The sequence below is a fragment of the Gossypium hirsutum genome, chromosome D09 (assembly GCF_007990345.1).
Source record: "Gossypium hirsutum isolate 1008001.06 chromosome D09, Gossypium_hirsutum_v2.1, whole genome shotgun sequence".
NCBI classification, from domain to species: Eukaryota; Viridiplantae; Streptophyta; class Magnoliopsida; order Malvales; family Malvaceae; genus Gossypium; species Gossypium hirsutum.
In genome coordinates this window covers 33,814,582-33,885,358 of record NC_053445.1, presented here as the reverse complement: position 1 = coordinate 33,885,358, position 70,777 = coordinate 33,814,582, and the positions used below count along the sequence as shown (strand labels likewise).

Here is a 70,777-nt window from a genome sequence, read left to right as displayed (position 1 = left end):
GAAGGCTGATTGTAAAACACAACCGTGAGTAGAACAGTTTAGTTCGAGAGTAGAATCAAATCGGGAGAGCGGTGACTTACATGGGATGCCGGCTAGTGAAGATAAGTGACACTTCAAAAGCTGGATTGCCTCCCTTGTGCCATGATTGTGCAATTCGAGCAACATTTCGTCTTCTGTCTCGGTGTTCCTGAGAAATACAATTGGGAAAACGATAATAGAGAGTGAGAGCGAATGAAAGAACCAACAGGCTTCTTCTGCAAACATGGTCGAAGAACAAGAAGCTAACAGAGTTTCAAAAATCTTTTGATTGGATTCTTCATCAGCTTGGTGAGCCTTTTCTTGAAAAAATTGTCCCTGCCACACCAAAGTCCTTCACTGGTGTCATTTAACTTATATATTAACACCCAATTAGCCTAAAACTGAATACCTATCGGAACTCATATTTTTAAGTTTAAATTAAAAAACAAAGCTCCTGCAGCCAGATACGCTTTGCTAACAAAGTTGAACACCTGACACCAAAGCTTAGCATTGGGAAAACTTCCTTTCACTCGGTTTACTACTCTTTATCTACTTTATCCGTAAGTTCCCAGGAAAAATAGGTCAATTTAACTTGTATCTCATCCTTTTGGAAGCAAAGAGTATCTATGGAACACGCATATATGTTACCTGTTCGAGAAGTTTGTTTGCTTCATCTTGATCCCCCTTAGCAAAAGCATCAACAGCCTGACAAAGAACATAAATAAACGGCATCGGACATTTGAGAAAAGTGGCATTGTGCAAATACGAAGGACTGACATTTAAAAAACTCAAGACTTACAGCTTTATAGTATTCCTTCATTGTACCCCTATATTCCTTCACGGCTCTTCGAAGAACCTGGAAACTATCTTCTTCATCTTCATCTGCAAGTAAACATCGAAACAAGATATACTAGAATTCACTTAAAAAAAAGGAACCCAAAGTACTGCAAATTTACTTGGTTATGAAAGTTCAAAGTCAAATGGACAAGAAAATGTACCGTCTTTTTTATCTTCTTGTGAGCGAACTCTATCAACCTTTGGCTCAGCAGTAACATCAATTAGAGGCCTTTCCACGATTTCTCCTAATGCAATAGGCCTTCTTGCAGGCCTCTTTGATCTCCTAGGCAATTCCTCGGATCTCTCAGGAGCACCGAACAGAGCAGCCAAGACTTCCTTTTGGAGATCATTTCCGTCCTTCTGTTGTCTTTCTGCTACATCCGCATTCAAGACTATGTTCATGCTAGAGAGTAAACCATGGGAAGGTTCATCAGGTGTTGTAAAATGTGGAACAAACAATATGAACTCAACAAGAATTCATACGACGTACTTTTCTTGTGAAGGTCTACTGGTCCTTAGATGTATATCGTTAGTCTACAAAAACAGAAGAGAAAAAGAAAAAGATAAGCGTCATCACATTTATTTTAATCTCACAAAGAACAACAAAACCAGCTCGTAGCCGGTTTACACAATCACAAGACTAACCTTTTCACCGGACTCGCCAAGAGGTTTTTTCTCTTTGTCCAAACTCATGGCTGACGGTTTTTTCTCTTTGTCCAAACTCACGGCTGACCAGTCAAGAAGCTTCTTCATGCTCTTATAAGTCAAGAGAGAGAAAAGGAATATTCATCAGTTCTAACAAGTTCAAACGTACCATAGTAAATAGAGAAATGTCATTCACAACCGTTAAGAAACCTTCAGGATTATCATGTTCCGCAATGTAAACTGCCATTAAAAGGTCAATGAACAATAATAAAATAACAATAGAAACTTCATTTTCCCAAATAATGCACAATAAATTGCACTAACAAAGCTTAGCAAGTGCAGATCCGTTTAATACGAACTTAAGATTCTCTAAAACGAGGACATTGTCCATGGTTCCATACCTTTTGCATGTTGTATCCACAGCTATCTGCATATTTAAAAAAATAAAACTTGATTAGCAGTTAAACAAACGTAATATTGACTCAAAATTCAATTAACAATGATATATGATTTCGTATGAATTTGAAAGATGTTGGTTTACTGAGAACTTCTCGAATCATGTCCCTTTCCAATCGAAATCCCTCTCCTAGCATCTTGAAAAGAAAATCTTCCATAACCTTGTGCATACGGTCCTCGTTCTGACTACTGGGTTCGAGTTCTTCACCCCAAAACAAGGACATTGGCATCTCCTTTGAGTCCACTTTCATAGGTTTGGTTCCTGGATACGAGCCATTAGCCAAAGGGACAGATTTCATATACCCCTTTCCTAGCATGCTCGAAACAGTGCCTCCTGAAACCGGTCTCGCCTTTTGCTTCAGAGAACTTAAACCTCCATTTTCTTGACAAGAACGTTGAAAACTATTACAACGAGATGATTCCATAGGTTCATCCTTTTTCCTCTTGCCACTACATTCATCAGTAGCGGCTGAAACCGGTTGATCCACCGTAAAAACCTCACTTGCTTGTGAATTATTTTGTGAACTTTTAACATAACTTGATCCCGAAGTTTCATTGTTTTTCACCTCTTTGTTAGATTGATCGGTGGCAACTAAAGGAGGGATCCCCTGCATTTCACATAGAATTAAACCAGCCAAATCCGGATTCCGGCCGGCCTCACAGTAAGCAGAAGCGATGTCATTAAGAGAAAAAAGGGATCCGAAAGCATCAAGCAAACTGTTCAATGCCTCCTCCTCATTTTGCAATCCATTTAAGCTAGAAACCTCCATTTACTGGAAATAAGAAAGGATTCAATGTACAATTTAGGGTACAAATGACAAGATTTATATATTTAAACAAAGAATTTGTCATCCATGATCAGCATTAGAACATTATTGAAAAGAACATGGATTTGAAACAAACATGAATTACCGAAATCACCAGAAAAGTTAAATCAAAACATAGAAAAGAAATTATAAAAAAAAAGGAAACAAATAACCCTTTTCTTTAAGTTAATAGTTAGCCATTGATATAATGCCAAGTTCATCTTAATCGTAACCCAACACAACTTTGATTGTTCCACTGTACTTTTCTTTAGGACAATCATGCAAAATGCATGCAAGAAAGATTCCATCTTTGAAGCATAAATGAAGTAACTTTGTTTCTTTCATGGTAACATCTTAATGGCTACACTAAAAGGAAAAAGCATGAAATCATGGAATTAAATATTTCGTTAACAACTAATAAGAAATTGAAAGAAAAAAAAAACCCCTCATTTCAGATAAAAGAGAAAATATTTTAAAATTCAAATCAAAACCGCTATTTAACAACAAGATGAAAAAAAAAGAAAAGAAAAGAGAGAGTTTTAAAGAACTTACCACCAAAGGGTTTTTGGAGGAAGCTAATTGAAATTCTTGTGAATTATTTATAGAGAACTTAACAATTAAAAAGAAGAAGAAAAAGCAAGCAAAGGGGAAAGAGAATAAAAGGATTTTGGCGCTCTGAATAACTTGGCTCCACAGCTTGCTTTGATACTTCATTTGCAAATGTGGGTATTATATACTAAAATAGGTTTGTAATTTGGATTATTTGTTTTGATTTTTCAATCTTCCTTTCAACCCAATTCCTCCTTTAATAAGTTGTCGAAACTTTGCTCAGAAAGTTTCATTTTCATCGAAATTATTAGCACTCACTCCTTCCTTTGCAAGTTTTCAGAAAATGGAGGTTCTTTTAGCCACTAAGATCAGTTGATGTATAATTAATGCTTTTGGTCCCTCTATTATACAAAAAATTTATGCTAGTCCTTATACTTTAATGTGTGATGTGATAATTTGATACTCTAATTTTTATGAGTTACTTAAAATTACTGATTTTGTTATAACATTATAGTTTTTTCATAAATAATTTCTTATAAAGTTGTTTACAATAATGTAATACTGAGTTTATTTATTATAAAATTACTGATTATTTTTAACAAAATTGTTAAATTCTCTTGAGTTACTGAGTAGGGGTGTTCAAACTTCAGTTAAAAACGAATTAATCGACCAAATCGATCTAATTCGGTTAATCAGTCTGTGGCTAAACTATAATTAACTAAATTAACCGAACCTAATAATTATATTTTTCTTATGTCCAAATTGTTATAGAAGTGTTTATGTGAATTATTTTCTAATAATACCTTAAAGCATAAGTTTATTGAATTAAGTTGTTTGATATCATTAACATTTCGCCTGACAAAAGATATTTCCGATTAGTGTTTTATCGAAAATTGTGAATAGTTTAGACTAAAAAGAGTAAATGATATGAAATTAAAATATAAAGATAAAATTATAAACTTTTACATAATAGAGGGAGGAAACTTAAATTATACCATTTATTTCTATTTTAAAAAGACCACTGTCAAATATGGATAAATAATGTCGGAACAACTTTTTCTTTTTAGGAAGAGGCCACAACATACCCTTTTCGTTTCGGTATATCATTTTGATTTTTCGATGTTTTTTTTAATATTATATGTAAATATATATCAATTGTTTTTCAAATTATAAAAAGTATTAAATTTTATGAAAAACAATATAAATTTTAAAAAATTTTTGAAACTTATGGAAATAATAATTTGAAACTTAAATTTTGAAACAGAAAATAATTATAGAACTGGTATGCACCATCTCCTTTTGACATCCTACTAGAAAAAATTCAAAATTTATGATCTAAGTTCTTTGACAAATTCCAGCCAGAAGTGGACCAAAAACACGTCTATTGAACAATCCAGTTCTTCTCAAAATTGTGTATTTCTTGGCTTGTTTCCAGAAATTATTCTTATGAAAATAACTTATATATGGGAATCCCATTATTAGTTTTGAATTTCAGTACGAAATAATGGGATAAATTTAATGATGAAAAATATAATTTCAAGTATTTGGATGATTATTTCATTAAAAACCCAAGATTATGTAAATCTACTACCCTAGATCAAACTACAGCAAAATTCTTTTAAGCCAAATCATCTACCAACACAATGTTGGCTCAGATCAAAACCAAGAAGGAATACAAAAAACTAATGACTGAGATGCTTCCATAGATTCTAACTCAAAAGATGGGAAATCCTCAACATTTTTGATCAAAGTGGTAGATCTTACAGATGACACAACCACAATAACAATCACCAAAACATAAAATAAAAAAATAAAAAATAATCACGGTGAACAAGAGTATTTCTCTACCAAAAGAAGACAAACATCAATAGTAAAGATTCTCTGTCAGAAACAACTAAAAAATGAACAGGAATGATTTAGTAATGAATTTTTGCCAAAAACAACAAAAAATGAAGAGTAAATATTCTTTGACATCAACAGGAAAATTCCCAGCCAAAAGTGGACAGACATCAACAGCAATTCTAAGTTTTTAAAATCTTCAAATTTGTTTTCAATATTTTCGAGTTTTGGTTTATCTGCCTCTATTACTGTATTATTATTTTTGTTGAATATTGATACATAGTTCGGTTAGCCATGGGTTAGGTGCATTAAGGATAGAGTCTAACCCTGTAGGCAATGGTAGTAATTATGAAAATTTGATAGTAGAACCCCCGTAGGAAATACGAAAACAAAAAGATGTTTCCTTTCCTTAGGAGAATCAATTCTTCTGCAAGCTTTACCTCCAACCAATCCCAAGAGTTTGATCAAACCTCAAATAATATTGTTAATCAACAAAAAGAACATTATGAAAATATTCTCCAAAGATTTAATAATTGAACTTTTTTTAGAGTTTCAACAAACCAAATTTATAAAAAAAATTTAAATGTCTTTTGTAGTTATGTCGTAAAAAAAAGTTTACCTATCCAAAAAGAATACGAAATTATTCGATTATTATATAGAGTTGTCATTAATAAGCTTAAAGAACAAAGTTATAAATATATCCATTTTAGATTAATTTAAGTCAACATCTAACCAAAACCAATACAGATAGATATATTTATATAAAATCATAAAAATATTTAAAAATTATAAAAATGTTTAAAAAATTGCAAAATATTATAAAAAAAATAGCAAAATTATAAAACAAACTAAAAATATATAAAAAAGTTATAAGCCAAAATTTTCTCATTTCCAATAATTAAAAATATAACCTTTACTAAAAATAAAATGGGGGAGTTGTGAGAAAATGTGGAGTGGATCATTGGCTTTAATAGGTTCTTGGACAACTATTTAGTGTTCGAAGCTGAATTGTGGGGCATATTGGATGAATTAGACATCTTAATTGATTGAGGTTTTGACAATGTGTTGATCCAAACAGACAGCTTGAAGGTGGTTATGGTCATTCAGGAAAGTCTTATAGGAGGGTCCAATTCAGATTTGATCAGAAGGATTCTTCAACTATTGTATCAGATTTGCCATTAAAATATTTGTCACATATCTAGAGAAAAGAATCAAGAAACCGATAAGTTGGTCAAGTTGGCTCACTTGAGAAGTCAAGGTTTACACATTTTTGAAATATCCTTGTTTGGAAATTTGGGTTTACCTATATAAATTGTGTCGTGTAATTTCTTTTTCATCACCAAAAGAAAAAATAAAAATTATAAAAAATTATTTGATACCTCAGTCTATTTGTTTCTTAGCCTCCACCACATGAGAAAACTGTAATTGATCCATCCCTCCATTGGTCTTTGTTGTGTTCGTCCATCCTAAGTCTCTCCAAAGCTTGCATCTCTTTGTCTATCTTTGCGTCGTTCACTGGTGTTCTCCCTCCCACTATCGTTCATACCTCTTAACCACCATGAATATCGACGATGAAAATGTTTACACAAACAATAATAATGGCAGCATTTTTAGCTCCTTTTTCGTCATTTATTTTTGGTGATTTATATGGTGATGAAATGATAACTGCGAAGGGATTATATATAAATAGGTTTCTCAAAAAAAAAAAAAAGAGTGATGAGCAATGAAAGTGAAGTGTTTTGAGGGCAAAATACCAAAAAAAGCCAATTTTTTTTAAATTTACCGAAATGGGCCCAGTATTTTATTATTTACCGGAATGGGCCATTTTCCCCTAAATCGCGTCCACGTTAATGCGCTTTGCTGACATGGCAACAAATCGCGTCCTCTGAAGCGCAATTTGTGTCCACGTCAGCAAAGCGTGCTGAAGTGGACGCGATTTCCTAGCACGTAGCGCGCCCCTGGGGATGCGATTTCGCCGTGTTTCCCACCTTAGGGTTTGTAGGGTTTTTAGGATTTTTGGAGAAAAAAGTAAATAAATAAGAGATTAAGGTTTAGGGTTTCGTAATTAAATTAATTAAAATTTATTCAAAATTGGATTACGTTTCGTGTTTATGGGTTTTTAAGATAAAATCAAAGCAGGATGATTTATCAGAAGGATTTTTGAAGTCGCCCCGCACATCTCCCGATATAACGTTGCCAAGACGGCAGACCCCTAACTCAATTCACCAGCTGTTCTAAAATCAACGAGTTTCAACAGCCATCTTAGATGTACGCGGCTCCGTGACAAATCGGGCATCAGATAACCTCCAATTAACTGAAGAATGTATGGCCGAGCATATCGGATTCTTTCTATTTCGGTTGAATCGATATTCGGATCTGAGAATGTGTCTCGTAACCAGCCCATCTCGATCTTACCTTCGTCCATTTTCTCCGAAATAGCGCCTAAAAGCTCATAGCACACCGCAAGCCAATCGCTAGATTGGGCAGACCCGGTGACTGGGTACTCGTTGATGCGGAATCCCGGATCTAGACACAAGAGAAACACAAATTAGAAATAAAACGAGAATAAATAAAATTAGTTAAAATAATAATAAATAAATAAATAAATAATAAAAAGGATAGATTTGCCCTATGGAACCCTTGGTTAACTTGTAACCAAAAAGGCCAATGATTGAGCGGCTCCCTACGAAACCCCTAGAAGAATAACCTCTAGAAACACCGATGAACGGGAAAGAAATTTGAATATTTGCAACTCCGAAATATCCTCGAAAGTAACAAACTCCAAACTAAATAGCAAGAGAAGAATCACTCTACTCCCAAAAAATTTGCCTCACACAAATTTGAAAGAAAACAAATACTCTTCTTTTTATTCCTCTCTCAATATGTAGAAAACAAGCCTATTTATAGGAAAATTACAAGAGTAATTGAATCCTAATAAAACTCTTTCAAGAGTAATTGAATCCTAATAAAACTCTTTCAAGAGTAATTGAATCCTAATAAAAACTCTTTAAAGAGTAATTGAATCCTAATAAAACTCTTTAAAATTATCTAAGAAAATAAATAAATAATAACCTAACCAATAAAATTACTTAACTCATAAATGATGTGTCCCAACCAATGAGAATTAAGTAAATAATAATAATAATAATATACATAAAAGATTAATCCACCAATTTATGGGCTTTCACTATTCCAAGATTGGTCCAGTGAATTGCATTCTCGTATTTGTCAATGTCACGAACATGATGAATTAAATTTGTAGCAACAAAGTATTGGACAAAAGCATTCATCTTTAATTTTAATTGTCGTGCCTTGCTTCGAGTAATTGGACCACTAGGAAAAATAACCCCTTGAGTGTCACCTCATTGGCTCGTATCATTCTCCCCCTCTTCAAGAAGATTCGTCCTCGAATCTGAACCTGCATCAAATTCAAAAGGAGAAAGATCAGAAACATTGAAAGTAGCACTAACACTATACTCACCAGGAAGATCAATGCGATAAGCATTGTCATTTATTTTCTCGAGTACTTGGAATGGTCCATCTCCTCGTGCATCAAGTTTATTCTTTCTCTTAGAAGGAAATCGTTCCTTCCTCATATGCACCCATACCCAATCTCCAGGTTCAAACAAGACTTGCTTTCGCCCTTTATTAGCTCGATGTGCATTGGACTTATTCTTTTTCTCAATGGCTTTACGAGCCTTCTCATGGATCTCTTTCACTAAATCAGCTTTCCTTTCACCATCTAAATTAGCAATCTCATTCAAAGGTAAAGGAAGCAAATCTAAAACAGTAAGTGGATTAAAGCCATATACAATCTCAAAAGGAGTAAAACCTGTGGAAGAATGAACAGAACGATTATAAGCAAACTCAACATAGGGTATCCATTCTTCCCAAGATTTAACATTCTTACCTATTATGGCTCTAAGCAAAGATCCCAAAACTCGATTTACCACCTCGGTTTGACCATCAGTTTGAGGGTGGCATGTAGTAGAGTAAAGTAGTTTAGTACCTAACTTACCCCATAACACCTTCCAAAAGTGACTAAGAAATTTTGCATCTCTATCGGAAACGATAGTCCTAGGGATTCCATGTAATCTCACAACTTCACAGAAAAATAGATCGGCAACATGGGTTGCATCATCAGTCTTATGGCATGGAATGAAATGAGCCATTTTAGAAAATCGATCCACAACCACAAAGATGCTATCTCGTCCACGCTTTGTCCTTGGTAAACCTATTACAAAATCCATTGAAATGTCAGTCCAAGGTGAACTAGGAACAGGAAGAGGAGTATATAGACCATGAGGCATCACAGTGGATTTAGCTTGTTTACAAGTAATGCAAGTAGAGCAAATTTTTTCAACAAGTTTTCGCATGTTAGGCTAATAAAAATGCTCATGTAAAACATCATAAGTCTTAGTGACTCCAAAATGACCCATAAGACCACCACTATGAGCCTCTCGAACCAACAATTCTCGCATTGAACACTTTGGTAAGCATAGTCTATTATTTCGAAAAAGATAGCCATCATGCTTATAAAATTTGTGAAATGCACCATGTTCACATGCGTCATAAATGCTTGCAAAATCAGAATCAGTTGCATATAAATCTTTGAGATACTCAAAACCTAATAACTTAGTATGCAAAGTACTAAGTAAAGTGTACCTCCTTGATAGAGCATCAGCCACAATATTATCTTTACCTTTCTTATACCTTATAACATAAGGAAAAGATTCAATAAATTCAACCCACCTCGCATGTCGCTTGTTCAACTTACCTTGTCTCTTTAAGTGCTTAAGTGATTCATGGTCAGTGTGAATCACAAACTCCTTTGGTAAAAGGTAATGTTGCCAAACTCCTAATGCCCTTACCAAGGCATACAACTCTTTATCATAGGTCGAATAGTTCAAATGTGCTCCACCAAGTTTCTCACTAAAGTAGGCTAGTGGTTTACTATCTTGCATGAGGACGGCACCTATACCTACACCAGAAACATCACATTCAATCTCAAAGGTCTTTTCAAAATTAGGTAAAACAAGAATAGGAGCATTACACAATTTATCTTTAAGTTCATTAAATGCTAATTCTTGCTTATCTGTCCAATGAAAAGATACATCCTTTTTAATAAGTGCAGTCAAAGGTGAAGCAATTGTGGAAAAGTTACGAACAAACCTGTGGTAGAAACCGGCTAACCCAAGGAAAGACCTTACCTCAGAAACAGTTTTAGGGATAGGCCATTCTTGAATTGCCTTTACCTTCTCCTCATCCACATGGATTCCTGTAGAACTTATCACAAAACCCAAAAAAACAAGCTTATCCATACAAAAGGTGCATTTTTCAAGATTAGCAAAGAGTCGTTCATGCCTTAACACATCCAATACTTATTTAACATGCCCAACATGATCATTCAAAGTTTTGCTATAAATCAGTATGTCATCAAAATACACAACGACAAATTTTCCTAAAAAAGGTCTAAGTATGTGGTTCATTAATCTCATGAATGTGCTAGGAGCATTAGTTAAGCCAAATGGCATAACTAACCACTCATATAGGCCATACTTAGTCTTAAAAGCAGTTTTCCATTCATCACCTTGTTTCATTCTTATTTGATGGTAACCACTTTTTAAGTCAATTTTAGAGAAAATGCATGCACCATTAAGCTCATCCAACATATCATCTAATCGAGGAATTGAATATCGATACTTTACCGTAATCTTGTTGACAGCACGACAATCAACACACATTCTCCAAGAACCATCTTTTTTTGGGACGAGAAGTACAGGGACCGCACAAGGGCTTAGACTCTCACGAATTAACCCTTTCTCTAAGATATCTTCAACTTGCCTTTGCAACTCCTTAGTTTCTTCAAGATTTCTTCGATAGACTGGTCTATTCGGAATACTCGAACCAGGCACAAAGTCAATTTGATGTTCAATCCCTCGTAAAGGAGGTAATCCCTTAGGCATTTCAGAAGGAAATACATCCTCAAAATCCTGCAAAAGATCAACAAAACAACTAGGCAAATGTGTATTAGGGTTAGTCAAAATAAAGTTTTCCCTAAACCTAATACTTACAAATGTTTGTTTTGTACAAAGAGCAAATTTGATATCTCGAAACCTAGCGAATAAACTCACTTTCTCATCTCGTGACTTGTGTGTGCAATCACTCACCAATGTTGGGCCTTTAAGTTGGCTTTTAACACTAAGGGCCTCTTTACTCTCAGCCTTTTTCAATGATTTTACCTCACTTCCCTTACCCATCTCACTAGCAAGTTTGAGTTGATCATTGTAGACTTCTTGAGGAGGAAGTAGAGCCAAAGTAAACTTCTTTCCAAGGAACACAAAAGTATATTGGTTAAGGAAACCATCATGATTTACTCGTCGATCAAACTGCCATGGCCGTCCAAGTAATATGTGCCCAGCTTGCATTGGAACAACATCACACAAAACTTTATCAGAGTATCTACCAATAGAAAATGAAACTAAGCATTGTTTAGATACTTTTACCTCCCCACTATCATTCAGCCATTGTAAGCGGTATGGCCTTGGATGCTTCACACAAGGTAGGTCAAGTTTCTCACCAAGGGAAGAACTCACCACATTGGTGCAACTTCCACTATCGATGATCAATGAACTAGGTTGTCCACCAATCAAACATCTCGTGTGGAAAATATTATCTCTTTGTTCACGCCCTTCCTCTTTAAACTGGACATTTAAAGCCCTTCGAGCAACAAGTGCTTTCTCACCATACTCCAAGTATTCTTCATATTCATCATGAGTATGCACATCATCAGCATCTTCCAAAGGAGGCATCTCATCTTCGTTATCAGACTCAAAATCAACCTCGCCATCTTCTCGAATTACCAAAGACTTTTTATTAGGGCATTCTCGAGCATAGTGACCCCTTCCTTGGCATTTGAAGCAGGTAATATCTTTTGGCTGCTTAATGGCACTAGGAGAAGTAGAAGAAGAAGATGGAGCTCGATTAGTAGAAGTAGAACCTTTAAATGAATTAGGCATACCTTTATCTTTGGAGTAAGTTTTAGGCTCATTTGGCTTAAACCGTGCATCTCTCCCATTCCACAATCTATCATCTTGTTTTTGCCAATTTCCTCTCCAAGCAGGATTAGAAACTGAACTAGCACCCTTCGGTGTCCCATGCTTTCGTAATTGCTTTTCAATGGTGAGTGCGGTTTGAAGCATCTCTTCAACATCCATGTAGTGTTGTAACTCAACTCGATTTGCAATCTCAGGCTTTAGGCCAGCAAGGAATCTAGCCATAGTCACCTCAGCCTCTTCAACAAGATTGGCTCTAATCTGAATAGTCTCCATCTCTTTGTAGTAGTCATCCACAGATCTATCTCATTGAACAAGATGTTGGAGTCTTTGATGGAGTTCTCGATAATAGTATGGTGGAACAAACCGTTTTCGTAAGATGCGCTTCATTTCAACCCAAGTAGTAACAGGTTGCTCTCTATAAAGAATCCTGCTTTTACATAATTGATTCCACCATGTTAGTGCATAATTAATGAACTCAGCGACAGCGTATGTTACCTTTTTCTCATCAGGGTAATTGTAACAAGCAAAGATTGCTTCCATCTTTTCCTCCCAATCAAGGTAAGCATCAGGATCATTCTTCCCTGAGAAAGAAGGAAATTTTGGTTTGGGGGTGTCATTGTTTCGTTCCACCCTTTCTCTAGGTACATACTCGGACTCAAAGTCATTATCAAAAACATGGTCCTCTCTTCGTTTAAAAGTTCGATCGCGCGAATTTGATCGGCTTATAAAGGCTTCGTTCAACTTCTTGTAATTATCAGCAATGTATCTCTCTTGAGTTGTAAGTTTTGCATCAAGATACTCCCTTTGCTCTTGTATCATCTGGGTCATGCGATGTTCGACTTAAGTTTGCAACTTTTTCATCTCTTTTTGTAACAACTCGACCAAAGGATCGTTATCTCTTTTTTGCTTATCCTCTTCATTTTTACTAGTTTGGGATCTAGTGATCGGCATGGTATCTGTGAAAAATCACACAAACAGGAACAAGAAAAAATAATAATAATCTCACTCGTTAGCTCTCAAAAGAATAACTCTCTGAATGATTCAAAACTTGTAAATATATTTGGAAAGGGTTACTAATCAAGATCAAATAATGGAGGTGCAAACTTCAAAGAAACAATGAAGATCCTAATTGCTTTAAGAGGCCAATAAACTTGACGAAGCAATTTGTAATGGAGGCTACACGGATGAAGGAATTGTGCGTGCCTTTAATATCTGCTAACACAAGAAGAAACAAAGTGTTAGAAAACGTAAGAGAAACAAAAAAAAACGTAGACCTGCAACGATCCCTAACTCTAGAGTCAAAGAAAAGCTTTAATAAGAAGAAAACTTAAGAAAACTCTACCCAATTTAAAGGAAAACAAAAAATCGGAAATGTTTGGTGTCTTAAGATTTTCAAAAATTGAAGCTTTAATTATACTTGAGTCAAGAAAGAAGGGGAAAAAAATCAATTTTGGGAAAAAATAAAATAAAAATAATAACAATAATAGGAAAAGAAGAAACCTACGTATGAAAGGTAGGCAACTTTTTTTTTGCGCTTTTTTGCTTTTTGCTTTTTTTTGCGCTTTTTACTCTCTCTTTTTTTGCGCTTTTTTGCTTTTTTTTTGTTTTTTTAAAGAATAAGAGGAGAATAAACACAAACTTCACAAAAAAGAGAATCGAAGAAACCGATGAAAAGTGTTTTAGGTATTTTGACTCGTTTCGGATTTGATTTTAGCTTCGAAAATAACACCGAATGGCCTGAATCTGATACCAACTGATGCGGAATCCCGAATCTAGACACAAGAGAAACACAAATTAGAAATAAAACGAGAATAAATAAAATTAGTTAAAATAATAATAATAAATAAATAAATAATAAAAAGGATAGATTTGCCCTATGGAACTCTTGGTTAACTTGTAACCAAAAACGCCAATGATTGAGTGGCTCCCTACGAAACCCCTAGAAGAATAACCTCTAAAAACACCGATGAACAGGAAAGAAATTTGAATATTTGCAACTCCAAAATACCCTCGAAAGTAACAAACTCCAAACTAAATAGCAAGAGAAGAATCACTCTACTCCCAAAAAATTTGCCTCACACAAATTTGAAAGAAAACAAATACTAATAAAACAAGCCTATTTATAGGCAAATTACAAGAGTAATTGAATCCTAATAAAACTCTTTCAAGAGTAATTGAATCCTAATAAAAACTCTTTAAAGAGTAATTGAATCCTAATAAAACTCTTTAAAATTATCTAAGAAAATAAATAAATAATAACCTAACCAATAAAATTACTTAACTCATAAATGATGTGTCCCAACCAATGAGAATTAAGTAAATAATAATAATAATATACATAAAAGATTAATCTACCAATTTATGGGCTTTCACTATTCCAAGATTGGTTCAGTGAATTGCATTCTCGTATTTGTCAATGTCACGAACATGATGAATTAAATTTGTAGCAACAAAGTCTTGGACAAAAGCATTCATCTTTAATTTTAATTGTCGTGCCTTGCTTCGAGTAATTGGACCACTAGGAAAAACAACCCCTTGAGTGTCACCTCCTTGGCTCGTATCACTCGTCCACCGGTAATCCCAATTGCAGACTGACATCTTCCAAAGTGATAGTGCACTCTCCACATGGAAGATGGAATGTATGCGTCTCGGGTCTCCACCTCTCGATCAATGCACTGATTAGTTTCAGGTCCACCTTGCATCCCCGGCCTACCGTCGCCACGTGCCAAAAACCCGCTTCCCGCAGGTAGTTCTCTACCAACGGTGATGGAGGACCATGCATATTCCGGATATTGCATTCCAATATCCGATCTACAAACTTTTATAACAAATAATAAATTAATAATTATCTAAAAATGCATAAATAAAAAAATTATTAAATAATATTTAAAAATTAAATTTAACGCTTACCATTTTCATTTGTTCCATTGATATGTCAGATTACAAACTAGTATGGACTAAAATAGAGTGAAAACACATCAAAACAAATGCATTAATATTTTAATCAGGATTGAATTTACATTACTTAATATCAATTTAAGATTGATATGTATCAATTATACAAGAAATTATTTTATGAATCATTTTTAATATATTATCCATAGTCTCGCCCAATTAAAAGAGGACGTATCATCTTTGATTTGAAAGTTTAGTTCAGATGTACATATGATGTAGAAAAGGAAGATGATGTATCCTCTTTTAATTGAACGAATGTAGTGAAAATGACCCACAAAATAAAATTTTCAATTATACCAATAAATCTCAAAACACCACCAATTACTATGAAAGGAAGAAATTAATTTGCAAAATAAAAATTTAAATATTTAATAAAAAAAGTTACCGATTAAAAGTTGTTTTATCCAATGAAAAAGATTTAATAACAACAATGAACTTTAGTTATTTCAATGAAATTAATATAAATAAAGTATTATTTAATCCTGAATTTAATAACTTCTTTTCACTTTTATCCTAAAATTCTTTTTTATCAACATTAGTCTAAAAGCTTGAAAATTTTTTGTAAAACATGATTACCTCATCACCACCTTTGGACTTGAATTAATTTTTCGAATTCAAGACAAAATTGACAAAAATCAAAACAAGAAAAAGAGCACAACCCCAAATATAATAAAAAGCCATATATAAGATTAGAAAATGATATTTATCATATCAAGCATCAGGCTATACAAGCATGTACAAATGTAGTAAATACAACTTTGAAGGGCTCCTCCTATATGAACTACCTCAACTTCAGCACCAGCCCCACAATAACTTTGGGCATGGAAACCACTGCAGCAGTAGCTAACCTAACTACATTTTTCCAGAACCGAGTAATTCGGACTTTTATGTAATTGAGAGAAATCATCGACCAGAAAATACTTCGACCGCAGATAAGGTATATATTAGAATGTACTTGATCACCTTAGGTGGGAATCGTAAGTATCAAAAATAGTATCAGGGACAATTAGTGGCAACTTATCTATATACAGGAAAAGCCTTCTAAGGTTCTCCCTTGTCACGGTGGCCATGTCAATTATATTCCGGCTGTCGGCGAATACCCAGAGATCCCTGGAGTTTACTCTCTTTAGACTATCACGACAGAAAGGGCACGACTGTGATCTAGTCCGCCTGCAATTCATTGCAACGAAAGTATCATGAGAAAAAAAAAAAAAACATAAACCTGAGATTCAGTGAGTGAGAAATTAGCACTTATATTGGACGTGTTCAAAACATGTCATGGTTTGAATGACTAGTCACGATTTTAAGACTGCCAGTAGATGAACCATCCATTGACAATCTCTAAACACGAGATGGACTGAAAAGGGTTATAAGCATTCCAAAAGGAAAACGGTAGACAACATTGCAAAGTTATCAAAGATAAAATTACCGGATTGCATATTACAAGGGCCAACACTTTTCAGCTCTACTTTGTTGTTTGGAGCTTTGATCGGGAAACTGTATGAAGAAAACTGGACACCAACCTAGAACATTTACTCGGTTATTTCTTAAGAACACCATCTGAGTTAGATTCAATGGTGCCCCTTCGGTTTAAAGGTGTAGCAACCAGTCAACAATCCCTCTCTAGTTGAACCACAAAAATAGATGCATAAGTTTTACTTAAGTGGTAAAGCAATTTGCTTAGCTCAAGACAACTACCGAATGATGACATCAACAGTTCTTAAAACCCGATATAGAGTTCAAAGAACAAGCATGAAGCTGAAGTAAGGACCCGATAAAAAACCCAAAAACAATCAAAAGCAACTATGTCAATACTGGATGACAATGTACAGTTGTAAGGAAAACATCATCATTGATATAAAAAATATCAACAGCTAATGAAAGAGGGATAAGGGGATCAAGTGCAGGGGGAGGAAGAATACCATTCACGGTAACATTTCAAGCACATGGCATGATTGCAGTTCGGTAGCACAATTTTACCGTTCAACTCCATGCATATTCCACATTCTTCTTCTCTTTCAACATCAACGTCAATAAGCTGCCTATACTCCTCGTCGTCATTTCTTCGGTACCTTTCCATGCACACTGCTTTCTGTTTTTTATCTTCGGTATCAGTGACACCCCTCTGAAGTTGCAGTAAAGAGGGATAGATAACAGCTGGATACAGAAAACATGGAAGCATTAGAATAGCTCGAAATAAGAACTATAGTTTATAAGTGTAACAAAACATACAAATTGAGAATAGATACCATAGAACTCTCTTATACTTGCTTTCCTTTCATGTGTAGACATGGTGGTAGTACCATCGACATAAACCTGCAAGATATGATAACGATGAAGAAACAGCTAATTTTCACTATTACATCAAGAGCTAAACATGAAGTAACAAAATATAACCTTGTAAATTAAGATTCTTAACAGCCCGAGTGCACCTGCAAGGTGACAGTCAGTCCATTGCACCAAGAATAGGAAGAGGTGTGCAGCCGGACTGTATGACATTCTCATTTGAAGGCATTCACCGTCATATTCCCTCGGAAAATCAGAAGCCCTGCACCTTGCATTACACGATGGCCATTTTACACAGGATGAGAAGAACATAATGATGATATTAAGCAATACGAATCTAAAAATACTCATCAACAAACACAACTACAACAACAATGGTTTCATCTAGCAGTACACTTCTGTCCAACTATTCAAGTTCAAAGGAACCGTATTAGTTACTTGTAAGACCCCGGTTTCAGCAACCACAGAGAAATGTATACTTTATCTTCTAGCTGTTTAAGATGCCGGAACTTAACTGACCGTTGGTTATAACCATAGAACTTACTGAATTACTCAACTGACAAGCAATTTACATCAACTATACCGATCAGTACAACAAAGAACAACCCCAAAAAAGAAGAAATGTTACAAATATACAAGAATCAAATCACTAAATTCATGCCTTAAATGAGCTGGGACCAGTAATTGATGATTATTGGATCTTCATACTGATATTATAGTGATCAAAGGATATAATATTGAAAGCAGTACAATCAAGTGGAACCCATTGACCACGTGAAGTTAGATGGATAAACAAAAAGATAAAAAATCTATAAAGATAACGAAAATTATCCTCACAAACATGCAATCTCTGAAAAGAAACATTGCACTGTTTTGTTACTCTATTTTAACATTACCAAAATAAAAGATTATATAAAAAAAATGGCACTCATAATTAAGAAATATAGTGTCCAATTGGGGAAAATAAGTGCCAGATAAAGAAATTGAACTCAACCTATCATATAACTAGAAATATTAAATGCATTACTCACTTAAAAAAAGCTGGAAGATATAACTTCATCAAAAAGGTACTATATCTAGAAAAAACATAATTAAGCTCAATTGAAACTGTTTCAACTACGATTTATGGGTTTAGAAACTGTGTCCTCCCCTCGGGAAAAAAAATCAAGTGTTTCTTTCAATATCTTCAAGAACTAAAAAAAATTATTGCTACCCAAATTTTTCATTGGGAAATGATTAAAAGAAAATGATCTGAATTATGAAACCCAAAGTTAAAATGTCAAAATTAAAAGAGAAAAAAGAAGAAGATTCTCTGGGTTGTTGGGAAAAAAGCTTCAAACTTGATGAACTGTAGCATACATTCCAAAGTCCAAACACAAACTTAAAAAAGAAAACATAAAAAAAAATTCAAAAACCCCAAAATGAAAATGGTATTTAAAAAAGAAGAAGAAGAAGAAGAATTACAGAGTATTGGCATGTTGAATATCAGCTTCAAGTACTTTAAGAGAGTCCTTGAAAGACTTTCGCATGGAACCTATATACATCTCTCTTCCCCCACCCAAAATTCCCCCAAAAAATCAAAACCCCACAAAAGAAAAACCCTAATTTCCTTCTTCTTCTTCTTTTTTTGAAAGAGAGAATCTATGCGTGTGTGTTTCGTATCTCTTAGTGACAGAGAAGAGGTCTCTGTATATCCCTGGGCTTTTGGTGGGGGTGGTTGTAGGTGCCGGTGACTGTGGCATTTGTATTTGAAAGTGAAGGCAATGTGTTAAAAGCTGACACGTGGATAATGGTCTGTCGTGGAGCGTTTAAAACTATATGCTATGTTACTGTAGGTATTTTTAACTTTGTTAAAGGCTCACTAATAGCCTTCATTTATTATTTTAATTTTAATTTTTTATAAATAATTGGTGCATTGATGCCAAACTTATCGCAATCGAATTCCATCCCTCCTTTAAATCCATCATTGCAACTTGAATTTGTTCCATCATTTTTATTTTATCTTATTTTATTTAAAATTCAATTTTTTTACTATGATTTGGTTTTTCTTATTTTTGTAAAGCTGTTTTTTTTAAATCAATTTAACCCATTCATTCATTAATCTAATTTTTATAACATTGATTGATTTTTAAAAGCGAATAATTCATTTGTAATGATGTGATTTTTGGAATAAATTATTTAATTCAATAATTATATATAAAATTACACTGTCTTATTCGAGATTGTGTATGAACTAAATTAAGTCAGTTCAGCCTAAATCTAGCTTTACTTGCTCAAATGGTATGTTTTACGAATAATAAAATTAATTTTTTAAATATTTATATATTTTTATAATTAAATTTAAATAAAAATAATTTTCAAATCATTTAACTTTGCGACCAGAATCAAAATTAAAACATTTTTACTCAAAATCCGAACTAAAACCAATCCAACCAATCTAGCGAGACAGTCCACCCGACAAATGAACTAGTATAACGTCTTAAAAGCATTTATTTTTATTTAATACTATAAAAAAATAAAATATTGAACGCCTATCAAAACTTTTTAATAAATTATTTAATGATTATTTTTATTTATAATATGATTTAATTTATTTTGTATACATCAAGTTATGGTTTTAGTCATTCTTTTATACAATATTATGATATTTTAATTATTTTATTATACTTAAGATTTTATTGATACAGTTTAATTTTTATAAAACAATTAACAAATCAAATAATTAACTACAGTTAATTGCTCCGATTAAACGTTTTTAGTGAATAATTGTGGGGCCCTTTGAAAAAAGTAAATTAAAGCGAAAGGTGGTGATTGTGACGCCCCTAATCCGATATGGAAATCTCCACAATATCCCTATCTAATTAATCGGGTCGACATGAAATAGTAAAAATATTATTGAACTAAATCAAATATTAAGTATTAAGGTATACGTGTACATAAATTCATTTCAAGGTTTTTATTTTTTATTCTTTTTCTATTCTTAGAATTTTCTTTTTGTGTTTTTTTGTCAATTTGTCTGCCACCTTTCACTTTTGCTTTCCGTATCTTTCCTTATACGCCTCCTCCAATATTTTGAACTTCTTTTTTCAATATATTTTCTAGACTATTTTACCAATAAAGGCCCCTTTTCAATTTTATTTACGGAAATAGGTCAATTTTTCATTATTTATTGGAAAAGGCTGACATATATAAAACGCATCCACGTAGGAGCGTTTTTGGGTGAAATTTCAATAAATCGCGTCCTTAGGGGAGCGATTTTTCCATGTCAGCATAAAACATGCTGACGTGGAAGCGTTTTGCTGACGTAGCAAAATCGCTCCCCCAAGGGCGCGATTTGCTTCGTGTTTTTCTAGGGTTAGGGCTTTTTGCATCTTTAGTCCCTAGATTTTTTTGTTTAGGGTTTAGGGTTAGGGTTTTGTTAAAATAATTTAGGGTTAAGATTAGGGTTTTGTTAAAATAATTTAAGTTTAGGGTTTAAGGGTTTGTTAAAATAATTTAGGGTTAGGGTGGTTTAAGAGTTTTAAAAAATAAATCAAGGTTTAGAGTTTTTTTAAAATAATTAAATTAGGTTTTAGGGTTTAAAATAAATTAATTAAATTAGGGTTTAGAGTTTTTAAGAAAATTAATTAAATTAGGGTTTAGTTTTTTTAAAAATAATTTTGTGTAGGTTTAGGGTTTAGGAAAAATTATATTGACAATAAGGATTTTAGTTTTTTTCTACAATATTTCAGAAAAATTAATTTTGAGAATACGGTTCTGAAAAGATAATGTCAAAAACGCTTCAAGCAGAATGCACTGTCATCAAAATTACTGAAAAAAGCTCAAACGTAGACGCTATTTTTCTACAGTAGTTCCTAAAAAATAATTTTGAGAAGACGATTATGAACAAATGTGTTAAAAACGCTTCAAGCAGGATGCACTGTCAGTAAAAATATTGAAAAAAGCTCCCACGTGGACACTCTTTTTCTACAGTAGTTCCTAAAAAATAATTTTGAGAAGACGATTCTGAACAAATGGTGTAAAAAATGCTTTAAGCAAGATGCACTGTCAGCAAAAATACTGAAAAAAAGCTCCCACATTGACGCTCTTTTTTCTACAGTAGTTCCTAAAAAAATAATTTTGAGAAGATGGTTCTGAATAAATTGTGTAAAAAATGCTTCAAGCAGGATGCACTGTTAGCAAAATTGATGAAAAAAGCTCTCACGTGAATGCTCTTTTTCTACAGTAATTTTTGTTTGGCCTTATGCTATAAATGAGCCAAATTTCATTATCAGGTTGTATAAGTTACAGCAAGAAAAATTAGCTATAAATGAGCCAAATTTTATTCTCAGGTTGCATAAGCTATAGCAAGAAAAATTAGAGAGGCTAAGCAAAATAGAAATTGAAGATGAGTGAATGTATTAGTACTGTTATTTACTATGATTGTGAGGTCCATGACACATAGAATGGCATTGTTTTTTTATCGGATAATACAACGCAACTGGTTTTTAACCAAAATATAGATTTGATAGAACTTCGTAAAAGAATTAGGCGTAAAATCTTCGGAACGACGCCAATGAGAGTTTCGTCTATTAAGTATCGATTTTGTGCTTCGATTGATCCCGTGACATATGATTCATTTGATATCAAAGGTGGTCATAGCTTGGAGGCGATAGTGCAGACTCATCTCACTAGTGGGTCACTCTATCTTGAGTTATATGTACAATTTTTATCGCCAAATGAAGCATTTGTGACTTCAACATCTACTACTATTCAAGAGGAATACACGACCCCTACCCGACACTTCGTTAGTGGGAGGCAGAACACGGAAGCACCCGTGTTTGGTAGAAGTATAGAATACACAACTCCTGCATGACACTCGGTTAGTGGATGGGACATGCACATCGGTGGGTCGATGTTCAATGCTAGAAATACGATATCAATAAGGATTGTTTTCATGAGATGTTGGCGATTTTGCGTTCAGTTAACAAACGAGGCGCAGACTTCTGAAACATACCTTTCGAATAGTGGACACAAGTATACGACGACGGCATACGATATGGTCATATGACCTCAAACCTGACTGAATGCATAAATTATGTTCTAAAAGGAACACGTTATTTGCCGATAACCTCGGTTGTGCGAGAGACATTCTTTTAGCGACACTATTTCCAAAATGAGTGACTAGTTATAAAGGCTAAATGTAGGGAGATCATGTATGGTGCCGGAAGGTATTGCAAAAAATTAATAAGGCGAAGGCGCGGGTCAACACCATGCACACAGTGTGTCACAATCGCGACAACCTATGGTTTCATGTGATGGAGTTTGATAGACCGAACCAAGGTATTACCGGCGGGAAATATCGTGTACACCTGAGAAATAAGACTTGTGACTATAGGACGTTTGAGGCACATCGTTATCCATGCGCTCATGAAATTACAGTTTGTCAGAATCTCCGTTTGGATCTCATGAGATATATCGACGAAGTGTACAAAATAGAATACATGTACAATGTGCGGAGACACGTATTTCCACCGGTCCTAGATAAACGTAAGTGGTCGTCTGTATCGTTTACACCGTTTAAGTTGTTACCAAATAGAGAATTACGTTGCAAACCAAAAGGTCGACCTTGCTCGAGTAAATACATAATAATATGAATATCCGGGAAAGAACAAACTAACAGAAGTTGTGCGGATGGTGTAGGAACCCAGGTCATACAATTCGATCATGTCCAAATCGAAATAGTTGATAATTTCTGTAATGAAACTATGTTGCATTATTTCTTTTGCCTTATTCAAAATAACTTCTATTTTATTAAAAACATAAAAATAATTTAATATTAAAATATTAAAAACAACTTTTATTTTATTAAATGAAACAATATAAAAACAGTTTGTACAAATATATTAAAAAATCAATGTATGTACCGGTCGAAATCAGTGCCACATAAGGGTGGTTTACGCACTGGATTCTTCCTTGGTTCAGCTTGCGGCGGGGGTTGTGGTTATGGGTGTTGGGAGGATGACCCACCTTGATAGAATAAAGAATGTGGAGGTGTTTGCATCACCTACGGCGGAGGTGTTTGATTCTTATAAGGCGATGATGATTGGTAATGAGATGAGCTTCCCGACGGTACCTCGTGTGATCTCTCCTGCAACGATGGCTTATATATCGTCGGTTGAGTTAGATTCATCAAAAAATGAGATACACCGAGCCACGCATTCTAACCTGGCATAGGACTGGAAAAAGGAAACATATAAGGGTTAGGATACATATAAGTGCTAGGATACTCACCTGCCATAATCTAAAGAGGCTGTGGTGTGGGTGTTGTCGGTTGAGGTGTTGGGCCCGGTGATTGTGTGGACGCTATTGATCGGCATGCCATCGTCCCTTCTTATTCGATTTAAAGGTCCCCGTTATTCCCTTTCGACACGAATTTGCTGACGTCTCTACTCTTCGAACAGAAATAAGACTTGCCATGGATCCTAAACCATGGTATGTAATCCGGAGCGCACGCTAACTCTGGAACGATAATCGGTTCGTGAGTAGGTATATGATCATACCGATTTTCTTAAATTTTAATATATTTCAAGAAGAATTGTAATGGCCCAAATTCAAGGTTATCGGAATAGTGATTTCGTAACCACAAATCTGATTTAAAGAGAATTTATTTTAATTTTTTTGCATGAATATTGGTATGATAGGAAAATCTTATGAAAATATCGATAGAAAAATTTTACCGATTTAGTGGTTAGTTAGAAAAAGAAATTATTGAAGAAATTGGGTAAAAATAAGGTATCGAGACTTCAATCTCGTAAAACCAAGTCAAAAATATTTTTATAAATATTTATGAAGTGTTAGTAATATGATATTAAAATTTCGTTAGAAAATTTTAATGTTTGGGTAGTCAATTAAGTGAAAAGGACTAAATTGAAAAATTTGTAAAAGTTACTAGGAGATTAAATAGCTCAATGGTTAAATGAGGAGGGACATAAATTGTAAATAATCCCAAAAGAAGATATTTTGGGCGGCATACGCTGAGAAAAAAATCAGGAGAATTGAAGAATTATGGGTAAAATTGGAATATTGCAAAATTTACTTTAAAAGTTAGGACTAAAGTGGAATTATCTAGATTCCTCTTTATTTTACTGCATTCCCATCAACCAAAAACGTCCTAAGGGTTTCTTCAAGCTGGTTTTTCATAATTTTTGCACCAAGTGAGTTAATCCTTGCATTTTTCTTGTAATTTTTGTGTTTCTAAGACTTTTACAACTAGGTCCTACTACTAAATTCATTAGTTTTTGATTTTATGAATGAATTTGAAAGTTTCTATGAATATGTTCTGGAATTTTATGATGAAATATGATGAAATTGGAGCTTTAATCTGTTTATGAGATGATTTTATTAGGTAATTTCAATAGAAATTGATTTGTAGGACCTAATTGTGAAAAAGTTTAGAATTAAAGTCTAGTGCTAAAATTCTGATTTCCAAAGCTTATAAAGTAGTTTAAAGTGATGGGATAAAGTGTTGATTGAGAAAAATCAGCTCAATTGAGAGGTTAATTGAGCAGGAATGAAATTATCATTGATTGAAAGTTTAGGGAAAAATGGTAATTAACATCATACACTAAAACAGTTTTGGACTGCAGCAGTACTCTAACTTTGAAAAATCACCAAAAATTGTAGAGATCAAATTAGAGAATGAATAAATATGAAATTAAATCTTATTGAGTCTAGTTTCTTATATAAGAAACAGTGTAAGCAATAGAATTGTAAATCATGAGATATAATAGATTTTATGAGACAAGGTCAAAATGAATTCGGGTTCCCCTTTTCTGACTTTGGAAAATCATTAAAAATTGTACAAAAATGATTATGAGTTATAATTTATATGGTTAGAATCCTTAATGAGTCTATTTTCAGAAGAAACAAATGGAAACATCATCTGAACTCTGTACAATGAGATAATTAATTTTTAGTGAAGAAGGATCGGAACTGTCAAATAGTGAAATAGGGAAAACTTTAAAAAATAAATTGTAATTATTGGCTAAACCAAAAATTCTGAAAATTTTATGGTAAGAATAAATGTGAGTCTAGTTTCAGGTAAAATTAACGGATCTTAATTTGAGGTTCCGTAGCTCAAGATATAAATAATTTAGTGACTGTGACTCAGTGAGACAGCTTTGAATGCAGTATAAATAATAATGGAATTATAGAGAATGTTACATATGAACATGAAAAGTATTAGATTAATGATTAAATTTATTTATTTAGATCCAGAAAATTCAAATACGAAGCTAGATCGAGGAAAAGAAAAAGTTCGGGATTAGTAGACTTTTGGTTACGAACAAGTGTCGAGGTAAGTTCGTGTAACTTGAATTATATTCTTAAATGCCTGAAATGTTTGTTATTGATGTGAATATGATTTGAATGTTCATTATATGAAATTTGATGAAACATTGATATATTTGATAAAAAGGGGAAGAAATCCCGGTTGAATGGAAGGAAAATTCGATGGATCTCTGAAAAGGAATTGACGGTAAAAAGGATTTAGCCCGGATGGGTGATCCTATCCTGATATAGGAAAATTGGTATCTAGTTGATTAGTTAATGTCTTAATGTCGAAAATTGAGAACTTTAAAAAATTTTAAAAAATACGATCCTTGTATTAAAACGTTAAAAATTTTCACAAAAAGGGGCATATTTCACGTTATCAGAGAAAGAGAATAATATCCAGTAAATTAGGACACAATGTCTCGAATTCTCGATACGCGAATAAAAAAATACTTATTTAAAATATATTTAACTATCTTGGATTAAAAAAGGGATCACGACCAGTAAGTTAGGACACGATCTTTTTTTAATTCCTGATATCGTTTAAAACTTGAGTTTGAAAAGATTCGTGTAATAAAGTTTAAAAGAATATTCATTTGTTTAAATCAAATGAAGAAATTGTAATCCAATAAGTTAGGGCACAATTTCTCAAAATATTAAACACTGAATATTGCATTTATTTCGAAAAATCCTCGTCTTGAGAAAACAACGTGTCACATCCAATGCGTTAGGACACAACGTATTGAATTCTCGATAACGAGCTTTTTATCATTTTTAAAAGAGTAATCTCGATTATTTAAATTCAACGAAAAAAGTCGAAACTCAATACATTAGGGCTCGATTCTCTCGAAGATCTAAAATATCGAATATTACTTATATTTTTAAAATTTCTTTTTTTTTGAAATCTAAATAAAAATGAGCGTCATGGAATAACAATGATAATAATGTAAGTAAAATAATACAAGCACAACTAAAATGAGCAACAAATAAAATACATAATAAACGAATCAAAGATAGATGAAATAATAAATGAATAAAAAATCTAAAGCATTTCACAAAAATAATGAACACTTCAATAAATGAATAAATAAATATCAAATAAAACAACGATAACAATATGAATTATAAAAGATGAGATATTTATGTATGTGTATTTATATATTTAAATTATAAATTATATGAACGTATATAGATGTAAATTGAAAAATATATGCATATGCGTACATATATATATGAAGTGTAAACTATATATAACATATAAGTATTTATATATATAAATATAAAAAAAGGGTTATGTACGTGTATATATTATAAATATGTATGTATGCGCATATATATATATATAATAAAATTTGAGATTAACAAGACATAGATAATAATAATAATAATAATAATAACTTATTAGTTTTAATAATAAAATAACCAAGATATAAACAGAGGGCTAAATTGAATACAAAAAATAAAATTTGGGGACAAATCGCAAATAAATTAGAGGACCCCATCGAACGCGCTGAAAAACTAGGAGGGGCAAATGGGAAATAATCCCACATCCAGCCACGTGTCCCTTTTCAGTGCGTCAGTGGGTCAGGGACCCGATTGAAAACGAAATAAAATTTCGGGGCCAAATGTAAAAAAAAAACAAAGGAGCAAATTAAAAGGCACATAAACGTGGAAGGACCTGGATTGCAAATAACCCATTTTATGAAAACGCGCGGATCCCCCCTGGAGCGGGTCGGGTTGGCCCTCCATACGACGCCGTTTTGGGCCATTGAATCTGGCACCAAACGACGCCGTTTTGCCATAATAAGAGCTGCCATTTTCCTTTCATTTGCTGCCTGTTCTCTTTAACAAAACAAAAAAAATGCCCCACCTTTCTTTGTTAGGTTTTCGACCAAGTCTTGGGGGGACCAAAAACCAGACCACCGTGCACCGTCACGGCGCCCCCCAAGAACGGCGACGAGGGTCACGCGGGACAGAGCTTTCAGTCCCTCTCCTCTACGAGAAAAAGAGAAGAAGGAAAATGGGTCCCTTCACTCTTTATGCCCGACTTCAGCAATGGAGAGGAGGGACTCCGACGACGAAAATACGGCGCTCAGGTGAGTACCCTTTCCCTTTTTTATTGTTCCCGAATATAGATAAAAATAAAAAAAAGCAAAATCGCAAAGAAAAAAATTAAAAGATAGAGAAAATAAAAAAAAAAAACTAATCACCTTGGTTTCTGATTTTTTTATTTCTTAATGTTCCTAGCAAAACCCAAAAGAAGAGAAAAGCCCTTCTTCTTTTACAGTAAATTCGGCTTTTGCAGAAAGGAAAAGAAAAAAAAAGTGAAAAAAAATCCCCCCTGTTTTTACAATAGTCGATTTTATAACCGAAATAAGAAGAGAGAAAAAAATAAATTAGTCCCCCTTTCCCCTGTTTGTGGTCTGTCTCTATGCCTGGTTGCGTGTTTTTCTTCTTTACAGTGAGTCAGAGATGCGGAGAGGACGTGATGGTGGGCTGGTACGAGCAGAGGGTAGGTATGACAGCAGTGTACGACGCACATGGGAGCGGGACAGAGAAGCGGCGCTGGAAAGGCAAGGAACCCTAGGGTTCCCTGATGTTTTTTTAATTTTTGGGCCCAATTGGGCCAATTTAATTTTTGGGCCTCCTGTTTTTGGGTTAATGGGCCCCGGGAAATTTTGGGCTTGCTCATATATAATACATCAAAAATACTAAAAACATTAAAATAAATATCTCCCAACAAATTAAATTAAAAAATAATATGTACACTTAAATAAGACTAAGATAGGTGCAACTTAACAAGCAAATGCCTCTAAAATAGTAACAAAATTAACAATAAAACAAAAGTTATACAATATCCAAACAATAACAACAAAATAGTGAAATAGTAGCAAAATAGTGGAGGAAAAAAAAGCAACAAGAAAATAGCAAAAGAAGAAGAAGCAAGAACAATAAAAAAAGCAACAAATTTTTTGTATATTTGGGCCGGGTTGGGCTCAGGCCAAAAAAACCTTGCTTGAGACTCAGCTCATTTTCTAAACGGGTCTTATTTTTTTACCCAAGTCTATTCTTCGGGCCTATATTTTTACTCACACCCTCTCACTTTTTGGGTGGGCTTTCAGGATGGGCCGGGTGGCTCGGCCTATGAAAGGTCTAATTGTACACAAATCATTCAATTAATTATTATTCAACTTCTCTCTTGAGTTAATAAATTCTCTTTGAGTTTTCTTTTTCAAGAATTTCTCTTGAGTTTCTTTTAGAAGAGTTTTAATAATCTTTTCAGATTATGGGGATCAACTTCAAAATTTTTCTTGCCAAACTTTCTTTCTTGGAGGGAAAATTAGAGCCGCTTGAAGGGGGTTATAGATTTTTTGTATTTCCAAGACTTTTTAGGACTTTTACATACCACGTTCTATCTTTTCATCTATCTTCTTTATTTTCTTCCTTATTTTTCTAATCGTAGATTTATTATTATATTTTAACTATCTTAGTTATTTATTTTAATTGCTTTATCTAACTTGGATTTGATTGTGTTTCAGGTTGTGTCAAAATCCAAGTTTCTTTCCAAATGTCTAGAGCCCTAAGTCAAATTTGCGATTTTGACAAACTTTATGATCCACTTCCTCATTCATCTGCCTTATTCCTTATCACTTAGACTCAAACAAGTCATGTGTCAAGGGAGGAGGCTCTTGGCAAGGTTTGGCGGAGGGTCAGGCAAAGGATGCGTAACAATTGCTCTTAGTTGATAGGGAGGTTAAAACTGTCTTCTCTTAAGACAAATGTGTTGAGTGAAGTCTCCTCTAAGAAGCAGGTGTGTGGCGAGATGTTTTGGTGTGGTGTAGGATATAGATTTGAAATTTGCATGTTTGAAATTTTTTTTAACTAGTGATTTAATTGCTAACTTGATCGGTTTTGAATATGTCTTGGTTCTCCTAGTTTCGTCGAAAAATTAGGTTATAAAAATCCTAAATCCGTTTCCGGCTCACATGAATAATTCTAAAAATAAAACAAAAACCTATGTGGAGATGATAGTTTACGATCTAATTACATATCCCAAATTTATTAAAACCTAAAATTACATCCAATCTAATTTTAGGAATCAAAATATTAACAAAATTACTTTATCATATATGTAATTAAATACAATCATTTACATACATAACCCAAAACATACATATAATTAAAAGAATGTCACACCTTATCAAAATTAACCAAACATAAATAAGAGAGAAAATTCAGTATCAATTTATATTATAAACGTAACACAACCTGATTTTGATTCTAGTTATTGAAAAAAATAAGGTTAAGAAAACGACTTTGATACTTGGTGAGAAAAAGCATTTATTTGTGAATGCACCCATTTCTCTAACTTCATCATTTTCATTCATCTATGTTCATTTGATCCTACATACAATTCATTTTTGGTTTTAACAAGCTAGCAAAGGGATCGATTAAATATATATAATTAAGGCTCAAATAATTTATAATTAAGTTCTAGCTTTTCGCTTATTAATTATGAACTTATTTAGTCACGAAACCATTCCACTATAGTATTGTGACTGAGCTCTCCCTAATTACATATCATTACGAAAACTACTTAATAAGTGTTAGTCTAATGACTTTTTCATAAGTGTGTTATCCTCATAGGATATCCTTAATCTCTTTGGAATAAATTCATTCTCCCAATATGAATCTATTTTATCTCATGTTAACCATTACATTTTCCTTCATGAAAAGTTAATTACTATCAAATAGTAATCGAGTCATTTGTTGTAAAGACAAACGACCTGCGATCACGTTTACTTTTTATCTATCATGTAATGTTAATGAGATGATATATTTACCTATTAGTTGAGCTATGAATTTCATTATTGTAAATAATACTGCATACTGTGGAAGTCAGATAACCAATGAACCAATATTTACTTTCATTTTATTTTGCGTGCAAAAAATATTAAGAACAATATATAAAGAATATTAATGTAATTAATGGATATTTTATTAAACCAATTTATTAAAAAATATAAATAAATTTAGACAAAAAATACTGTAGGAAAGGCACTAAATCTCAACACTTGGTTGAGGTAATTGAGTGATGTATCATTAGACTCAAGTGAGGCATATGTTAGTGTAACTTTTTCATTATGCTTGAAGGAGGGTTAGACCTAGAATATGTATCAGTTGGCTAAACTCACCACAACGGAGAGGTGTTCCAAAGGCGACCGCAATGAAAGTGTTTTCAGTTGCACCCAATTTTTTTCCATAACGCACTGGCCTTGGATTGCATCCAAACAGGCATTTTCTTGCTAAAAAAAAAATTCAATAGATAAAGGGAAATGGAAAGTAGGGAAGATAATTATGATATTTATAATATTAAATTATTATTAAGTGTAATTATTTAATTGTAAAGTAAATTCAAAGTTAAAATTAGTTTATAATATTCAGCTAGAGCGAGTTACATCAGGTTGATGTTAGGTTAAGAAAAAATTCTTGGCCCAAGATAATTATCAAAACAATTTAAAATATATGATAATAAATTTTATATTAATATTTTCTCTAGCATAATTATATTTAGAAAACAATAATAGTATATAAAATTAATAAAAAATAAAAATTATTATTTTATTTTGATACAAATATTTAAAAGAATCACGACGTGTTGGACTGAGTTAAGTCAGGCCAAAGTCAAGCATAATTTTGATTTTTTTTTCAGGTTGGGTTCAGAGCGGTAAATTAATATTTAATTTTGAGTCGGGTTCAGAACGCATAAATTAATATTTGTTTTTCGGTTGAGTCTGGATCAAAGTTATGTTGAAAATATATTGAGTTGTGATCGGAACAAGCAAAAAACTGTCTCACTTTACCGGTTGTCATCTCTAAACTTGACTAACTTATGGGTAAAAGTAGTTCCTTGTACTAAGTAGCTTCAGTTCAACGCGAAACTTATAATTAGCAGTGCAATTAGAATTAGGTTGAATTTTATATTTCACCGTTGATGTAGTGATAAGATATATAGAAAGATAATTTAATTCAAATATTAAAAATAATATTATTAAAAAGAGAAAATATGATTGTGATGTAAAATAGCTTAATTATAAAAGAAAAAAAAAGATTTCAAACAAATTTTATCTTTAAAGTTATATATTTATGAATAAAAATGAAATTAAAATGGTAATGGAAATAAAAAGAAAAAGAAAAAAGAAAAAAAGAAAATGGTTGATGTTATTATAAAATGAAGACGTCGAATATTGGATGATCTTATCGTTTCCGACAGTTCTGAAAGTCAGCGGCAGAAACGATGTGCTGACTCAGTTCACCCTCACTTCCTCACCGTTTATTAATTTAGCCTCTAAATTATATTATATTAATTTTATATTTAACTTTTATTCTCACTTTGATTAAATTATTTTATATTTTATATTTAATTATTTTCCCATAATTGTTTAAATTAGATTAAATCGATGGGTTAAACTAATTTAATTAAAAATTAATTAGGATATTAATTTAAAAGGAGAGATTAAATTGATTAATTTGAAAATCGAGTTAAAAAATTCATTAAATTAATTTTTTTAATTTTTATTTAATCAAACAAGACGAATTGATCAGATTGTTCAATTGGTAGCATAATGTCAAATTTAACCCTCAACGTTTACATATTTTATCAATTTGATCATTAATTTTTAATGAAAATGCTGACTAAAACATTAATTTTTAGCGATGTTAATCCAAGTGTACTTTATACTAATATGATACTATTTATCTTATATGTCATATTAACAAATAATTAAAAAGTTATGAAATATTTAAAAAATAAAAAAATATATAAAAAGTTCATAAAAGTTAAAAAGAATAGCATAAGGTACATATAGATTGTTATGCATATGTTTTTAAAATTTTAGTTTGTATTTCTATTAGAAAAACAACCATCTGAGTTTTTTTTAAAGTTGATGGTCAGATTCGACTATTTTTAAAAGGTTAAGAGTCAAATTTAATTAAATAATAAAATTGATAAAAGATATAAAAAAATAATTTAATATTAAATAAGAAATAAATGTAATATTACGCCATTTGCGAGTGAAGAAGAAGAAGAATTTGGTGAGGAGTTGGAATCGTGAGTTTTAAGGCATCACCGACTATCGTTTCAATCAAATAAGAAAAATGCATAATTAAATATTCACAACTAAACTCCTAAGTCATTGTTTATATTATCTTTAATACTCCAGATTTAATTATAATGTTTTTCCGTCTTTGACATAAATTTTATTGGTGTAATAATTAATTTAGCTATCATAATTTATACATTTTATAAATTTGTCACGATGTATTTTTGTTAATTTGTTGAGGCGAAATGTGTAAATGTTGAAGTTGAACTTTTTAGAATCAAGACCAAATTAACAAAATATGTAAACACCAGGAGCTAAATTTGTTACTATTCTAATCGAAATTATACGCAATTGATGAAAGATATTAACACCATAATTACTCACTTTCAAAATTTACAGGGACCAAATCACAGTGCTCAATTTTTTGATAGGTACTAATTTGCTCAAATTTGAAAGTGGGAGGGATTGGAGAGGTCTTTTTACCCAAAAGAGCTAAAACGGATTAAAATTAGATCACTAAAGTTCCAAGAAGGGCAAAGTGAAATTAGACCATTTAACAGAAACCCACTCAATCTCCTTCCTACTTCCAACAGTAAAGAAAATTGGGTACATATACCGAAGATCTTGTCGAGAAAAAACGTGTAACCAAATCATACATCTATTGACATAGGATAAGGTTTCCACGTCATCATCTCTCTCCCTCAACATTATATATATATCGTCACCTTACTCGGTGTTCCTCATATTGATTATTCGTTCAGATCTGTGTATTCAGTAAAGGAAATATGTTGGCAATATTCAGCAAAGGGTTAGTGAATCCACCCCAAGAGCTGCAGAGTCCAGCTTCACTCACTTCATCAATGAAGCCTAAGCTTCCCTTTGAAATCCTTAATGGTTTTGTCTCTTCAAATCCCACCAACGCTTTTTCAATGCGGTTTGGATCTTCGGCTTCTTTGGCTTATGTTCCACCCCACAATCCTTCCTCCACTTATAAAAGGTAATCATATTCTCATTAAATTATGGTTTTGATCCCTTGCTTATATTTTTAATAGGTGCGAAGTTAGAAAAAAAATTTAAATTTAAATCGAGTTATATTATTTTAATAATCTATATTTTTAATTTTTTAAAAAATAATAAATTATTAAAAAATTCAAAATATAATTTTATTAAAGAAATAAACATGAAATTTCTCATTTAAGGACCATGGCCTGTCAACCCCTAAGTTCGCCCTTGGGGTTCAACCTTTGCATGTGCAAAGTTAGAAATTTTGTATTAAAAGAAGTTTTTAGGTGGGGTTAAAATTAAATTTTTACGTTAGAAAGGATTTTGATTAAATTTAGTATAACTTTTATGGAGGGATCTAATATGAAAGGGATCAAATTATTAGGGGATCTAGGATTCACTAATGACATTATAACAATAATAGAGGGATCAAATTATCGTAAATTAAAGTATAAAAATTAAATCTTATATTTGAGTATAATAGAGGGACTAAACTATAGTTTAACCTAAATACTTCAACAATACATTAAAAAGAAAAAAGGAAACCCTTTTTCTTTTGTTTAATGTTTTATGACTGAAATTGCAGGTTGTTTAGTGGAGTGGATGAAATGCATTGCATATTCATGGGTAATTTGAACAATCTATGTAGCCTCTTAAGGCAATATGGTCTATCAAGGGGCACCAATGAAGCAATGTTCATCATTGAGGCATATAGGACCCTTAGAGACCGTGGTCCATACCCACCACATCAAGTCCTCAACCACATTGAAGGTAGCTATGGGTTCGTCATCTACGATGCCAAAGCTCGAACAGTATTTGCTGCAGTGGTAAAGAGTTAACTCGAAATTAAAATTCGAAGTTACTTCAATTGGTTCATTCATATTCGCTTCTCGTATCTCGGGTTTAATTTTATGTTTATTTAATGTGATGTAGAGTGCAGATGGAGGGGTTGAACTCTTTTGGGGAGTTGCAGCTGATGGATCTGTGGCTGTTTCAGATGATTTAAAGGTTATAAAAGAAAGCTGTGCCAAATCGTTTGCACCATTTCCTGCTGGTATGTGTTTTTTTGTTAAAATATGCTTTGTAGTCCTTGTACTTACATAAAATTTAACATTTAGTTCTTATATTTAAAATGTTAAAAGGAATTAAGTCCTCCTCCTACTTTTTTTTCTATTTAAAAATCTCAGCCCATTCGTTAAAATTGTAAGTATTTTCTATCAAAATTTATCAACTTGAAATTTTGATTAGGCTGATATATGTTTGATCGGAAATAAACATAGTAAGTTGATAAATTTTATCAGAAACTACCAACTACGATAATGATTAGATTAGGATTTTTTATGAAAAAGTAAAATGATTGAATTTTTAGTTTTTAAAATATAAAGATTAAATCTCAAATTTTATTATTCTTTTTAGGTTTAATTGTGAATTTAGCCCTTATATTATGTTAAAATTTGATATTTAATCACTCTACTCTAATTCAGCTTGATTTTTTTTTTTTAAATGTAGGATGTATGTTCTATAGTGAGCAAGGATTGATGAGTTTTGAGCATCCAAAGAGCCAAATGAAGGCAATGCCTAGAATTGATAGTGAAGGAGTGATGTGTGGAGCTAATTTCATGGCCGATGTTCAGTCGAGAATAAGCGGAAGTAGTGGTGGTGGCAGCGGCCGCGGCATGCCACGAGTCGGCAGTGAAGCTAATTGGGCGCTGCGAGGCTCGAAAGCTTGATTGATAAGATATATACTAACAAGATTGGGATATGATATGCATCCCCACGGAATTTATTCCTTATGATTTTTAATGATTATTGTGTTTTCCTTTGGCTTTATTACTCTTGTTTATGAATTTTATCACTTTAAAATTTAGAAAGAAATGTTCGATAGATAAAAAGGCTAAATGACTTTTTTTCACCCTCGAACTATATAAAAATTTTATTTTAGCCCTTCAAAATTTTTTCCATACCTTTTTTGACCCTCAAATTATAGTCTTTGGTCAAAAAGATGGAAAAAAATTAACTTTTTTGCTAACTTACTAACATGGCATCTTAGTGCTCACGTGGCATTTGTGATAAAAATTATAAAATCTATAAAAAATTAAATTAAGTTTTTTTTGGTTAAAAAGAACAATACTAAGTGATTACATCGAAACAATCAAACTCGTGTAAAAGCAGTACTCTCGAACTGCAAAACCCGTTGTACTAAACTTTATTGGTGGATCTATAAATATCAATAAATTCGATGTACCATTATTTTCGTACTTAACCGTTTTATTAGCAATCACATTTTGAGATCTTGGAGTATGACAATGTCTTATCTTCCAAGTTCGTATGAAAATGCAATTAATTAAACGTAATTGTACCAGACTACTACTGGCAACTCTAGCAAAGTCTCAACTAGAAGTGCATTATTGTATTCTAGTTTTAATTGCCTGAATCCTTTCTCTCATGCTATGCGCAATCTTTCAAGTATGATACGCGTTTCAACTCGAAAAGTTGTTTTCCTACCAACCGCTATTGAAAACCCATACAACCATCACGTATCAGCATCTTTAAACACGCTTCCCACCGAAGTACAATTGCTAAAGTACGGCACAACTCCATCCGTGTTAGTTTAACCCACCCTTTCTTTGGTGGTGACCACCATATAGCCGACACCATAGGATTCAGTTGAGGCCAGATTGAATCCAACAGTGGTCATTCAGGGGTACATGCAATGAAAAGTAGGCTGACTAGTCTTTTATATTGGAAGGGTTTAACCAATGATGTTAAGAGATGGTGAGAGAATGTTTCACATGTCAGAGGTGTAAATCAGAAAAGGTTGCTTCCACAGGACTGTTGCAGCCTCTGCCCTTAGAGAGGGCTTCGTTATCAATTTTTATGTACTTCATAGAAGGACTCTCTTGTTCAAGAGGTAAGAGTGTTATTTTTGTGGTGGTTGATCGCCTTACTAAGTATGGTTATTTTTTTGCCCTAGCACACCCCTTTATTGTTGTTGCTGTAGCTCAAGAATTCATGGACAATATCTATAAATTACACGGTATGCGAGATTCACTGAAGTCTTGAATAGATGCCTTGAAGGATATTTGAGATGTATGTCTGGGGAGAGGCCACAAGACTGGGAGAGTTGGCTTCCATTGGCTGAGTGGTGGTACAACTCCACCTTCCACTCACCCATTATGAGGCATTGTACGACCAAGCTCCCTCTCATCACATGCCATGTTTGGTTGGGGCATCCCTGGTAGCTATTGTGGATAGAAGTCTACAACAACGTGAGGCCGCGAGGAAACTAATACAATTTCACTTGAGAGGGCTCAGGACAGAATGAAACAAGAAGCAGATAAGCATAGGACAGAGAAAGTCCTTTCCGCGATTCTTCTTCTTTTTATACATTTATTTTTATTTTTTGAAAATTAATTGATTAGTGACGTGACGTGGTGCTGATTGTGTGGGTTGAAATGCCACACCATAAGTTACAAAAAGATGAAAAAAGAATTTAAAGGCTAAATAGTTTTTTTTCATAGTTCAAGAGTGAAAATAAACTCATTATGCCTAAATAAAATGCAAGATCTACAATTTCAAAATAACTCTGAAACATTTATCAATTTTGAAAAAATAAAACATACAACATAAACATGTAGAATTGTATTGTAGGTGGTGAAAATGCCATAGTTGCCTCTGTATTAGAAATAGGATCGCAACTTTTTCCCCTTACTAAAAATTTAGATAAATTAATCTTTATACGAGTCAATTATTTCTTCTGTCAAAAATTTCATTCTATGTATCACAGCCCTGTTGTTTAATTTAGTCCCTCCACATCAACAGTTTCATCTATTTATTCTATTAAAAATACTACTCATTTTGCTTGAATTAGTCCTTTCGTGTCAACATGACGCACATTATTTAATTATTGCATCAGTCATGTCAGCACTTAACAATAAAAATAGACTCTTTGATCTTGCATGCAATAAATAATTTATCTATTTTCTAAGTAGAGAGAACAAAATATAATCCAATTACTTCAGCGTATTAATAAAAATAAACAACCAACGCGGAGAATCAAATTCATCTAAAAATTAATGGTATCTTGCATTCAGGGTCTCCACTACCAGTGGGTCTCTGATTTATTCCAGTCAATAAAACCATACACATAGCCTGTTGTCCCCTAATTACATTACAGTAACTGTGTTTCATATCCATACAAACACCATTCAAATCTTAGACACGGCACACTATCACATATGGCTCCGGAGGAAGTCCAGAATTAGCTCGTTCACGAGCTCGGGTGATTGCTCTTGAACAAAGTGGGTTCCTTCAGGCAAATATATTATATCCAAATCAGGTACAAGTTCTTTTGCCTTCCCAAACTTTATGTATTCTTCCATCCCAGGAAATTTCAAGACATAATCTTTGCAACCCATTATCAGTAATGCCGGAACTTTAACTATTGGATCTGTTATCCCAAAGTCTTCATCGAATGACCTACAACAAGCATAAACCTGAACTAAGACACAACTAGTTTACAGAAACTTGCAATCGTAGTGTGGTTAATACTTATAAGCGTTGCATTCTACACAACTCTATACGCTGATGGTATGGTCGACCTGCTGCTGCTATGACCTACAAAAAGCATAAATCGAAACTAAAACTTGACTAGTTTGAAACTTGCAATCGTAGTGTGGTTAATACTTAAAAGCATTGCATTCTACATGACTCTATATAGGCTGATGGTATGGTCGAACTGCTGCTATTTCATATCCATAATGACAAAAGGACCATGAAATGCTCGGAATATATCACTGGTTTTTGTTAGGAATAACGCCATACCTATATGGAACTTGTAATGCAGTCTTGAATCCGGATTTCTCATATAAAGCTCCGTATGTTGCGAGATCTTCCTCGGTGAACCAAGGTGGAAGAGGAACAGAAGCATCCACCATATCCATGACCTCCTGTTTTTCATCTGCGATTGGTATTTCACTTCTCGAGAACAGTATGTAGATGTTCCTCACAACGGTTTTAGCATCGAATCGTCCGAAATCAGCCTCCGCTCGTCCTGGTTCCTGCAGGAAATCCAAACCAAATAAAAACAGTACATTTCAACAATAAGTAATCCAAAACATACATTCCATCTTGAAATGTAGAAGCCCTCCGTGAGAGACTCTCGATACTTCCGAGGTTCCAAAGGAACATGTGGGACACCCAATGTTACAACACACGACACTCGATGGGGATGAAGCAGAGTTAACAGATAAGCAGGTCTGACCCCAAAATCCTTTGCAACAACGAAAACCTACGCACATAAACATAGAACAAAGCAACGAAAGGTAAAGAACCAATGATGCACATTTTCACTCAAGCAAACAACAGCAACATGGTGTGCATATACAAGTTTATAAACCCTAACTCATTCGAACCTTATTAATTCCCAGGTGATCTAAGATAGCAACAAGGTCGGCAACGAGGTCGGCAAAGGTTGTCTTTTCGGGTTCGGGTGGTATGTCGGATAGTCCGTAACCTCTGTAATCGGGTGCAAGGGTACGGAACCCAGCATTGGCTAAAGCTACCATTTGGTATCGCCATGAATACCATATCTCAGGGAATCCATGTAAGAAGAGTACCACGTTAGAACCTGAAGATGAAATTAGAAAACCCAAAATTATTCGATTAAAATAAGTCGATGAATATGGTAAGAGAAGTGGAGAAAAATCAAATCGAAGTGGAACCCATTTTTTTACCTTCACCGAGATCTGCAACGTGAAATTTTAGACCTCGTACAGTGATGAAGTTGTGCTGGATTTGATCCATTGTTATGTGCTAAGCTTCGTTTTTTTTGTTATGTTTTTCTTTGTTAGTTAAGCAGTGAAGCTTCGTTGAAAAAATAGGAAACCAGATAGGTTTGGACCCAAAGGGATTACGTTTCAGGCCCATGAGTAAGGTTCTAATAATGGTGAAATACATTAGTTAGAGATTATGAGTCCATTTTTATTTTGGTCTCTAAATTAAAACGTTATAATTTAGTCACTAATATTTTTAAATTAATCTTCGATTTTTATATTTTTTATTAATTTTATCTTAATCATAAATAAAATTATAAAAAAATTTAGATTATTTTTAAAAATTTATAAAATTATAAAAATTAAAAATTAAATAAAAGTAGACAAAAATTAAAAAATGGAGAAATTGAGAGAAAATTGAAATTCTTTTTATATTATTTGTATAAAAAAGATCCAATATTCATTATTTAAAAAACATAGAAAAATAAAAACACTAAGCAAAATTTTTTTTTTGTTTTTTATCACTTTTTTTTAACATAGCTTTTTCATTACAAGAAAAAAAAAATAACATAAATTGTTTTTACAATTTGGGTTTTGAAAAATAATTTAAATGAATTTAAAAAGAAAAATTTTGTGGTACATTTTATATTTTTTTTGACTAAAATAAGGGATCAAGTTCAATTTCACAAGCTTCTATAGTATAAATTCTGGATGTTCTTCAAGGGTCTGGAACTCAACTTGACAATATTACTACTTTGGTTTCAAAAAACACTAAGGAAGCATGTAATGATTTTTTTTTGTTTCGTTTTTTATTATTTGTTATTGAATTTTATTGAATGATAATTTTATTTATTTCCTACACATATTAGTCATTCAAAAACAACATATTCGAGATTTTATATTTCTAGAATTTTTATGTATAATTTTTCTATTTTTTAAAAAATAATTTTTATATAAAATAAGAGTTAAATGGATAGGAAATATAAGATTCAAGGACTAAAATTGTTATTGTACCATATAAAAAAGGGTCATGTAACATAGAAACAAATTTTAAAATATTAGTGAACAAATTGTAATATTTTTAGTTAAGTGATAAAAATAAAATTTATCCATAATTAAATGATTAATGGTGTAATTTACCCATATTTTATATGAATAATATAAAAATTAAACCTGTGGAAAAATCGGACAAAGATTTCGTAAAGTCGGCTTTGAAGCCAATAGAAAAGATAATACTAAATAGTTACATCGAGTTAGGCTAATTACAAAATTGAAGATCAAATTCATGATTTTTTTTGGTGAATTATAAAAGGAGGGCAAAGCACTAAAAGCAATGCAATTAGCGCGACTCGGACTCAAGTCACACCTGGGACAATAAATACCCTAGCCATCAGACCAACACACAAGGTTTAAATCCATGATATTTTTAGTCATCGTCGGTCCAATTGGTTAATTCATTTGATTGGACCACAAAATTTAAATAACACGTTTTTATTACTAAATAAGTTTGATAAATATTTAATTAAAAATGATTTCATAGAAATTATAATTTAATAGAAGTTGTGGTGATTACACGTTCAAAAATAATTAGAATTTAACTTACAACTATTAATTAAAAAAGTTGTGCTAATTTTATTTATAAAAAATAGAGTTATTATTTGAATAGAATTCAAAGCATATCAATTATTATTTAGTTACTATTAGAGTTAATTATGTTAATTAGTTATTGCTTTGAATAAAATTGCATTAATTATGTAAAGTAAAATTACATTGTAGGTTTAATATGTTAAAAATGCTTGATTTATTATTTAAAAAATTTATATTATAATATTTGAATAAATTAAAATATTTTAATTATATTATTGAATCAATGGAGAGGTGATGGAATCCGAGGCTACGGTGGGGTTTCATTCCGGACCTGTGTGGGTCAGTGCTGGGGAGGAACAGAGGGTATAGGGTTAATAAAAATTAAATTTTATTGGGAAAATTTTATACAAGTCTAGTCTTTTCTAACCACAATGCCACGTGGAAAATTTAGATCAAGGTAGGAAAATGATAGAGGAACAAAAATACGGGTATTGAAAATTGTATGGGAATTCTTTTTGCGATTATCCCAATCTATAAGAACTAATAACAAAATTTCATTGTCTCTGCACCAAGCATTCTGCATCTCCCATCTCAATCTCCCCACCAACTTGCAATTCACTTCCCTTTTGAAACAACATTTCGATTTGTTCCAATGATTTCCCTTTCGTTTCCGGCACGCACGTGTGGACGAACACGACGGATAGAGCCGAAATCACCGAGAACAGGAAGAACGTCCCTCCCACCGTGATGGCACGAGACAACGTTAGGAACGACATGCAAATGTCGCCACTACTGACCCTACTACCCACCGCTCCAAGACCGGATGCTTGAGCTCGAAGCCGTAGAGGGAATATCTCGGACGAAACCACCCAACATATCGGTCCAATCCCGACCGAGAAGAAAGCTACATTCGAGCAAACGAAGAGGATAGCGAGTCCGATCCCGAACCGTTGGTCCCCGAGAAATGTCAAAGTGAAGCTCAAACAAAATAAGCTGATTGTCATCCCTATTGTGCTTATATAAAGCAAAGGTTTTCTACCTAATTTGTCAATGAGAAATACTGCAACGAAAATGAACATTGTTTTAGTGAACCCAACAGCAACTGTTGCTGCAAGAAGTTCGGAGTTCCCTTTTATGCCAGCATCTTTAAAGATTGTCGGACTATAATACACGGTCGCGTCGATACCCGAGATCTGTTGGAAGCATTGGATTCCACAACCGGTGATCAACATGCGTTTAATGGCGGGACTCGGGTTTAATATCTCGAGCCATACGGCTTTCTCTTTGTACTTATCCGCATTCGTCTACTTCTTTTGTATTATCATATGTCTTCAAAAGCACGGTCCTTGCTTCCTCGATTCGGTTTTGCATCACGAGCCATCGAGGGGATTCAGGGATTATGAACAAGGCGAATCCAAGGAAAACCGAGGGAGCGATCCCCACACCGAGCATGATTCGCCAATTTGAATGTACCGGAAGCCCCGAAAATACGTAATTCGAGATGTATCCGAGGAGAATCCCTAGGTTGATAAAGATCTCAGGGAAGGAAGTAAGGGAACCTCGAGCGATGGAAGGGGATATCTCGGCAATGTATACCGGGGCGATCATGATGCCGAAACCGATCCCGGTTCCAGCTAAGAGTCTACCTATCATGAGTACTTGATAAGATGGTGCCAAGGCCATAATAGCTGCACCTGACTGAAAAACAATGCAGGCTAAGGCTATGGTCCATTTCCTACCAATGGTGTCTGATATTTTGCCACCAGCTAAACTACCCAAAAGTGAAAGAATGCTTAAAATTCCGACAAGGATTTCTTGTTGGGTCTCTGTTATCTTTAAATCTTGTTGGATGAATATAATTGCTCCACTCATAACACCCACATCTGTCAACAAGGTTACAACATATAATCATATATATAAGTAGATAATATGTTTTTTGTTCAAAGAAAATAGGAAAAGGGTTGCATATATGTAGGATATTTGAATTCGGGTGTAGCGTTGGATACGAGTATGTGATTAGTTTTGTAAAGATTTTTAGAGGATTATATTGATATTTTCAAATATCGATATCAATGTATATACTTGAGATACGAGTGTTAGAGTTGGAAGAGTATGAAACTCTACAAAAGGCCCTTCTATTTTGAATTTTTTCAGATTTAGTTTATCAATCCAGTCTAGGATTGAAGTCAGAAAATTACTTTATGAGATCGTAGATGAATCATAAGTCTGAAGTTTACCACTTTCGGGGGCCAAGTAGCTACCCTTTTGATCTACTCCTACCCTTTTCTGAAGGTATATTTTCAGTTCATAGGCTATTTTTTTTTTTAAAAATGTATACAATTTGATATTTTCTACACAATCAGACAAAATTACACGCAAGTAGAAAAGGATAAAAATTATAATATTTGTCCAATTTGACAGAATTAAAAGAAAAAAAAGTTTACTTTTAAGATCGAAAATACACATTTTAGCAGTGAGGTTAGATTAACAAATAATAATATAGAATTTGATGAAAATCAAGAAGAAAACAAGAACCATCAACCACTGCATTCATCTAAGTTTGGATGGGCGATAGCAATGAGATTAGATAGTGTAGTGTGAGACAAAAAGTAAACTAATCGTCCATCCAAATTTACCCTTAATCAAATATTTAAAAAATAACTGGATTTCTCTAATTAAACAGATAAAACCAAGAGAACAATTTTAAATCAAATTAAAAAAATAAATGTTGCAAAAAGAAATTGAGAGAGAGAGAGAAATGGTGAAGACACAAACCGTAGCCAAGAAGCACAGAATTGAGAGAGGCAAAAATGGCGCAAGCCACAACATATTTCCTCATATCGTCCCTTATATTTTGAACATTTACAATATCATCCTCGTCTTTTGCCGTTTTTGGTTGCAGCTTATTATTATTATTATCTGTAAGCATAATTTCCTCTTCTGCTGCATATGTTTCAATTCTCTCGTACTTGTTGCTGTCGTTCCCATTTTCCTGCACTCCTATTGAATTAGTCAATTTTCCAAACATTGTATAATCTTATATGTATAGTTTATCTCCCAATTTTACTATATTTTCAACAAATGAATATTTTATTAGCATTTCTTTTTATAAATTATTCTGCTTTTATTTTGAAGGAAAAAGAAAAAAAGAATAGAGAGGAAGACATAAGAGAAAAACTATCTTCGCCTTTTTTTTTTGTTTCTGAAATAAATAAAAAGATGAAGATTTTTTTGGTACTTATCTATTTTTATTTAGGTTAAAATAAGCTATAGGTCCCTGTTCACTTTACAAATTTAGAATTTAATCCTTATCCTTTTATTTCTAGGAATTTAGACCTTCTACTTTTCAAATTTTGTTAAATTCAGGTTTATTACAACATTATTTTTTAGTTACATTGCTACCAAGTGAGTATTTTTTTTTTATTTCAAAATGTCACATAGGTGTTTACAATTGAATCTAATTTTTAAAATCTAAAAAGTGGAGAGACTAAATTCCTAAAAATAAAAGTATAAGAACTAAATTATAAATTTGTAAAGTGCACAGGAATCTATAGTATATTTTAGCCTTTTTATGTATTTATGGATATTGTCATATTTTTTAGGTTCCGACAGGACCAAGCAAAGATACGGGATTTTTTTAAACTAACTCAAAAAAATTAATTAATTATATAAATGAATTATTTTTTTGATAAAATACTTAAATAATCTAAAATTTAAAGTAAAAGTTGGTGGAACCAAATTGTTTGGCATCACCAACATGTCAGTAATTGGGATAAAAAATCAATTTTTTAGTGGAGTTATATAAAATGGCGCCACTTGTATAAATACTAGGAAAATATTATAAATTTTGAAAAAATAAGGGAGCTTTAAACAAATTTTCCTTTTTTTTGGAGCTAAATAATTTTGGCCACTTCCAACGCACCTTTTGTCCTTTTTCTGGTTTATTTATTATTTGTTTTATAATATTTTTTTATTCAAAATTTTTTTTTGAATTTTTTTAAAAAATTATTTATTATTTGTTTTATAATATTGTAAATGCATATTTTAAATGTTTTATAATATTTGTTTATTCAAACATTTTTTTTTATTTTTTAAAATATTTATTAGTTTTTATAATATTTTAAATGTTTTATAATATTTTTTATTCAAACGTTTTTTTAAAATTTGTTTTTTAATTATTTATTATTTATTTTATAATATTTTAAATGTTTTATAATATTTTTTATTCAAACGTTTTTTTAAATTTGTTTTTAAATTATTTATTATTTATTTTATAATAATTTTTATTCAAACGTTTTAAAAAAAATTATATTTAAAATTATTTGGTATATTATAAAACATTTAAAATATTATAAAACAAATAATAAATAATTAAAAAAACCGTTTAAATTAATTAAGAACTAAATAATAAAAAATTATATTATCATTGTCTCTAAATTTTACAAATAATTATTTAATACAAATTTAATTGTACAATTGAGACTGATCCATTCATTAATCAAAATTATATCTATGTTTATAAGTATGATTGAAGCCTTAATTGGTGTTGCTCTTGTAAATTATTTAGTTATGGCGAATCCAGAAACTAAGGTTGGAAGAATTTATTTATCATACAAATTACTAACCACCAAAGAAGAAAAAAATAAAGAAAGAAATGAAAGGAAGACTTGAGATTGGACTACTTGGAAGGTGGACATTTATTCACAAATTATTTGGTACATTGTATTTTAATTATGCCTACTTTCACACCCAACATGATATACCATTCGTATTCCTCTTTCACTAAAATAAAACTTTACTTAAAAAATATTATTTTAATTCAATCTTCTCTTACCTACTCAAATTCTATATATTTTGACACCGGTGAAACTAATCACACAATATTCACAATTTTTTTTATCTCTTTTGTGCGTTTCAAGATATAATAACCGATTCCATAGATCTATGTAGTTTCAAAAAATAATATATTTATCCTATTATTAATCAAGGATTTCGTATATAGCTAGAACGACCCTCACAAATTGCGACTACTAATTTGTTAAGAATTAATTGAATTGAAGCTATAGCGTCATCATTTGCTGGAATTGAAATATCTGCAAGACCGAGATCGCTATTTGTATCGATTAAACAAATTGTCGAAGAGTCGTATATTCTTCTTGCTGATCAACAATGATTACAATTTTAGGCAATCTTGTCATATATTTAATCCTGCCCAGATATGTTTGGAAGCGAGATAGTTGTCTCTTCAATATTGTTGCATCTCTTTTCGAAAGACAATAAGCAGCGAACAATAATCACCTCCAAACTTTAAAAAAAAACGAAGGACTCCTTATCCTGCTTTTGCCAGAACATCAACCAAGGATTCCGCAATATCCACGGTTTGTAATTTCTTTCCATCTACCACTCCAAAGCAACACACAAACTAGATCAATTAACTAGCGGGGCTTTCACCAGCTAACCATACCACAAATCAGCGCCAAAGCTCTCGTAGCCACAATCAGTAGAGATAATAAACCACAAGGCACTTTTTTCCATTTCTTAATGCCCCTCTAACAAAATGCATGTTTTATAAAAGAAAATGCAGATTTGGATTCGTTTGCTTGTAATCAGGACCACCAAACCAATTCACGGAACTTGAAAACTAAATAAATACCTTGACACAAACCAGCCAATGTTTGGCCCAACCTGGTGAACTTCATTCCCATCCACCAACATTTATTCCTCGATGAAGATAATATTAAAAGGACTGAGTAGTTAATTAAATGATTTAAAATTTGATTGATAAATTTTATTTTGTATATTAAGTTTCTCCCATATCTACGTATTATGTTTTCCCGCCCACCGGATTAAGGGTAATTGAAATAATTAGAAGAAGAAGTGAAAGTAATTCATGGTTTAATTTTAAGATATATTAAACTAGTTTACATACCCATGCCTTGATTCTATATATACTAATATTTTCAATAAAATGGTATATTAAATTTCTCTTTTAGCTTCAACCCAAATTTTTAAAGTCATACCAAATTTTTTATGGATATTAAAATTCCTATTTAAATATCAAAATTTCCCCTTTCTCACCCGTACGAGTTTGTATCAAAATTTCTAACGCTATACTAATATTTTTAATGAAACCATTAGATTTTTTGGTATATTAAAATTCTTTTTTGTAGCTTGTAGTCTCACCAATAGCTTGAACCCAAATTTTTAAAGTCATACCAAAATTTCTATGGATATCAAAATTCCTAATTTAAGATCAAAATTTTCCCTTTCTCGCCCGTAAGAGCTTCTATCAAAATTTCTAACGCTATACTACTACTTTTAATGAAACCATTAGATAGTTTGGTATATTAAAATTCTCTTTTCTAGCTCGTGGTCTCACCAATAGCTTGTCTATGGATATCAAAATTCCTAATTTAATATCAAAACTATAATGTTAGATACATGAAATTTTGATTTTATTTAATTTTCACTAACCACTAACACAATTATGAATATAGCATCATTTTACTTTCACATATTGCATACAAAAATAATTATATTTATCTAATATATATATATGTATTTATTTCTTTAAGTACGTACATTTGAATCAAAATCAAAGTTTTATATGTAAAATAACACTAAATCAAAGTTTATGTATATTTTTAAAATTTATCTTTTATTTTTTTTAAAATTCACTGGTTTAACATTTTAAAATAAAATACTAATTTTCAACAGAAAAAAATTGAAAACAAAAATTTTAACTGCGTTTATAACAGAATTGATATTTTTAAATCTGAAAAAGTAAACTACCACATTTGATCATCGATAAAATAATGAAAAGCAATGCAATATTAAAAGAAAAAACAAATCCAGTCCCCAAACAGGCAGAGATGTGGTGTTTCCACATGTTATTTGAAACAAATGTCTGACTTTTCTTAGAGAAAACAATTTACGAGGTTGCTTAATAATGGATTAGGTGTAACTAATCTTCTTCATTAAGTTTCAACTAATCACCTCAAATTGTTATTATAATATGTAAAAAAAATATTACTATATTTAGGCTTTCCATTAAAAAACAATATTCCCAAATTGACATTAATTAGAAAATATGAATAGTTAATAATTGATTAATCTTAACTCGACTGGTATAAGCATTATTGTTAATTTAGGAGAATGTGAGTTTGAATACGCTAAAACAGAACCTATAATAAAATTAATTATAAAATTGTTAAAGATTAGATAAAAATTTGTATAAAATATACAACATAGTGGCTCTAAGGTGGCGTGCATATTGTAAATTGTCTTTTAACATTTGTCAAAGAATGGAAATTCTCTAACGTGCATTACCATAAAGTCTAATTTTATGCATTATAAAACCTCATTTTCATCTTCTTACTTCATAGATCACATTTGTCATTAGACCAAAGTATGGCTTCTCTTTTACCACCATCGGTGGCCATATCCGGCGGCAGCGACACCGCCACTTCTTTCCTTCCAAAAACTTCCCAACTTTCAATACCCGGTAAACGAAAGCCAAACTTCATATCCAAACCAGTGTCATGCAAAGCCACAAATGGTGATGATCAAAACAAGTTTGATAGAAGAGACATTCTCCTTGGCCTTGGAGGTCTTTACGGCGTATCCTCGCTTAACGATTCGTTAGCATTTGCGAAGCCGGTCACCGGCCCGGACTTCACTCATTGCGGTCGACCGGACCTACCTATCGGTGCCGCAAACATCAATTGTTGCCCACCGCCGTCGACGAAAATCGTGGATTTCGTCCTCCCTCCTTCGAATGCCCCATTACAAACTCGGCCAGCAGCTCATTTAGTTAATGATGATTACTTGGCTAAATTTTCCAAGGCCATTGAGCTAATGAAAGCTCTCCCTGCTAGTGATCCACGTAGTTTCATGCAACAAGCAAATGTTCATTGTGCTTATTGTGATGGTGCTTATCATCAATTAGGGTTCCCTGATCTTGATCTCCAAGTTCATAATTCATGGCTGTTTTTCCCCTTTCATAGATTTTATCTTTATTTCTTTGAAAAAATATTAGGGAAATTGATTGATGATCCAACTTTTGCAATGCCATTTTGGAATTGGGATTCTCCTGCCGGCATGCAAATGCCTGCTATTTATGCAAACCCTAATTCTCCCCTCTACGATAAGCTTCGTAACGCTCGTCATAAACCGCCGACCCTTCTCGATCTCGATTACAACGGCGTTGATGAAACCTTGTCAAGTAAAGATCAGATATCGAGTAACCTCAACGTCATGTATAGGCAAATGGTGTCTAATGGGAAAACTGCTAAGCTTTTCCTAGGGAATGCTTATCGTGCCGGGGAGGAACCGGACCCCGGTGCCGGTTCCCTTGAGAACATCCCTCACGGGCTGGTCCACATTTGGTGCGGTGACAACACGCAACAGAATTTTGAGAACATGGGGAACTTTTATTCGGCCGGGAGAGACCCTATTTTCTATGCTCATCACTCAAATGTGGACCGGATGTGGTCGGTTTGGAAGACATTGGGAGGGAAACGAACCGATTTCACCGACTCAGATTGGTTAGACTCGGCTTTTCTTTTCTACGATGAAAATGCTAATCTTGTACGTGTTAAGGTTCGTGATTGCCTTGACACTAAGAAATTACGATACGAGTATCAAAACGTCGAAATCCCTTGGTTAAAAACCAAGCCAACACCTAAAAGGGTTATAAGTAAAGTGAAAAGAGCTTTGGGAGTTGCCAATGCGGCAGAGACAAAGAAAATGGTTGTAAGAAATTTTAAGTTCCCTCTCGTTTTAGACGATATCGTCAGCCTCGAAGTTGCGAGGCCGAAGAAATCAAGGAGTAGAAAAGAAAAGGAAGAAGAAGAGGAGGTGTTGGTGATTGAGAACATCGAATTTGACCGACATCAAGTGGTGAAATTTGATGTGTACATTAACGATGAAGATGACACGGTGATCGGACCAGACAACACCGAATTCGCGGGGAGTTTCGTCAATGTGCCGCATAAACATAAGCATGGGAAGAAAATGGCAACATTTTTGAGGTTAGGGTTGACGGATTTGCTGGAGGAATTGGATGCTGAGGATGATGATGGTGTTGTGGTCACTTTGGTGCCTAAATTTGGTAAGGGTTTAGCTAAGATTGGTGGCATCAAAATTGAGTTTGCTCGAGATTGATCTACTAGTTTCATGTTTTTTTAGACAAAATTATTAATTGTCTAATGTTTTGTTTGTTTATTGAGATGTACTATTACTATCTCTTGTTTTAGCAATAAAAAAAAATGAGCATTACTTTATTTGTGATGTTGAAATTTTTTTTGGTAGGTATATATTTATTATAGGGATCGAGTTAAAGTGATTCTGTTACTATTAAATGGACAAATTTAATTTTTATTTATTAAAAAAATCAAATAATATCAAATTTTAATAGAGTTAACATTTACTCTTTAAAAAATATTTTTCATTGTTTAACAGATAGTTACTGTTTTGAAATCTTTTATAGTTATGCAAGTGAAACATTTTGTTTGGAGTTGAATTGCAAATGAAAAAAAAAATTTCATGTATTTTTTAAATAGTAAATGTTACCTTTGTTATAATTCGACCTTATTTGATTCTTTTCTAATAGTATATGAAATAAATTGATCCATATATAATAATAAAGAGACTAATTTGATTACTTTTATTATGGTCACAATACCATGCACCAAATTCTTTAACATATAGTTAATATTTTGAAAGTTTTTACAGTTTACAAGTGAAATTTTTTTCTTGGAGTTGGACTGCAAATAAAAAAAATCATGTCACTTTTTAAATAATAAATGTTGAATTTACGACTTTTTTACCCAAATAAAAAATATTGGCAGGTGCCGCCTGACATATTGGCAGCACCAGACTGAAGTGTGATGACCTAAAATATTCAGGGACCTGACATGTAAGTTTCCCAAAGGTGTCATCTGACAGTGTCATGGCACGAAACCTTAAATAGGGTTAATTGCTTTATAAACCCTCATTGTTTATTATTTTCTTTTTATTCCCCTTCAACACCAAAAATAGAGAGGCCTCTTACCAATTAGTCCAAAAAGTTTTTTCTACTAAAAAGTATTTTTGTAAAATAGCCGATTCCAATTGAAAATAAATTTTATTTATTTTTCAAAAAATAAAATTTGTCGTTCAAATTATGTCTAACATAGCAGTTAATGATATTCATAGTAGTTTTCTTTTGCTCACATTATATTTGGAAACAATAAATTTAACTAAAAATTATAATTTATACATAATAAGATTTTTCTAAAGCTTTTATATTTATAATTTTATACCATGTACGTAAATCAAATTAATAATAAAATTATAATTATAAAAGTTTTAGAAAAACCTTTCTATTTTTGGTGTTGAAGGGGAATAAAAGGAAATAATAAGCAAGGAGGTTTATGAAATAATTTACCCTATTTAAAGCTTTTTCCCAGCAGCCAATTGAAATGGAAAATTTACATATAGGGTCCCTGAATATTTTAGGTCATCACATTTCAGTCTAGTGTCGCCAATATGTTAGGCGGCACCTGCGGAACACTTTTCGTAATTAATTTGTTTCTCATACCATTTTCGTAATTAATTTTTTAAAAAATATTATTTGGGTAAAAAAGCCTTAATTTACACTTTAACATTATTTGATTTTTAAAAGTCCATGAACTAAATTGATTTATTTAATTATAGAAAGACTAATTTGTGATAGTTCCTATAATCAAGGGAATTAGCAGGAACTTTCATCGATTTGTGATTCAACATTTGATAAAATTTGGTATATTTTACTTTTACAAGCAAGATTTAAATATCGTTACAATTTTTTAATTCTTAAATTTTTACTCTTTTTTATAAATATTTGATTTATTAATAAACAACCCTTTGAATTAGATTAAATGGATTGAATGAAGATTAGATTTCGAATTCAGAGGAAGTGAAGGTCATGTAAGTTTTGGGGTATGGAATCAACATATCATATCGGCATTGAGGGGAACACAAAATTACTTATCTAAAATATAAAAATTAAATGGGCAATCTAACCCTTCAAGAAAAGCATACTTTGCCCCCCTAATATGACCATTTCCATTGAAGCCACTTGCATTTTTCTTTCTTCAGCTAATGCATCATATGTTAGAAAAAATGGGTTAGTTTCTAAGTATAAAAATGAGTTGCATTTTTTTTTTGGTTTATTAACAAAGTCAACCTTAATTAATAATTATCTTGAGATTTGTCATTAGGGTGCACATTTTAATCCCCAATTTTCTTTGCATGATTTCATATAAAATTTTCTAGTCGTACACTTGAATTTCTGAAAAAATATAATGAAAATCAAGTTGGGTTTTATTTGATTTTTTTAAAAATATTTTAGGACAATTTTCGGATTTTTAAAATAATATAAATTGTATGACTAAATACATATATAAGGTGTATATACTTATTTTGTAATGAAATTAAAGTTACTATAAATATTTAGAGAAATTTAGTATTCATGCTTTATACAATTATTTAAAATCGTACAAAAGAATTATTTCTCACAAATTATAGAATAAAGGAATTTAAAATCTAAAAAACATCATATTCCCTCTCCCAAAACATTTCATATATATGAATGATGAATGTACAAATTCTTTTCTTAATATAAACAATGAAGGGAATATTTTATCTACGAGAGAGGATTATATAAAATAGAGTTATTATCCATTTCTAATATAGTTTGATGTTATATTAACAATTTCATCTTGAATTTATGGATTTTCATTTAGATTTGATTTTTTTCAAAATGAAAATACTTAGATTCAAGATGAAAATGTTGATATGGCATTAAACTATTGACAAAAAATATACAAAATGGCGTGACGTCACTGTTTCATACAATCATTTTTTTCTTATCTACACCAAAAAGTGTAACCCTCCAATTCATTAAAACAAAACCGTGACGTTTTCCAACTAAGTAGGTCCCGTCTTACAAGTTGGACACGTGTTCTTTCGAGATGCCATTCTTCGTGGCTTATTTTTCCTTCTTCTTGGTGTTGGTGTTGCCTCATTTCTGAAAAAAGAAAAGAAAGAAGAAAACATTAATAATTTTACATTTTTGTGTAAAATAGAAGTTCATTTTGAGTTGAATCAATTTGGGTTTTGATTTTTTTTAATTATTTTGAGTATGAATTGTTTAAGTTTGAGACTTGAGTTTCTCAAATTGGATCATTATAGGTTTAAATCTTTCATGTTATCTTTTCAAATTATTTCGATTTTGAATTGTTTTGGGTTCAAAATAGTTTTCTGGTTTGTTGGCTTTTTTATGCTTAAATTAAATTGGGTTGATTTTGGTTCAAATTTATCGGGTTAGGCTTTCATGTTTGGGTTTTAATTTTGGCATGTTTAACTTAAACCCTAATTACTAATTATAATTTCTAAATAGAGTTGGCAAAATAACTTAAACCATCATATCCCGATTCAATTAATATAAGGATTTCAGACCTAAAGTAATAAATAAAACCAGGTTTGAGATGGTTCATATATTTATAAAAGGAATCGAATTAGATCAGTTAATTACTGGTTTTCGGCCTCCTTCTCAATTTCTTGAGCCAATTCTTGTGTCAACTTCTCAGCACGTTCATCATGTCCGCCGGCAAATGTGTAAACCTGGAAAGCGAATTGGAAAACTCTCCATAGCAACTTAACGCCACCATTTTTGTTTTGCCCATCACCTTCTCTTCTCTCCTGAAATAAGTCCCAAAAAACACAATGGAAATCCCAATTATGATAAGCTCGACATATATACACACGAGTATAATTGAGTCAAGCTAAGCTCAAGTCGTAAAAAAAATCCAATTATGAGAGTGGAGTTAAAAATCGTAGAAAGTTATGGCTCAATTTGAAATTCGGGTTTCTAAGCTCGATTCAAGCTCCATTGAGTTTCATTCTTTAGGGTCAAGCTCAATTCAAGAAAAAAAACCAATCTACTTAAACTTGCTAAACTTGTTTAGCAAGTAAAGAATAAAATCAATTTTCGTATTCAACTTCAAGTTCGATTATTTATGATTGTGCTCGAGATAAATTCAAAAATTTTCAATATATTAAGCTCATAAGCTATTAAGTATTAAGATACTCAAATTTAACTCGTTTGAATTTTCAAATTGCTTGAGCTCGGCTCTACACTGATAAAAAATATTGGAGTTTGGAGTTACCTTCAATGCCAACTCCATGCAATCGGAGGAAACGTCAACCATGGTTTCTTTGATTCGCACAATAATTTGGAAGTCAAATTCAATATTGTAGCCCTTAAATATCTTGGCTTCTTCATCTTTGGTTCGCTCCAAAGCATCTATGTCACCTTTGATCTGAAAATTGTAACATAACTTGAGCATTTTAATGAGTTCTTGAAAAATGGCTTTGAATGCAATGTTATCAAAGACAACAAGTCCAATATTTTGTCTTCCAACACTAAATTTGTTGAGGAGTATATCTTCAACAAGTCTAATATTATTTTTTAATATGGGTTTTATCTTCCAACACTAAAAAAAAAACTCTAGTATTTAAAAACGTGGCATGTTAGCTAAACCCTCACCAAAAAACAGTACTGGACGGAACGGTCCTATAATTTTCAGGTAATACGGAAGAGCCAAAACGGTACCTTAGTGAAGGAACGAGAAACCTTGTCAAGTAGTTGTGGCAAAGGAGGTTCAATCTTCAGGTTCTTGAGTTCTTTAATCATTGATTCTAATTTGGAGTAAAGTGTAGAAGATGTCCTTAATGCTTCCAACTTTTTTGTTGGGAAATCTTCAATCCTTGCTAGAACCTGCGATCCATAAACATTGGAGGCTAAACATCGATTTTGATTCAGATTCAGATTAAACCCAAATAAAAAATGTTATCAACTCTTATAATAAACCCACGTAGTCCCCAACTTAAAATTATCAACTCTTATAATAAACCAAATCAAAATAACCCAAATTCAAAAAACTTTTAACAACAAACTTAAATTAAACAAGCTCGAAATTACCTGAGTTTCATCTGTTAGGTTCTCGAGAACGGATTCTACTTCTTTATAGAACTGAAGCAACTCATTCATGTCCTTTGTCTTGAACTTTCCAATGGCACCTTTGAGCTCATAGATTGATTTTGAATACTTCTCAACATCTTCTTCAATTTGTTGGAAATAAGCTGATCTGAGACCAAAAGGAATAAATATGGTAAGTCAATGTGACTTATATTATTTGGATTATTTGGATTGGAGTGTGAGTATCGGAAATTTACTTCTTTGTAATCTCTGCTAATGCATCAGCCATGCCTTGCCCACTGCTGTTGTTTTTAACCCCACCACCACCTTTTTTTTTACCAAATGCTTTGCCTTGCATTGGAGATCCTTCTACTTTGCTCTTGAGATTCCTATATAGGTTACCCATATGACTTGATCTCTTCAATCTAGTACCTCCTCTCTTAGCGCGGACAGATTTTCCTCCGGGAGGCGGAGGAGGCGGCGGATTAGCCCCACCATTTGCCTGTGACCCGGGTGGCGGTGGTGGTGGCGTTGGTCCAAATTTTTTCGTAAGCGTTCTGGATAGTGAGGGTGCTGGTGGTGGTGCTCCTCCTCCTCCTGATGCAGAAGGTACTGGAGGTGGCGGAGGAGGGGGTCCCCCGGATGCCTCCGAAGTTGACTTCCCCGGAGGAGGAGGTGGCGGTGGGATTGCTGTTTCAGTTTTGGGCACTTCTGGTTCTTTTGGCTCCAACTTCGGGGATGGGGGCAATGGTGGTCCTCCTGATACTACATTTTCCTTCGGCTGCAAGGAAGCAGGCGGTGGCGGCGGAGACGGTATTGTCGATGAAACTTCCGCCGATGGTGCTGGTGACGGTGAAACTTCAGCTGTTGTTGGTGCTAATTTAGTATCATTGCATCCATCATTACCGTTTTTAGTATTATCATCATTAGAAACCGGCTCTTTTAGTCTCTTATTTTCATCAATGTGACCTTCGTCTTTGTCAACAATGGATGCATTCATCACTAAAGATCCATCATCACCCTTTGCTTCTTTCTTTTCTTCTGCATTAATCACTAAAGATCCATCATCACCCTTTGCCTCTTTCTTTTCTATTTCTTCATCGTCGACGTTGATGTCTCCGACACTAGCGATCTTCTTTGGGTTCAAACAACTGGGAAGCTGAAGCCCAAAACTCGGAAACATATGTAACTTGAGTCGCTTAACATCCGTCGAATTCAATTTTCCCACCGATTGAACCCTAAAAGAGAACGTAACGGACGAAGAATTCGGTTCATCAGTCGCCACTTCCGGGATGACCGATGTTGGGGAAGAGCAACCGGAGCTTATTTTCGAACAAGATTTCTTCATTTCCTTCTTGAACGAGTTAGTTTTAGGATCCAACCCTTTGTTTCCGCCCCCCTCGTCGTCGGGGGCGGCTATATCGAATTGCTCTCTGGCCATTTTGATCAACACATTGAGTTCCGCCATGGCAAATTCAACTACCAAAAAAAGAAACATGAAAAAGATGTAATAAACAAAATAAAAATCAAGAAAATCGAAAACCCATTCGAAGAGGAGATTACGTACTTAGTTTATCAACATTTTTGCAATTGTTGTTCTCATATATATCATATTTATTTTTGTTTATCCGCTCATCATTCATCTTTGATGTGTTATCTCCAAGTTCTTGCAATGCCTTGCAAAAGTGTAACAACATCTGTTTATGCAAATTTTTTCATATAGATGGTTAGATTATATGATATAAATCAATATTCAATCTCTCAAAAAATTAGAATAATTTAATTGTTATCAATTTTAAAAATATAAGAAAATTAGCTTGAAACATATATTAATTGATGAAATTTGTAAGTTTTGAAGACTAAATTTATTATTATATCAATTAAAATGATGTAGAATTAATGAAAAAAACATACTGTTTTCAAAATGGGCATAAATTAAATTGCTCAACATGTTGTTGAGAGAGAAGAATTTGGTGAAATCATTAATTGCTCAAATCAAACCTTATCAAGTGGTAATCTTTTCAGTTCTGACTTGTGGAAATGTGGTAAGCTTCCAGGGTAGAACTTTTGGAGATCTCTCAATGTTCCTAATAACAACTGTCAGAAATTCAGGATTTAAGGGATGTAAGATAAGAAAAAAAAGGATTAATTTGAATATAAAAAATTGTACAAAATTGGAGATGTTGATAATACCTGATGTGTTGAAACCAAGGTACTACAAGGTGGTAGGTCAATAATGTCGCGAAAGGTTACAACTTTTTTCCGAAGTTCCATTATAAGAATGAAATTACATGCGGGTTGAGATGAGCTATCCTTTTTGAAACGAGAACGCATCGTTTTCTTCCAATTCCTGTTTTCCATCGACTTCGGATACGTTTTCAATCGCTGCGAAAAATATCGAATTTTCGATTAATTTTTATATGGATTCATATATTACTTATGTCTGAACAAAAATTACCTGGCCAAGTTTTACTGATTTGCTACCAAACAACATTGACATTGATGACAAACCACAGCAAATTGGGGGCATGATTATTAGACCAAGAAGGTAATAAATACACAATAAAGGAAAAGCTTTACAAAGTCTTCAATGGTGTTGGACTAACATACAAAATATAAACATGTATACATGAGAATGACAAAGCCAATTCAAATTCCAAACGTTTTGTCTGTCAAAAAGTGAACACTTTTTTTGTTTACAGATAAAAAAATTTTAAAAAATTGAAAGAAAACTAGTTTTGGGGTTTGTTCATAAATTTAATTGTTTATTATTAGTATTATTTGCATGCAAAGTATCAGGAGAGATGAGCTAGATTTTTGGCCTGAAACAACAATAATAACAACCAAAGTATACTTAAAATGACAAAGTCAAACATTACTTACTGTAATAAGACAAGTCAATGATAGAAAATAAATAGATATATTTATGGAGGGGGGCATCTTATCTGTCTTTTGTCAATGCCTATGGTTTTTTTCTTATATTGCTACGTTAGGTTTTTAACCTCTAACAAGATCATGGTAATGGGTTTTATCTTTGGAAGGTGGCCAACTAGTCTTTGATAATGGGAATAAAAATGTAATTTATAATTTTATAATTTTTGAAGAGATTAAATAATAATTTATCATGGGCGGAGAGGACCGCTTCCTCTTTTGTTATTCCTACTCTAAAGAAATTGGGGAGAAAGAAGGGACCTGAGACTGGAGCTTAATGATGATGGAATTGAATTTGAATTTTTTTATATCTTACTTATGTCCAAATGGTAAAGGAACTTATCATCGTCATCACATTTAGAGTTACATTCTTGAAAAACCAAATACAAATTTCAGATAAGATAATGTACTTACTATGGATATGTTATATAGGGAAGTAGCTTAGAGGAGGATGTGGTGGAGATCAATGATGGTTCATCCTACTTAAGAGGAGAGCAGTATTGTGCTAATAGAGAATATGGGGAACAAGGTGGAGAGAGACGAGAGAATAGAGAAGATTGGTAGATGAGAGAGATTGTAAGGTAAGAGATGAGTGAACTTATCTATTCTTAAGATGAGAGAGAATTTATATAGGTAATCAAATAGGACACATGGAGGTTCCTAATCAGTCCCTTCCAAGATCCTTGTTAAATGAGCAATGTGATATCTCTTAAATTAGACCAAATGGTAATTGTCTTATTGTATAGATTGTTTGTCAAAGATGGCTGACTTGTGTATTATTAAAATCTTGACATAACGGTGTTTGTGGCGGAGCCATGCTAACAGTGTTAGGATGGCAAAGCTAGGGGATGATGCTATAGCGGAGGTAATCTCATCAAGCTTGGACAAGACAAGATAAATTTGGCTTTAGCTCGCACTTAGCTAGGCTTCAAATACAATTTTATTTAAATTTAATTACAAAATATATAAAATATTAATAATTTTCTAAAAAGTTCAATATTAAATGAATAGTGAAAAGGTTCGTCTGGATTATATTCGAATTGCAATCCGATCCAATCAGACCTATCAACAAATCTAATGTTGGGCAAGGAGCTATCATCAAAGAACATTTTCAAAATGAAAAATATGCTTGAGGCCCCATAGATTGAGACCCAGAATCTTAAACCCAACTCTTAGGTCTCAACAATGTCGGCTATGGCCCAATCAATCTCACAAAAAAATATGTATATATATACAGCTTAGCAAAACATTAAAAGAAAAGAAAGGGATCGCAACGAGAACGGCTTTGGAAACCCAAGAAAAAGAATACCTTTTTTATTAGTATTTTTCAATTTCATATAAGTATATACAATCATTGCAATTTCAATCATTTTCTCAATCCGTCTTTCTCAAAGGTATTTTCTTTTTCTTTTTCCTAATTTCAGTCGGAAAAAAGGGATTTTATTTGTTGACTAATTGTTCAGTTGAGTTTCAGATAAGAAAAGAAGAGCTGAAATCTTTTTTGATATGAAATTTCTGGGTTCTTCTCTTTATATGTATAAATATATTTTGTAGGGATAGTTGAGCAATTTGGGAATAAAATGGGAGTGAAGGTGGAGCACTGATGTCACTGTTCTGGTTTGTGATTCGTCAACTAGCTGAAATTGAAGAACAAATGGTATAATTCCTTTTTTTTTGATGATTTTGGGATAATTTGATCGTTGATTCTTTTAAGAAAAATAAACATGTTTAATCTTTAATTTTTAGCTGTGAAAGCAATTAGAAGTTAGCTATGCAATATGATTTTTTTTACTGTACTATATATATATATTTGTAATAATTAAATCTTTAATCTAGATAAAAGATAAATCTAACTTTCGCTTAGCTTAGCTTAGTATATTCTTTTTCCTCTTAAATTGTCATACTGAATAATGGGCATGGATGGAGAACTGAGATGTTTTTGTGTCAAGTTTGTATGATTGCAATATGTATTTGAGTTCAAAAGAGAAGTTCCGAAAGGACGAATATCGAACATGTTTCGCTTTACGGTACGGAGTGTTAGCCTAACTCGAAGCAATGTATATAAAAGATGAGTATAGCCAAGATGTAATGTTGAGATGGATGTATTGAAATGCTAGGAAGGGTAGAATTAGAAATGAGCTTACTTGATTCCGAGTTAGGTCTAGAGAAAACTATTTATGGTGATTTGGCTATGTAGGATGTATATCAAGGGATGCGTGCATTAGTTGGATGTGAAATAAGTAGAACTCGAAGAGAGGATGGTGGCTGTAGCCGACCCCAACTATATTGGGATTAAAGATAGTCGGTTCAGAAACTGTCAGCATCGTATTTGTATTGAAATTACAGCATCTTATTTGTATTGAAATATGTATGAGGGACATAGTAGATTACCAGTGAATGGATTATGTTCCAATTTGTATTGTAATGGAATGTATTTATGATTCAAATTGTTTTGTTAACAGGCTACCTCGAAGAAAGTGATTACACGGGAAGAGTGGGAAAAGAGATTAAACGATGTTAAAATAAGGAAAGAAGACATGAATAAATTGGTGATGAATTTTCTCGTCACCGAGGGTTATGTTGAAGCTGCTGAAAATTTCCAAATGGAATCGGGAACTGAGCGTATCCTATAAAGAAGATCAATGCTTACTCTTGTGCTCGCTCTGTTACTCCTGTTCTTCGAGTTTTAGTTTTGTTTTCCTTATTGTGGAACAGCATATATTGATCTTGCAACAATCACGGATCGCATGGCTGTTAAAAAGGCTGTACAAAGTGGAAATGTTGAGGATGCGATCGAGAAAGTTAACGATTTAAATCCCGAGGTAGTATGTTTGATTACGATGCAATGACTTCTGTAACTACTAAAACTCTATTGATCATCACTGATTCATTGTTATTATACGTCTAATATGAAATCTGCTATATGAATGGTAAAAATTTTGATTCAAATGAATAATCCTGTATTTAGTGGTGGCCAAGCAACATTCGATTTCCGATATGAATATTTTTCCAATACTTGCTGTAAAAGAAACTAATATTTTGAAACTATCTTCACTTTCTGGAAATTCATTTCTTTTCTGTAGATATTGGATACAAATCCGCTACTCTTTTTCCATCTCCAACAACAGAGATTGATAGAATTGATTAGGAACGGAAAAATAGAAGAAGCCTTGGAGTTTGCTCAAGAGGAGCTCGCACCTAGGGGAGAAGAAAATGTAACTCTTCTTCATTCTTACTCGAAAACTCTTTTATGAATGCTTATTTTGCTTCTGATTTGGACATGTAACTAGCATTATTCAGTTCTTGCTAAAATGCGGATTTAAAGTATCGATTCTTTTCTGCAGCAAAGCTTTTTAGAGGAGTTGGAGAGAACTGTATCGCTCTTGGCTTTTGAAGATGTTTCAAACTGCCCAGTCGGAGAACTTCTGGACATATCACAGCGACTTAAGACAGCAAGTGAGGTGAACGCTGCCATTCTTACTAGCCAGAGTCATGAAAAAGGTTTGTCTGTTGTTACTCGATACCAACTTTTCTAGGTTTTGTCTTAACTTTCTACAGGGAATGGAACTTAAGTGTGATCGTGCATTTCTTGTTTACAATTACGGATTACCTTTCAATTTTATGCACAACCTACTTAGTTCTTTAGTGGTCTGGCCTTGATACCTGCTTGTTAAATAAAAACGAAAACCAGGAAAAGAAGAATGCAATTGTTTGCTTTGTACATAGTTGACATGATTTAAGCTTTGGGTTTATTTCGCCTGCCTTCGAGAATTAACAAAATCTGCTTAATCTGCATGCTGGAGTTCCAGACCCCAAGCTTCCAAGCTTGCTAAAGATGCTGATATGGGCTCAAAATCAACTCGATGAGAAAGCTGCTTATCCTCGAATAAACGATTTGTCGAATGCCACTCTTGAAGATCCTACGGTTTGAAAGGCTTGCAAGTCATTTTCAGGGAATCAAGTTGCCTTGAACGATCCTCTAGATCGTGACGAACGAAGTGGTTTTATGCTTGTAACCTCTTCATAATGACTAGCTAGGAATTTGTTGGATTTCATTTGCTAAGATGTGATTGATGTTTTATTTTCAGCCTTTGATTGATGTTTACTTTGTTCTTAGGTGAAAATCCAGTCCCCTTAAGCCATTGTACAATTTGCTGTTCATGCATTTATATACCTTTAATGGAGATTCCATTTGACAATTTAAAAAAAAAAAGAAAAAAGGAAGAACAAAACCCTAATTTTTTTCCGAGATTGTGGATATCGAGATTCAAATTTCAAATCTGCATTTCTACATAACTAAATGAACAAACAAAGAACATAAAAGAAAAGCAAAAGCTTTGATTTAAGATTTGACACGAGGAACGTGATAAACACACATGATGTTCTTACATTGTGAGCAATCCCGAAACTGGTTAAGTCCGATCATGTTTGCTTCTAAACCAGTATCTGACCGGCAACAACCATCGTCGAAATTGAGAGCATAACTTGAAGGATCATATTGGAATATGCACTGCTGTTTTCTCTTATGGTTCTTCACAGTTTTCTTCAATGCTGCTTTGGCTCTCCAAAAGAGGCTTTTGCATTGCTTCTTACCATAACTATTCACCCAATCCAAAGTTCCTATGAAATCAACATAAGCTCCCATTCTTTTTAGAACCAAAACTCAGTGATCCCTTTAGGCTAAATGAAGAGGAAGTGGAAAGAGAGGAAGGGATTTTAAAAGGGAGATTTTACGAAGGGTTTGCAGAAGCAGCAATGGAGGAACAATAAAGACAAAGAAAAGGGGAAATTTTGGGGGAATTTCATTGGGATGCTAAAATTCCACCCCAAAAAGACTGAAAGTGGGGGGAAAAAATAGAGATATAATGGGCAGAGAGCCTTTTCCTATGAATGTATTTTCACCATCAGATGACAAGTCTACAACTACTGTCTCTACTTCTCAGTACTCTCTTAATTTATACCCTCAAACTTTAGCCTAGTGTAGAATCTAATCAAGTTTCAAGTGTTGGTAAAAAATTCGGGCTTAAACTCGAATTTGAAATTTGCAACTTATGTAACCATAGGATTTAAGGTCATTTCTCCCATGTTGTCCCCTACAAGAGAGGTATCGATTCAGAAAAATGTCTTGAAACTTGATTATTATAGCTTAATCTCGATATGTAAACATGAGGTTAAAGGACTTTGGGATCCATTGAAACCCTTAGGGGTTAAGCATTTGAAAATGTTTTAGAGCACATAATTTTGATGCCCTTAGAGTTTACCTTCGCCTTACAGAAATCCAAGAGTATTTAAATCCATCTACAAGTACCTAAAACTCATAAAATCACACAACCACCTGGGTTTTAATGGAGATTACAGTCAGGTCTATCCAAGCTCAAGCGGCGGTAAGAACTTCAAGTTTGAACTCGGATTCAAAATTTTCAAGTTACATAACCATGGGTTTAAGGTAATTTCTCCCATGTTGCCCTATATGAAACTTGATCGTTATAGTTTAATTTCAAACACATAATGATCATTAGGGATTAAGCATAAGGGCATATTAATCCATCTCTGCAACTTCATTTCCTTAGTTTTTCCATTGTAAAGTTCTCTCACTAACTTAATTATTGAAGAGTGTTTTAGAGCACAAATTACTTTACACTGAAAAAACCAGAAAAAACCATCTAACTCTATTTTCAAGTCCACTTATTACCGTCGTAAAAAAAAAAGGGAAAAAACTCAAACAAACATACAACCGTTTAGGTTTTAATGGACCCCAAGTCTTTAATGTGCAGCACTTTTGGTATCAAGGTTGTACCAAAAACAATTTCAAATGTGAAAACAAAGCAAAAATTCAAAACCCTACAGTGATGAATCAAAATCAAGAGTAAAAGTTTATTCAGTTATTTGTAGAGGATTGAGGCAATGTGAGTGTTATTGGATGATCTCCTGTTTTGTTGTCTTTATCTTCAAAGTCATTTTGCATTTCTAGATTCTTAATCATATTCCCTTTTGTCTCATTAACAACTCCACTCTTTGATTCAATGTGTTTTTTTCCTACAGTTGGGAATTGCTGGTCCCCTGTCTCAAATCCCATCCTTCTAAGCCGACACAGCAATCTTTGTCCCTAGTTTTGGCTCCTATCCAAGTTGATTGTATCTGTTCCAGTATGGATATGGAAATATAATATTTCAAGACTAAATTATATTTCAAAAAATTATAAAATAGTCATTGAACTATTTGAAAATTTTCATTTCAATCATTGAATTATTAAAAAAGAAATTATTTAAATTACTAGGTTGTTAAGTTCTATTTTAAATAAAAATAAAAGCCTGATTAACGAGCTCCAAGTGATGATTCAACGATTGATATAGTCGATCAATACACACCAATGAGTAGAAGAATATATCTTAGATCCAAGTTGATCTAACAGTTAGTGCTGGTGATCAGAGAAGAAAACTATTTGAATTTTTATTCACAAATTCGTGATGTTCAAAGTTGTTTTATTAAAAAAACAACTGAACAGTAGAAGAGAAGGGGAAGAGGAGCTTCTGATTAGTACAGAGGGTGCGGATAAAGAAGGCCATATAATAACTATTTTAAAAATTTAAACTTACTAATAGTTTAGTAACCTTGGGTGTATTTTTTTTTGAAAGAATTTACTCACATTTTAAATAATCTCTAAATTAGAATAATGAATTCTGACCAATTAATTCGAATTCTTAATTTGACTCTAAAAATTCAAAAACTCGAATATAAAATTAAGAAATCATCAAAAATCTAAAATAATTTAAACTCAAAATATCTCAAATAAACAAGTATCTTGAAATAATCATAACCCAAATTTTAGATTCAAATGAAAAACTAAGGGCTTGATAAATATTATTGATAAATTTGAATCCAAAATAATTAAATTTACTTGAGACTAAGGGCTTGTTTAGTAGTGTTTAAAAAAACACTTCTGACTCCAAAAATACTTTTAAAGAAAATTTGTACTAAACAAGTTGCTTTTTGCTGAAATTTAAGAAGCTAAAACTTTTTAGCTTTTTCTCTCCCAAAAGCCTTTTGGTGTTTAATTACTTTTTCACTCCTCCAATAATAGTATTTTCTCTTTTTTTGTTTCTTGGTGCTTAATTACAAATGTGTTAAAATTATTAATTAAAAATAAATTTTTTAAAAATACTAATTACAAATATTTAATGGTTATATTTAAACATTTAAAATATAGTTTATATATTCTAATTAAATTTTATAATTAATTAATATTTATTGCTTAAAAATATTTTAAATTTATATTGCATATATTAAAATATTAACAACAAGTTATAATAATTTTTTTTATATTCTTACTAAAATATAATAATATTAACTAATTTAAATATTATTTAAATGCATATTTGTTACTTGATAATAACATGTTTAAAATTGACATTTTATTTCTCAAAAGCACTTTTTGACAACAATACTAAATACTCAACTTTTAAACTAAACTTTTCAAAAATACTTTTTCACAACGCTTTTCAAAAGCACTTTTTAAAAACATTGTTAAACTAGAGTTCAAAAATTTAAAATGTGATTCAAATAAATCACAGTCCAAATAACCTAAATCTCTCCCAATACAAATTGAATCTAACACATATCAATGATGAAAATAACAACTATTCATTTCATTTCCTATTATGGGCTCAGGCTAGTTGTCGTGAAAGTTCAGAAAGTGTCAGGTTCTGCTCTGCAACAAACTTTTGTACTGATATTTAAGGCCTGCGGCTATTGCTACATATGAGCATCTCGACAGGTCGTTGAGCTCAATAATTAACGTTGAAAGCTACCATTTTCAAGCTGATGGCAGCTTAGACAATTAGAAAGCCCCTCATTGCATTGGCGTCATGGTGATGGAACACATACGTGATAGGAGCTTGGGAGAAATGGGATTTTCTTTTTTAGGATTTGAATTTAGGATTCAGACGCTTCTGTGTGTCTGCTTTCAAACCCTAAAACTTAATTTACCGATGAAATGATTTTCATGATACATAGTTCTATACCATCGATATTTTGTTTTTCGTTTTTTTGTTCTTCTTTTTAATATTTGTTGAGTAATATTTTATCACATTTTATTAATGAGAACGTTCAGATATTTATACATATTGTTACTGTTTACGACTTGACCCCATTATCCCTAGGACTTATATTTTGAGTGGACTTCAAGTATGCTGGACACTTGTTTCACTCTGGGTTGCCTACTAGACCACGCAGTCTCCTGTCTCCAAGCTCCTGGAGTATATACGAATTGAGACTGCGACCTTCCCTTTGTTCATGTGAACTCTCCTTGCGAGCTGGGTTCGTGAGCTTCCCTCATGGTTTGCCTCACACTCAATTGTCTGGTGGGACCTATTTAGGTTGCAAGATCCTACTTGGATTCAGGCTGATGATCATTGATGTATAACAATATTCATATTTGATGTATTTTTAAATAGAGATGTCAAGATATATGTGTTAGACACTCATTTAGGTCCTTAGAACATAGGTTTTAACATGCATATATTGACGTCAAGTACAATAAGAACCAAGTTTATCTCATATATTCATGCAACCACTGTCAAGAGAAAATATCTAATAAATTTAGAGTTCGAATCCAAATTTTACAAGCTTACTTTTTGTAAATTTGAAATTTAGTCATTTATTTTTATTTTTAGGAATTTAGTCTTTTTATTTTTCAAAATTCATGTCTAAATATTAACATCATTAAAGCTTTTTTTTTGTTAAATTTATTAGTGTGACATTTTGAAATTATAAAAACACTTACTTTATGTAACTAAAAAAATAATGTTATAATGAACATAGATTTAATAAAAGAATTTTAACAGTGTTATTAATTAGATTTGGATTTTTAAAAGAGAAAAGCATAAGGACTAAACCTTGAAATAAAAATATAAGGATTAAATTTTAAACATATAAAAACTATAGGAGCTTAGAGCGTATTTTAACCTTTTACAATTAGTTGTCATTAGAGATTTTAGTGGTAGGGTTTGAGTCTAAGTTCTGTATGCCATGTTTGTTTAAGCCTGGCATAATTTTAAAGTATAAATCTTAACTTTTGACCAATTTCATTCATATTTATAAATAATTAATCTAAACTTTATTTAAGTTTACACCTATTTTTATTAAAATCTTAATTAGGGTTGAGTAAGGAAAATCAAAGAATTAAAAATCAACTCGAACCAAGTTGTTTGGACGGTTTATGGAATGTAAGTTTAAAAATCACTGTTACCTAAAATTGAATTAAATTTTATTTTATATTTTTATATAAAAATTAATTATATATTAAAATAAAAAATACTGAAAATAATTTAGAAGTTCTTTAAAAAATTATTGTTTTTAAGAAGTACTTATGAAAAAAGACTTTGAAATTTTGTCAAATAATATTCAAAAGCCAACAAAGCTCATTATGTAAAAATAGATCTAAAAATCCAAAAAAAAAATTAATGTAGAAAAATCGAGAACCTAATCAAGCTGAATTGAACTAAATTATGATGAATGATTCAAAAACTCAATCAAACCAAACCAATATCACCCCTAATCTTAATAACTTAACATATTTTTAATATTTACATTATAATATTATATATTTAATATAATATGTAAAAAATAACATATTATAAAATTAAAAACCAACTTGTTCAAATGACTCTTGACAAAACTAAAATTACTTATTTTGATTTGTGGCTAAGGATGACAATGGACGGACGGAGCAAATGTTGCTACAATCTATCACCGCTCCACAATTAGCACGCTTTGCTCCATCACTTGCCACGTTTCATTATGGATGTATAATCTTGAAAAATCACTATCACCTCTATAGATGTTAAATGCATCCGTTCTCACCTCACTTTGTTTCTTTTTTAAAAGTAAGTAAATATTTAAACATAATTGTTCAAAAAATTTAAACAAGGAATATATAATTTTTTTCTATAATATGTTTTGACATTTTTACCCTCTTAATAGTTATATATATAATAACTAAATTTTATATAATGGAGTAGAGCGAGATAAGATAAACAATTATTATAAAAAAAAATCATCTCACATGTATTTTCACTTTCAAAATAATCTATTTTATTCAAATTATTCGATTTTTTGTGATTCCTATGTACGACAAGTGATGATGGATGGTAAGATGTGTTGCCATGAACAACAAAAAAAGGTAAGGTCAAAGCCCAATCTTCTCACTTCTCAAGTCCATCTACAGATACAAAGCAGATTAGTTTACTCCTATAGTCTTGTTGAGTCCATACCAAGTATTTAAATTAATTTTTCAACTTTGATTCTGGTCCAATTTTAAAAAAGGTTTTCTTTTTTTTTTTTTGCTCAATGTTAGTTTAATTTAAGAAAGGTAAATTCGAAATTAACTCAGCCCGCTCATGTTTAAAAATAAATTTCTTAAAAAAATATAATGACTAAAAAGATATTTTTTAACACATTAAATATTAAAAAACACTACCATAAATATAATAATTATTTTATTATATTAAAATAATTATATTATATTAAAAAAACATAAATAAATATTTTATTGTATTAAATATAATTTTTAAAATTTTATATTTTGGGTTGGGTTATTTAGTTGGGTAAGTTTTTTTTTTTTAGATTTTGGATAATGAGTTTAATTGTTATTGGATTAGTGATTTAATATAAATATATATATAATTAATTAATATTTTTTATAAGATAATATATTTGGACTAGGTCGGGCCGAGCTCGGGGCAAAAAAATCTTATCCAAGACTTGGCTTATATAGAAAATGAACTTTAAATTTTACCAAAAACCCATTTTGCAGGCATCATATTTTATCTAAATCTTCTCATTTTTGGAACGAACCTTCAAGCTTGAGCAGATGACTCGACCCATAAATAAGTTTATTGAGATCAAGCACCGGTGTAATAGACATGGGCCGATATATAAACAATTACAATCGTCTGTTACCCACATGAATAACAAGTAGGCAACTGCTAAAGTACCATAAATTTTATTTGATGGTATAAATTGAATTACATATATTCATAATTTTAAATTCTAAAATATTATTAATTATTATAAAAATTATTGATAAGACTTGAGAAAAAAAATATATAAACAAGAAATAAAATTTAAAATCAAATAATCACATATAATTTGTTAGTCCAAGAAAGTATTTGATATTATGATTACTTATAAAATTAAAAAGAAAAATACAAATTATATGTAATTTTATCTAATTATTCTAGCATTTTATTTTTGTTAGTTTATTCTCTCTAAGATTAAACATATACCTGTTATTATCATCAGTTGATCATTGGTCAAATATAAATAATCAAAAGGAATAGTATGTAATCTAGTATAAATAATTTATAATAAGCACTATCTAATTTAGCTAAACATTTAGTTTGAGTAGGAAAGTATCTTTCATCAATAAAATTTTGGGATTATTTTAAATGAGATTAATAAAATAACATATAATTATATTTTAAAAAAATAAAAATATATATACTAAAATTAAAATAATATTATTTTTGTACAAAAACAACACTTTGAACTTAAATCATATACGAGCATGTTTGTAAGGCTACAGATTAATTAATTTGAGTGTATTTTTTTTTGTAATTACTCTAATTTCCTCATTCCTTTTAAAAATTGAAAAGTGTAATTAGTATGTTCCAATTACACGCAATTTTGTTTGATCCACTACTTATAGTAGTTAATCAATCATGCCACATATGTGTAACTACAAAACCATTACACTCAAATTTAATTTCTACGTGGCTTTCCAAACACACCTAAAATTTTATAAAACCTTGATTCTTGGTATATGAGTGTTGCTAACCATAGTCGTAAAATTTAGATTCTTGAACCATTAACATTCAATGATTCAACTTATTCGGTAATATCGTCCAATAGTTTGTTTTAATTGATAAAAGAATTCGAGGAAATGAATTGATGTAATCAGTTGAACTAATTGAACCGATTTAGGAGGTGAGTTTTGAAATTATATATATAAAATATTTTAGAATAAAATAAAAAAGTGAAATGAGTATATACAACCGGGTTCTGTTCTTAAAAGCATTTGAAGACTTGACTTTATTATTGTACTTTTTGAGGTAAATGTTGCAATGTGTTTGAGAGAAAATTATGATAAGCATGAATTTCAACATGTAATAATTATTAATAATTACAAAAATGGAGTGTTATGCATTGGATTCCCTTCCATTATTTATTTTCTTACTACTATATATTTACACTTGAAACTTTTTTCTTCTAAATCATCAATTAAAAAATACAGATGAAAAAAATCTTCGGTTTGCACTTGAAAAGCAATTTCGTTTTAACTGTCATTAGAACAAAATCGAACAAAAAGGTTAAATGTAAAGTAAAGATAGAATTAACACACGATTGATAGGTGTTAAAAGTAACATGTTTTTAGCCTCATTCTTAATGCATTTTTGAGTGATTATTTGATGCTAATAGTGAATTTTATGCTCCTAATCCTTTAAATTCATGTTTTTTATACTTAGGAGAGCATTTGGGAGCAAAATGAGCGAAAAACAAATGAAAACCGTAAAATCAAAGCGAGTTACAGGAGCCACACAGGTTGGACCATTCA

At 32.2% G+C, this 70,777-nt stretch overlaps 7 protein-coding genes and 1 pseudogene across 13 annotated transcripts in view; 3 read left to right on the top strand and 5 right to left on the bottom strand.

The window, feature by feature from the left end:
* The window catches only part of LOC107891784 (putative nuclear RNA export factor SDE5), a 4,115-nt gene extending 425 nt beyond the window's left edge, over nucleotides 1-3,690 (bottom strand). Inside the window, exons 1-11 of one of the 4 annotated variants that reach the window (XM_016816688.2) lie at nucleotides 3,315-3,690; nucleotides 2,042-2,729; nucleotides 1,902-1,927; nucleotides 1,501-1,611; nucleotides 1,346-1,389; nucleotides 1,017-1,258; nucleotides 818-900; nucleotides 667-723; nucleotides 287-354; nucleotides 81-187; nucleotides 1-5 (exon numbers count right to left, since the gene is read on the bottom strand). The exon at nucleotides 1-5 is cut by the window's left edge and continues 66 nt beyond it. In XM_016816688.2, coding sequence (XP_016672177.1) covers nucleotides 1-5; nucleotides 81-187; nucleotides 287-354; nucleotides 667-723; nucleotides 818-900; nucleotides 1,017-1,258; nucleotides 1,346-1,389; nucleotides 1,501-1,611; nucleotides 1,902-1,927; nucleotides 2,042-2,726 — 1,428 coding nt within the window. In that variant the 5' untranslated portion in view covers nucleotides 2,727-2,729; nucleotides 3,315-3,690. Of the gene's footprint in view, nucleotides 6-80; nucleotides 188-286; nucleotides 355-666; nucleotides 724-817; nucleotides 901-1,016; nucleotides 1,259-1,345; nucleotides 1,390-1,500; nucleotides 1,612-1,901; nucleotides 1,928-2,041; nucleotides 2,998-3,314 lie in introns of those variants that run through there. The other 3 variants (XM_016816689.2, XM_016816690.2, XM_041100396.1) reach the window with 3 other exon arrangements.
* A 12,157-nt stretch (nucleotides 3,691-15,847) lies between these two features.
* On the bottom strand, nucleotides 15,848-19,181 carry LOC107891786 (E3 ubiquitin-protein ligase AIRP2). Of its 4 annotated transcripts, none has more exons than XM_016816692.2 (5): nucleotides 18,914-19,181; nucleotides 17,561-17,717; nucleotides 17,413-17,479; nucleotides 17,086-17,320; nucleotides 15,848-16,333 (listed from the first exon to the last, which is right to left on the bottom strand). In XM_016816692.2, exons 1-5 carry the CDS (start codon nucleotides 18,991-18,993, stop codon nucleotides 16,123-16,125), a joined length of 750 nt encoding a protein of 249 aa, XP_016672181.2. In that variant the 5' UTR covers nucleotides 18,994-19,181; the 3' UTR covers nucleotides 15,848-16,122. The 4 variants fall into 4 exon arrangements, with proteins under 4 accessions (XP_016672181.2, XP_016672182.2, XP_016672184.1 ...); XM_016816693.2 differs by having other exon boundaries at nucleotides 17,561-17,711; nucleotides 18,914-19,174; XM_016816695.2 differs by lacking the exon at nucleotides 15,848-16,333 and adding an exon at nucleotides 16,593-16,686 and having other exon boundaries at nucleotides 18,914-19,178.
* A 14,215-nt stretch (nucleotides 19,182-33,396) lies between these two features.
* Nucleotides 33,397-35,779, top strand: LOC107891788 (stem-specific protein TSJT1). Its single transcript, XM_016816698.2, has 4 exons — nucleotides 33,397-33,862; nucleotides 34,454-34,694; nucleotides 34,801-34,921; nucleotides 35,377-35,779. Exons 1-4 carry the CDS (start codon nucleotides 33,651-33,653, stop codon nucleotides 35,595-35,597), a joined length of 795 nt encoding a protein of 264 aa, XP_016672187.2. The 5' UTR covers nucleotides 33,397-33,650; the 3' UTR covers nucleotides 35,598-35,779.
* Nucleotides 35,780-37,928: 2,149 nt separating this feature from the next.
* LOC107891787 (epoxide hydrolase A) lies at nucleotides 37,929-39,782 on the bottom strand. The gene is made up of 5 exons (XM_016816697.2): nucleotides 39,603-39,782; nucleotides 39,282-39,496; nucleotides 38,990-39,157; nucleotides 38,692-38,927; nucleotides 37,929-38,346 (listed from the first exon to the last, which is right to left on the bottom strand). The coding sequence occupies exons 1-5, from the start codon at nucleotides 39,670-39,672 to the stop codon at nucleotides 38,100-38,102; spliced, it is 936 nt and encodes a 311-aa protein (XP_016672186.1). The 5' UTR covers nucleotides 39,673-39,782; the 3' UTR covers nucleotides 37,929-38,099.
* A 1,898-nt stretch (nucleotides 39,783-41,680) lies between these two features.
* LOC121220822 (probable polyol transporter 4) lies at nucleotides 41,681-43,463 on the bottom strand (annotated as a pseudogene).
* Nucleotides 43,464-48,606: 5,143 nt separating this feature from the next.
* Nucleotides 48,607-50,501, top strand: LOC107891789 (polyphenol oxidase, chloroplastic-like). The gene has a single exon (NM_001326791.2). It carries the CDS (start codon nucleotides 48,639-48,641, stop codon nucleotides 50,391-50,393), a length of 1,755 nt encoding a protein of 584 aa, NP_001313720.2. The 5' UTR covers nucleotides 48,607-48,638; the 3' UTR covers nucleotides 50,394-50,501.
* Nucleotides 50,502-53,783: 3,282 nt separating this feature from the next.
* Nucleotides 53,784-57,593, bottom strand: LOC107892612 (uncharacterized protein At4g04980). Its single transcript, XM_016817676.1, has 8 exons — nucleotides 57,427-57,593; nucleotides 57,235-57,330; nucleotides 56,801-56,930; nucleotides 55,491-56,712; nucleotides 55,237-55,402; nucleotides 54,868-55,032; nucleotides 54,422-54,574; nucleotides 53,784-53,954 (listed from the first exon to the last, which is right to left on the bottom strand). Exons 1-8 carry the CDS (start codon nucleotides 57,565-57,567, stop codon nucleotides 53,784-53,786), a joined length of 2,244 nt encoding a protein of 747 aa, XP_016673165.1. The 5' UTR covers nucleotides 57,568-57,593.
* Nucleotides 57,594-59,413: 1,820 nt separating this feature from the next.
* Nucleotides 59,414-62,314, top strand: LOC107891790 (protein GID8 homolog). Its single transcript, XM_016816700.2, has 7 exons — nucleotides 59,414-59,558; nucleotides 59,719-59,821; nucleotides 60,627-60,786; nucleotides 60,880-60,986; nucleotides 61,248-61,379; nucleotides 61,509-61,665; nucleotides 61,974-62,314. Exons 2-7 carry the CDS (start codon nucleotides 59,768-59,770, stop codon nucleotides 62,093-62,095), a joined length of 732 nt encoding a protein of 243 aa, XP_016672189.1. The 5' UTR covers nucleotides 59,414-59,558; nucleotides 59,719-59,767; the 3' UTR covers nucleotides 62,096-62,314.
* The last annotated feature ends 8,463 nt before the right edge of the window (nucleotides 62,315-70,777 follow it).

Excerpts from the sequence above, each read along its gene's own strand:
- LOC107891786 (XM_016816692.2), bottom strand. The coding sequence starts at position 18,993 with ATGTATATAGGTTCCATGCGAAAGTCTTTCAAGGACTCTCTTAAAGTA. Across the intron at positions 17,718-18,913 it reads ATTCAACATGCCAATACTCT|GTGCAGGGCTTCTGATTTTC; the intron begins GTAATTCTTCTT and ends GTGTAATGCAAG. Across the intron at positions 17,480-17,560 it reads TAAGAATCTTAATTTACAAG|GTTTATGTCGATGGTACTAC; the intron begins GTTATATTTTGT and ends CATATCTTGCAG.
- LOC107891788 (XM_016816698.2), top strand. The coding sequence starts at position 33,651 with ATGTTGGCAATATTCAGCAAAGGGTTAGTGAATCCACCCCAAGAGCTG. Across the intron at positions 33,863-34,453 it reads CCTTCCTCCACTTATAAAAG|GTTGTTTAGTGGAGTGGATG; the intron begins GTAATCATATTC and ends CTGAAATTGCAG. Across the intron at positions 34,695-34,800 it reads GAACAGTATTTGCTGCAGTG|AGTGCAGATGGAGGGGTTGA; the intron begins GTAAAGAGTTAA and ends AATGTGATGTAG.
- LOC107891787 (XM_016816697.2), bottom strand. The coding sequence starts at position 39,672 with ATGGATCAAATCCAGCACAACTTCATCACTGTACGAGGTCTAAAATTT. Across the intron at positions 39,497-39,602 it reads CGTTGCAGATCTCGGTGAAG|GTTCTAACGTGGTACTCTTC; the intron begins GTAAAAAAATGG and ends TTTCATCTTCAG. Across the intron at positions 39,158-39,281 it reads ATCACCTGGGAATTAATAAG|GTTTTCGTTGTTGCAAAGGA; the intron begins GTTCGAATGAGT and ends TTATGTGCGTAG.
- LOC107891789 (NM_001326791.2), top strand. The coding sequence starts at position 48,639 with ATGGCTTCTCTTTTACCACCATCGGTGGCCATATCCGGCGGCAGCGAC.
- LOC107892612 (XM_016817676.1), bottom strand. The coding sequence starts at position 57,567 with ATGCGTTCTCGTTTCAAAAAGGATAGCTCATCTCAACCCGCATGTAAT. Across the intron at positions 56,931-57,234 it reads AAAGATTACCACTTGATAAG|ATGTTGTTACACTTTTGCAA; the intron begins GTTTGATTTGAG and ends TTGCATAAACAG. Across the intron at positions 55,033-55,236 it reads ACCTAACAGATGAAACTCAG|GTTCTAGCAAGGATTGAAGA; the intron begins GTAATTTCGAGC and ends TATGGATCGCAG.
- LOC107891790 (XM_016816700.2), top strand. The coding sequence starts at position 59,768 with ATGTCACTGTTCTGGTTTGTGATTCGTCAACTAGCTGAAATTGAAGAA. Across the intron at positions 59,822-60,626 it reads CTGAAATTGAAGAACAAATG|GCTACCTCGAAGAAAGTGAT; the intron begins GTATAATTCCTT and ends TTTTGTTAACAG. Across the intron at positions 60,787-60,879 it reads AATGGAATCGGGAACTGAGC|CATATATTGATCTTGCAACA; the intron begins GTATCCTATAAA and ends ATTGTGGAACAG.